General features: G+C 47.3%; 3 protein-coding genes and 1 pseudogene across 9 annotated transcripts in view; 3 read left to right on the top strand and 1 right to left on the bottom strand.

The window, feature by feature from the left end:
- The first annotated feature begins 22,177 nt into the window (after positions 1-22,177).
- Positions 22,178-24,511, top strand: LOC100273767 (uncharacterized). Of its 2 annotated transcripts, XM_008669316.3 has the most exons (5): positions 22,178-22,720; positions 22,849-23,102; positions 23,200-23,411; positions 23,511-23,772; positions 23,852-24,511. In XM_008669316.3, exons 1-5 carry the CDS (start codon positions 22,633-22,635, stop codon positions 24,152-24,154), a joined length of 1,119 nt encoding a protein of 372 aa, XP_008667538.1. In that variant the 5' UTR covers positions 22,178-22,632; the 3' UTR covers positions 24,155-24,511. The 2 variants fall into 2 exon arrangements, with proteins under 2 accessions (XP_008667538.1, NP_001141643.1); NM_001148171.1 differs by having other exon boundaries at positions 22,353-22,720; positions 23,511-24,241.
- A 7,048-nt stretch (positions 24,512-31,559) lies between these two features.
- On the bottom strand, positions 31,560-37,565 carry LOC103648676 (globulin-1 S allele-like; annotated as a pseudogene).
- LOC100280362 (uncharacterized) lies at positions 37,474-40,690 on the top strand. Of its 6 annotated transcripts, none has more exons than XM_008669649.3 (5): positions 37,474-37,745; positions 39,151-39,367; positions 39,508-39,719; positions 39,786-40,047; positions 40,161-40,690. In XM_008669649.3, exons 2-5 carry the CDS (start codon positions 39,185-39,187, stop codon positions 40,515-40,517), a joined length of 1,014 nt encoding a protein of 337 aa, XP_008667871.1. In that variant the 5' UTR covers positions 37,474-37,745; positions 39,151-39,184; the 3' UTR covers positions 40,518-40,690. The 6 variants fall into 6 exon arrangements, with proteins under 6 accessions (XP_008667871.1, NP_001344779.1, XP_008667868.1 ...); NM_001357850.1 differs by having other exon boundaries at positions 37,479-37,745; positions 39,151-39,407; positions 40,161-40,688; XM_008669646.3 differs by lacking the exon at positions 37,474-37,745 and adding an exon at positions 38,709-39,053 and having other exon boundaries at positions 39,151-39,407.
- Positions 40,691-70,863: 30,173 nt separating this feature from the next.
- Positions 70,864-71,242, top strand: part of LOC103648675 (uncharacterized) — a 534-nt gene continuing 155 nt past the window's right edge. Inside the window, exon 1 of the mRNA XM_008673099.2 lies at positions 70,864-71,242. This exon is cut by the window's right edge and continues 155 nt beyond it. Coding sequence (XP_008671321.1) covers positions 70,864-71,242 — 379 coding nt within the window.

Genomic DNA, 71,242 nt, shown 5'->3' with positions numbered 1-71,242 from the left:
AATGCTCTATAGCTGTTGATATACTCGTTACTGCTGACCGTTGCGATTTCAGCCGTTGATGTGCACGGGCGGACTGTCCGGACCAAGGGCGTGGACAGTCCGCGGTCGGCAGAAAGGGAGCAACGGCTAGTAAGTGGTTGGTGGCTATAAATACAATCCCAACCACCTCCATTCAAAACACCCATGCACTCCACTCATATACATTCAATACAAGAGCTAGCAATCCATTCCAAGACACAATCAAAGCTTCCAATCTCTTCAAGTTTCACAATTGAGACAAGTGATCATTAGTGATTAGTGACTTGAGAGAGAGAGAGTGATTCATGTTTCATGTTTCATTTGTTGCTCTTGTTGCTTGGTTTCCTTAATCGTGCTTCCTTCATCTCTCTCTAAACTCTCTAAGTGTTTTGTAAAGCTTGCAAGAGACACCTAATTGTGTGGTGATCCTTGTGAGGTCTTAGTGACCCGTGAGATTAAGAAGAAGCACTCAACCGGTCTAAGTGACTGATTGAGAGAGGGAAAGGGTTGAAATAGACCTAGCCTTTGTGCCCTCCTCAACGGGGACTAGGTTCTTTGGAACCGAACCTTGGTAAAACAAATCACCGTGTTCACTCGTCAATCTTCACTTGATTTGTTTTCCCTCTCTAAAAGTTCCCTTGCTCATATTGATTTGAGTTTGCTCCCAAAGGTCTTTTGTATTGATTGAGCAACTCTAAGCAAGGAGAACTATCTTCCGCACTCCAATTTAATTCTAACGCTAACCTCGGCCTTAGTGCAAGTTTAAGTTTATAAATTTCAGGTTTTGCCTATTCACCCCCCCTCGAGGTGACTTTCAGGTATTCTAATTTCAGTGAATTGTCACTGCATATAAAGATTGGTACTAGAAGGAAGCATGTGCAAAAATTGGTTAAGAAGGCTGTTGAGACTGCACCTATGCATGAAAAGGTGAAGGAGAAGAGAAACCCATCAATGAAGAATTTATCTGTTTTAATTGTAATTGGTCGTAAAATCCTTATTCTATTAAAGTGCATCGTAGGTTTAGTTTGTTTAGTGCTAGTTAGGATTGTCTATATTGTATCAAGGCTTTAATAAATTAATGTTCAATTCAAATAAATATGGTATAATATTAATATATTGTGTAATGAATATTTAACACTTTTAATTAATTAATCATGTTGTGTGATATATGAATATTGACATGTCTAAGTTTTAGATTACTCATGTAGTGCAGATGTAAACGACATTGATATATAATGTTGGCCGATGTTCCTAAGAGTTCATTAGCAGCATACATCATTTCCTTAGTGTGGTCGAGGCACATAGGTGGAATGGTTTCATATGTTGCACGTGTGTTCTCTATATGAACATAAAAGATTATGTTTCCTTAAAGACATTTCATGAACACTTGTTTAGATTGAGTTTCATGATCGGCTATTTGTTATACCAAGCACGAAGAAAGTAGGTTTATAATGAAAGACAATATAGAAAAAGAGGATGATGATAATATTCCTAGGTTCACCGAATATGGTGTCTTTGATGACAGTACAATTAGGGAAGGTGAAGAAGCGATAGCGATAGAATATGAGCCCACTAATGATCTTGGTCAGACCAGTCGTGATGCATAGAGAGACCGCAAAAGTGAAAAAATGTGTAATTTTCAGCACATGTTAGGGGATCCCAATAAATTGTTACCCAAATTGCAAATGGTTCGAAATAACTAGGTTCCACGCTAGAATTGCTATAATGGAAGGTAAAGACTGGTGTCTAAGACAAGATATTTGGGGAGTTACTAAAAATCATAAAGAAGATGCTTCCAAAGGACGTTGAATTGTCTGCCAGACTGCCACTACATATAAGGCAAAATAGGTTGCCTAACCTCTTGGATTAAGGGTACAAAAGGTACATGCATATCCTAATGACTGCACCATTCACTATGGTGAGGAGTATGAGAATTTAGATGCATGCTTAGTATTAGGAGTATTGCAAAATAAGATCAAACAAGATGAATATGATGATGTGTGAATGCCTAAAGAAGAGAGTTCCTACCAAGGTGTTGTGGTACAGTCCTATAATGCCATGCTTGAAACTTTTGTTTAGAAACAAAAAGTATTCCATGTTGATGCGATGTTACAAACCATAGGGTAATGTAGATGCTATGCTAGGCACCTCACTGATGGGTCCTAGTGGAGTAAATTCATCAGAGAATTGCTATAGTTTGTAGAGGACACAAGAAACTTAAGGATTAGTTTAAGTATGGATGACATGAATCCATATGTGAAGTATAACAATAGTCATAACACTTGGCCTATCACTATGTATCCACAACCTTCCTTCTACCCTATGCATGAAGGAAAATTTTATTATGATGATTGTGCTCATCCAAGGCCAAAAGAATCCTTACAGCAACATTGATGTGAACTTAAGGTCATTAGTTAAGAAACTTTTACTTTTGTGAAACTAAAATGGTTTGAGTATGTGGGGTGAGCACAAATAGGAAGACTTTGGCCTACGCACATTGTTGTTCATAGCAATCAATGATTGGCCTACTCTTAGTAATCTTTTAGGACAAACAAATAAGGGATATAGAACATGCATGCACCATTTAGATAAAACCAAACATATATATTTGAATAAATGTTAGTAGATTGTGTACATTGATCATCGTTGATTTCTTCCTATTAGCCATCCCATAAGAAAGAGATGCAAGCAGTTTAAATGTTAAGCAAATAATTGGACAAAGCCTACACACCATAGTGGTGAGGATGTATTTGATATGGCCAAGGCTCTACATTTAGTCTTTGAAAAGGTACCTGGTAGCCAACTATTCCAAATGGTTTTAATAGACATGCAATCATGTAGAAGAAGTTTATATTTTAGTAGCTACCCTATTGGGAAGTCCTAGAGGTTTGCAACACAATCGACATGATGCACATGACAAAGAATCTTTGTGTGAACCTACTTGGCTTCATGAGTGTGTATGGGAACAAAAAGGATACACCAAAAGCATGATAGGACCTATAGTATGTGAAAGAATGAGACATCCTACATCTAGAGAAGAAAGATAACGGACACCATTACTTAAGTCCTACCATCTACACTCCTTGAAAAGAAGACAAGGAAAGCATGTTAGAATGACTAAGAAGTATCAATGTACCATCTAGATTCTCTTAAAATATAAATGGTATAATTAATATGGTAGAGAACAAATTCCTAAACCTAAAGTCTCATGACTGTCACATGCTTATGACATAATTGCTTCTAGTTGTGTTGAGAGGGATTCTAATAGAAAAGATTTGATTAGATGTCGTGGACATGCGTCCATTCCTCAACTCATTTTCTCCAAGGCAATAAATCTAGAAAATATAGTAAAGTTATAGAATGACATGGTCAAATGTCTTATCAACTTTAAGTTGGTGTTCTCACCATCCTTCCTCAATATTATGAGTAAATCTCTCACTTCATCTAGTCAAACATAATGGTATTCTTGGTCTTGTACTCCTACACAATATGTCATCCTTTGAAAGGTTTATAGGATTCATAAAGAAATATGTTCATAACTCTATTCAGCTAGAAGGAAGCAACTCCAAGGGACATGTGATGAGGACATCACTCAATACATACATTGCATGGACCGATAACACGCTCATGTGCACGACAACTAAATCTACAGGTTTGTTCTAACCTAGTCAATTGTATTTTCGAGCTTACACTTGGGGCCATGGATGTTTTGTTGATTAGGAACATTGGAGAGGACCAACAAGGACCTGGGAAAGCCAAGTTGTCGAGGAGGATAAGCAAGGGCATCCACAATAGGAAGGAAACCAAGTCCGACTAAACTGCAATTCCATCTTGGGTTCTAGGACCAGTCTGCACTAAAACAGATGCATATCTACCATCAAACAGTGTCGTTCATCGGTTTGTAAGACCCCTAACTCATAATCAACACAGTTTAGGTTAGATAATATCTATCATCAAACTAAACTACATTAGGGTTTGAGTTTTGCTTAGATCATATATGTAGTCAAACAGTGTCGTTGTTCATCGGTTTGTGAGACCCCAACATGTAATCAACACAGTTTTGGTTGTGTTCTTCCTGTTCTTGCTTATGTTCTTGATTGCCTTGCAGAGATAAGACTTAATGGCGAGGTCACTCGTGTGTCACGGGTAAAAATCAATGGAGCAGTGGTGTAGTGATTGCGAGGATCCGTTCGCTCGGAGCCTTGGATCATCAACGTCGAGATCACCATCCAGTCAAGTTATCCTACCTCACGGAAGATCGAGCCTTGCCCTCTATCAACATGGATAGAGGAGGTCGTTGGGTTTTCTATTATTCTGAATATTGGTGGTTGTTTGATTGCACTAAAGCTAATAGTTAATTGGCTAAAAAATTGCTAGTGAAATTAGCTAGCTAAAAATATCTAGCTAACTATTAGCTAAATTACTAAAAATAGCTAATAGTTGAACTATTAGCTAGACTGTTTGGATGTATTCAACTAATTTTAGTAGCTAACTATTATATCTAGTGCATTCAAACACCCCCTTAATCCAACTAGTGTTTGTAAATTGTGGCATGAGGGTAGACTAAGTGGAAAGGCCACACCATGAACAAAAGCAATAATTAGTAAAGATGAAGATTCTTTCCATAAAGCACACTACACAGTTCTGCAAAACTTCTTTATGGCTCCGTATATCGAAGAACACAAGAATAGTATATGCACTGACTTCCCAAGAAAGCATTAGGCCTAGATTACATGTTGACACATCGCAAAATTTGGAGTTCGTTTGTGAAAACACCCCCATGGATAATGACACTATTGATGAACAACTATAGTTGTCTAAGGGACCATCTTGGCATCTTCAAATATCTATAGATTCATAGTGTATGAAATAAATTGGAATACATTTTACACAATATACTAATATAAAAATCACACCAACCATGACAATAGTGTTGGCATCAAATCCTAACTAGAATGATGCAACCGTCTCTAGCCGATGGACTCAGATCGTAGGAGCTATTCGGCATATGCAGAAGGACAGTCCTCATGGTCTATGCATCTTAGATATGTATTATATTAGATTAAAATCGGTCAGGGAGTGCTTATCACTTCAAGTCCACGAATTATAAAATGTACTAGTTTATTATCTTAATAATTGGAAGGCATTCGTTCATCCAAGTAGCATGCACTTCTCATCTCATCGGCGCATCGCCACTCCTTCCACAAGAGTTTCCCAAGGTAAGCGCCATGCTTTCCTAACATGATCTCTAGTAGATCATGTCACCTTGCCTTACACGTTTAGTCATTGTTTATTCTGTATGAGCTTCTTTAGAGGTCCTAATCTATGTTCATGTGCATTATCATCAACTTATGGACGCAGATGTTCCTAGATCCACCAACACGATACATAATGTAGATTAAATCTAGGACGTTCCTATGAATGGATTATCATTTATGTGGCCCTAGATTTGGTTGACAGTATGGGGAATAACAGTGGCTTTTTCTCTCGTTTCTATGCTTTTGGCCATGCACGTAGCATGCATTGATCTAGGGTAAACAATTCGCTCAAATATGCTTCAGATGTTTACTTCCTTTATCGGTTGCTTTTCAATGCACAATTGCTTTTATTTATTTGTTTATTACCGACCCGGAAAAAAGATGACAAATCGGATCCACGGAGTAGATCAATGCAACTAGCATAGGCTGATTCATGCAACTTGGCCGAAATTTAACATTTAATATGTTATTGTGCATTTGTAGAGCAATTCACGGACATCAACATATCATCCCTAGTTATCGGTCAAGCAAGGTGGCACGCTTAGAACTCCTCAACTAGAGTCGTAATCAGGAGGTATGATTGCAGTAATAGCGCAACTCCCGGCTCCTCATGTGTCGGCTACCCGGATAATCATTCGCAAGTTTCCCACAACGACATTGCATGTCTAGTGGGACCGACATCATTGTCTTCTATGTTAGTTGATCTACATCAGCTTAGCGACATAGTATCATCCACATTGAATCACTCGCATTGGCTCTTCGTCACCACCGTGACTCGGGTAGGAAAGGAGATCCCCATCACTAACAACGGCATGGAGCACTTGCCAACAAGCAAGATTGGGCCACTGTAGCTCGAAGACTTTAGCCAAGAGATACATGAATGTTATGATCGCACCCTCAAAAGTCTTACCGACAACCTCCTCACCTACTTCACGTGGACACGCTCCGGTGGTGTCAAACTTACTGGGAAACCAAAGATGCTGATGGAGGAGGTCGATATTTCGATGCCGTTAGAGAAAATTACTACTTACCTCCATTAGAAAATGAACTACATCATTCACCATGCCATGGTGCGGCAGTCGAAGGTACTACTCAACTCCCTGGAGGGAGTTGTCGTGCGAATGGCCAAATCAATTTTGGACGAGAAATACACTGTCCCAAGGCCCACTTTTGGATCTCATCAGGGTGAAAATCAATTCTACACTCGACTAATGAAGTCGATGCAGATTAGTGCCTCTAAGGGCACCAAGGCAGAGTTTCTCGTCTACAGCAACAAGATGTCACATGAGGCCCCGTCCATCTATGATCAGCCTCCAGAGTACATTCCAGAGGCTTCATGTGCAGATTGTGCTATAGGTTGCTATGGGAGGGGAACTCCCCTAGTGTCTAACACACGCCGCCCTAGACAAGGGCAATGTCGATGAGCAGGAGTTGCTCGAGTGGCAGGCGAAGTATGCTAATGGACCATCTCTCAGCAGTCAGGTGGCATGAGCACCGTCGACATGCAAGAGCAGCTCGCAAAATTTATGAAGGACCGTTTCAGTATCCTCTCAAAGCGAAAGGTGATCGCATATGCCAAACAACGCCCCGATGAGTTCAATAGGATGACACTGTCATCTAAATTTAAGGTACTAGAATTCTCCAAAATTCGCTAGTAATGATAGTACAAGCACTGTTGAGCACGTGAGTTGATACATGACTCAACTTGATCTAGTAGCTTTGGCCGAATATATGAAAGTTCAGCTATTTAGTTATTTTTCTCTTTTAGTGTCTAAGCTCGCATTTGATTGGTACACCTCCCTCCATCCCGGGTCCATAACCTCATAGAAGTAGATGGAAGAGCGCTTCCATGCCCACTTCTACACTGACACTAGTGAGATGACCATCTTAGATCTCATCTCCTTCGGCAAATTAGTTTTTCAGTTTGTAGATATGTTTGGTTCATCTCTTCTCCTAAAGGACTTTGTAATATAATTGCTCATGGATAAAGTTTAGGGGAGAGCTGTTTCTCAAAAAGAAAACATAGTCTTTTATTTTTCACCGTCCCAGGCCATGGAAGTTATTAACTTCTAGTTCTCTGCAACTACTTCATGTCATCTGTTTTATTTTTCACCGTCGCATCATAAGCTTCCAGCACATTTGTCCGTTCAGATAGCTAGTAGTCCACATCGTCGTCCAATACAGATGACACCTGCTCATCTTCACTTCTGCAAGCATAATTGATGTTGAGAACTACGTTACCACGGATCACCAGATCCGCTCCCTTCCCTCCCGTCAGCAGTAGAGGCGCAAGAAGCTGTAGAGAACCCGTCTCCCTTCCCATAAGCACGATAGAGGAAACACACGAGACACAGGATATAGGGTTGGGCCTCTGGCCTCTTTCTGATCTCTATCATATGAAGGGGTATACAAGTTCCTTATATAGAGATGTGAGACCCCTCAGGGGCAAAGTCGGTATTTGCCCACATAACCCTAACTAGGGTTACTTAATACTCTCCCTTGGGCGAATACCGCGACCAACACATGCCTCTTTAAAACTCCCGAAAACCTAGTGGGAAAAATATGGAGAAAGAGTATATGGTGACGCAAATTTCATTTGCACTTTTTGCCTCATTAAAAACCTTATGTGAGAAACTTCAGAAAAACTCACCAAGGAAAAAGAGTACAACAAATGTCATCAGGACAAATTTCGATCTTCTGGATTAGGATTCCATCGAATCTTCTACAAGGGCTAAATTTAGAAATGAGCTCCCCCGATCCTTGCAAAACCGTATCAATATGGCACAACACCTTCTTCTGGAAGTATACGCACATAGAGATTTAGTAAAGGATTGCATATTCTTGTAAGGATTATATCAGGAACTTCACCTCTACTCACTTCTAGGATATACGAGGTAAGTGCACGTATCAACATAAACAAGCCACTTTGACTGATGGTGTTCGATCGACTGGATCTTTATATTTGATAGAAACTTTCATAAAGGTTCACATATTGACCATCAAGCTGATGCCTTCAAGGCATAGAATATGACATTTATTGTCTCACGATTGTGATCAATATAAGCATTCGCTCCCCTGACGATGACATCTATCAAAGTCGTTATCTCTCATAACTCAAGCAAATTCTTCAAGATATACGTCTCATTGTTCACCTGGAATAACGAGAATGGATGAGGTTGGGGTGCTATCATTTTCTATCTTACACCACAATTTATACATAGTTGTGTAAAGCAAGTAACATGTCCTTCTATAGGACTTAGGGGATAACATAGTAGCAATAGTACATATTCTAAATATGACACATCGCTCCAGGCGTTCATCCATTGCAACATCTATGATGGTGTAACAAAAGTCCATCAAAGATCTAATCCATCAGGAATGTTTCATCGGTCAGATACATCATTATAGCCTGTCATTCTGGCACAATGGGGATATTTTGCCAGTAACACCTAAACCTTATAGGTTTCTTCTATCAGGGCTTTGAGGATACCACAATTCCACATATGGTGGAATACCGAGTGTACATACACTCGGTAAAACTCGTGACATGCACATGTGCTTATCAAGCAAACTTCAAGTCCTTTGGTTCCTCATTTCATTCATTCTCAGGTCTGCATGGGTCTTTATCCCTTTATAGGGATTATCAAACTTTGGTATTTAACACAGACTTTATTTCTTCTGGAAAGGTTCCATCAAGGAACTATAATCTCATCTAGAAGATATTCTCTCTATATAAGAGAGTGCTCATTCGTCAGGAATGTATTATTCGGTACGAGATTTATATGTTGCATATTTACAATTCAAAGATATGAGTCCTCCTAGGATCTCATGACGGATCTTCAGAATCCTATTAACTGCATATTTTAATTCATGCCATTTGCCAGATATATTACATAGCGGAATAGTGTTTATTCAACACATATGTGGGGTGGGTCTCTCACAAGACCACTTGAACCATCGCATTCACCACACATTATTTCAATAGTGCCCATAAATGTCCGAACTTCAAGCTCGCAACTTTCATTTTGCGATTATTGGTTCAGCCTCGATTGCATTTATCAATGACCCGATAAGAGAGCTTAAAGCACTCATGTGTAGGACTTTGTTTTGGATCCCTTTGCAATCTAGAGAGGCAAGATAGGTGTCGACATATTTGTCTCCCACATTTAATAATGATCTCCGTCATTTCCCAAAAACGAAGGATTCATTGTTCCGTATTCCCAGCATTGTGATATTGCGTGCTTTGCTAGGAATTTCATCATCAAGATGAACCTCTTCGCGAGGCAAATCACCAGCAGGGCGAGTTCACCGGAGGAGAGTTATTACAGACCACGTGAATCTGCAATCAGAACATATGCTTTGACTAAGGCTGATGGATCATATTCGCAAGCGTCCCCGAGAATAGATCAAATGCCAATAAGTCAAATGTGGATATGATATTAATCCCGGGTATATTCACATCTACATCAGGTAGAAGAATTCAGACCAATATGGTTACTCCTCAATGATTTCTGGCAAACTCCATATACACAGGAGTACACACCGAACGACAGGTTCAGTTTGGCTTTTGTGCGTTTAATAGAATATTGATGCATTACACTATATGGGCATTCCTCCCCTAATGCCGAGATGTTCTAAAAAGCATACAGATAAAATCCCCAACCACAATCATCAAGTTGTGGCCAATGTATGCTATTGTGGTGATTTATTTGAGAAATCTTACGCACATTACAGATAGGGGTTTTATGCAGTGAGCTTTAGACTTAGATTAATGTAGTGGCATGAATACTACATATTTGTCCTTCAACATGAAGGGTTAGTCTCAACATCTAGCGAGACACACAACAACAGGTTGCTTCGTGGTTACAGTTCTACCAACTTATTGTTATTATTACCAAATGCACAGTCAATCATTAAGATTTAGACTAATATGCACAACACTATTTTATCCATAAGGATCCTTCAGGGGCTCATGCATATCATTCGTTGTTTGGAGCCATTAGTTGACTTCAGATCAATAAGTAAAATGACCATCAGGGTCTAGCGCTCACAAGGACATTCACTGGTTGTATTGTGATTTGAGGCACATAGGAAAAATGTGTGTGTTTATATTGGTAGTAAAGTGCACGGTATCAGGCCAATGCTGCCAAGCAGAGATTTTTATGTGCAGAAATGTATAGTCTAGCTCGTTTTGTCATTGCCCATGGTTTACCCAATTTCTCATACCGCTCTGAAATTAGGTATCGATTAATGCAACATTTTTAGGTATAAAAATTTAGAGAGAGAACTTATAACAATAATTAATTATTTGTGGTGTTGCCAGCAGGGCAAACATTTCTCCTCATAATATATACCAAATTGTTCTATATAGCATTATTTTGATCTCTTCATTGTTCAGCAAAAAGAGAAGCTTTGGAATAGAAAAGACAAGGCCAAGAATTCCTTTTATCTGGGAAAATCATCTGATTCCTAAGCTTTCGACAAAGCAAATGGAGATAACTGCTTGGCAAGAGCGAAAGAAATACCAATATCCATCTGGGACTAGTCTTCAACAACAAATAATATCGATCTCATACGAAGGAGTCATCAAGACAAGGGAGAATACATCTAGTCTCCATAAGATCTTCATATTTCTATCAAAAATTACCATCAACAATAGCTTAGTGGTCAAGAATTATGGATCTTCCGGCGCCAAGGACCAATGACATATTAATGTCCAATTTCACTTCAAGCTCTGTGGTAATATGGGATTTCATGACTATTTTCTACTCTTCTTACTCCTGGTAGATCAAAGATATATTACGGTAAGCATTTCAAATGGTGGAATTCAATGTAGTTCTGCTACATAAACTCCGGATATAAGTCCATTCAGGACTAACCTTTACCATTTAGCTTAAAGCTATACCATACCAATCAAAGGACTATGCCAAGTCAATTTAGTGACTATAAGTATTTATAATTCTAAGAGATGTATGCAACACAAACATAGAGGTCCTAGACAGGACTAGTAAAGTGGTTTGACGGGAACACACAATGGTTTTTTTTTCACACCAACATAGTGAAATTTTTCTCAGAATAACCTTTCGATGTACTCGCAACTTTGTGTTGCTAGGGTACTAGCCATTTATCTCAAAGTTCGCTTCGTGTCGTTCAGCGACAAATAGCAATGTGCCAACATCTGGTTGAGCAATGTATGACTGAGATTTCTAGCATTTATTTATCTGGTAAGGTCTCTTTGCCTACTAACAGAATCCCAAGTTGTGATGTCTTCTATGCCAAAAAGACTTTCATGCATTATATTAAATATATCTTCGGGTTACTTCATGTAAATCTTTATGCATGAGATGAGAGCAGAGAATTAACTTATCTGTGTTTTATTGTATTTTAGTTTAATTTCCCAGATTTCCAAGCAACATAGAGCTTGATACAGTTGTTGTGGCCACTTGGCGATATATATAAATGTTGGAACTTGCTACCAGGTGCAAGGTGATCCAACGGGGGTGAGAGTTGACGTAAACAGGGTTCTCGCACGAGATGGCAAAAGCTCTGTTAATCTAGCCTCACACGGGCACTGTGCGGGGGTATTTATAGGTATCTGAGTGCCCAGCGTCCTGTGTCAAGGACGCATGTGCCCTCAGACACCTAGGTTATCCCCGGAATATTCCCATAAAGCGGGGTTACAGACCGTAATTACAGAGATGCCTTTACAAATTAGGCATGTAATGCGCAGCGGCCACGCAGGGCCTGTTACAATGGGCCGGATTGCACGTGGGCCTCCATGCTGGACGAGGTCGCAAGATAGGACGACCTCGTCACAGGTCTTCGTCTGGTGACGTATGGGGCGAAGGGTGAACCTGCCCACTGTCTTGTCTCCGTTGGTCCGACGATTACAGCGAAGGCATCGAGCGAAGGGTGGCGTCTTCGCCTTCACCCCAACAAAAAATATATGATGCCACACAACACAATCAAATAAAATATAGAATCAAACAAAATTGTTTACGAAGGTTGCGCATAATGTGACTTTAGGGGCTTGAACAACCGACCACAATCCACGCGTACAAGCTCAAGCATCTAGTGTCAATGCGTGTGCGGCCATCAGGGTTACGACAACACAACAAGCCTTTATAACAAGCGCAATAGGTGCAATTGTGGCTCGGTAGTCGGGTACACGATAAATCCACGCAACGTGCGCAACAGGTGCAATTGTGGCTCGATGATCACGACAGACGAATAGTGCCTACAGGGCTGCGAAAAATACGCGACTCAACGATGGCGGTTTGACTCAATGGGAGCTGTCCGATTAAACGAGAGTGCTACATAGCAATCACATGACGCAGCCAAGTTCGTATGACATAAATACAACGTCGTGTTGCCAGGGTGCAGCCAATGTTTAGTCAATGCCAAAACTTATCCGATTAATAATTTAGTTTGATCGGCATATCCGGATACCCACTATACAATTTAATCGCTCGACGTGAGTCCGAAAGTTCAACACAACACAAAAATTTAGAGCGGTTTAAGTATACACAATATATACTCCACGTGCATTTTAATAATTTCCTACTGTTTACTTCAGAAAATAAAGCAGAAAAAAATAAATACCAATATTAATGTATAATCATAACACATCGGATGTAGAAATATTTTTTGTCAATATTTAAGCATGCATTTTTTCTATTAGTTATTTATAACAGAAAATAATTAATTAAGGTAGAAGCCATAACATAAAAATGCTTTATTCTATTTGTTATTTTCAACAGAAAATAAATAGAATATATATGATATGTATTCATATAAAATATGGGAAACCACATAAAATGGAACTTATTTTGCTTTTATTTATTTCAACCAATCGTTCCGTCTTAGCAGTGTAGTAAATGGATCCATGGGACCACTTCTTGCGTGCCGTAATAGTAGGTAGTCAAATACGATCATGCAGGAGGGGTGTGCGAGGAGATAAGAGCATCTCCAACAATGCCTCAAACTAGTGCCTTAAATTGAAATATGGGGCTCTACACAGGAAAAACTACTCCAACAGTGCCCTATTTCATAAATTTTTTTCAAAAAACTATAGAGCACCCTATCAAGTGACTCAAATATACTACACCGTAGTGGGCTGCCCTATAATCTAGATTTGGGGCTTTACTGTTGGAGCGAGGTGTTTTGTTGGTGCCCTAAATTATATAAAATATACTTATTTTCAAATTATAGGGCATTTTTATAGGTCACGTTGTTGGAGATGCTCTAAGGCACTGGGCACATTAGGTGCGTGCATGCGAGCCGCATGCGGAAGCACGTTGCATGCAAGACTCTGTCTCCACTGCAGGGCAGCTGCGCCAGGCGCCGCGGAACGGTGGCTGTTGTACGCGCGGGCGAGCTCTGTGCGCAGGGACGGTCAACACCGCCACTAGTTTTCTTGCCGGAGTTTAGGCGCAGTGCACCACGACAGTGATGGCAAGTTCATCGCACACAAATCGTAGCCCGTGCACAGCAGCAGATCAAGAACAGTAAACATACCGTTCGATTGCGTAGAGGGAAAATCGAAGCCTGTCGCGTAGGACAGTTCGGCTAGGCCGGAGACCTACCGGATTGACGAAGAGTTGATGCAGATCTGATCTAGCAGCAACGTCGAGGTAGAGTATGCTGATAACGTGTTAAGAACTACGTTACACGGATCACCAGATCCGCTCCCTTCCCTCCCGTCAGCAGTAGAGGCGCAAGAATCTGTAGAGAACCCGTCTCCCTTCCAATAAGCACGACAGAGGAAACACACGAGACACAGGATATAGGGTTGAGCCTGTAGTTTCTTTCTGATCTCTATCATATGAATGGGTGTACAGGTTCCTTATATAAAGATGTGAGACCCCTTAGGAACAAAGTCGGTATTTACCTACATAACTCTAATTAGGGTTACTTAACAATTGCATCCCTAAATTTTTACTATACGAACTCTTTCAGTGTGCAGTGCGGCTTTTTGTTTTATCTTCTTCTGCTGCCTACAAGGCTACAATTATAAAATCCTACCAAAACCAGGGGCAGATTTGGGCCCCGGACCGAGCGGCTGCAGCCCGGGGCGAGCCCATGTAGATGTGTATCCTCCCGGTCTTGAAGGCTCAGCCCAACCTGGCCAGGTGCACCGCGCACAAAAAACACCTCGCAAGGGCACGGCCCGCCCCAATGCATCCTCAACCTCGCACCTCTCTGTTTCAGCGTTCTCGTCCACCGACCACCGCCACCCACGCTTGCTTTGCTTGCTCGGCCATCGGGCGCTCCATCTCACTAGCGATCTGTCTGGGACTTGCCAATGCCCCATCGCCCATCGGACGCTGCAGTGGCGCTGCATCTTGGTAACTAGTAGCGAGGATCCAAGCTGGCGGGATCCCAGTTGGCAGCAGCAGAAGAGAGGAGACTTTTGGCCGTCTCCAATGGCTAGTTATTTCACTAGCTAGATTCACTCTATTTTCTATGTGGATAGAAAATATATAAAAAACGAGAATAGATATCGATGAGTAAATAGATAGAAAATTTCATGTATTCCAAAAAAACTGAGTGTATTATATGTGGGAACTAAATACTAGTGGTATGATAAATTACTATTTTATTTTTTTTCTCTTAGCTTCACATCAACTAGCTATTTGAAATAGACGCTCTTAGGACGTTTGTAATGGTCCTAGCTAGCTAGTAGCTAGGAAACCTCCATATCATTTATATAGCTTAGGGGGTGTTTGGTTAGAAAGACTAAAGATTAGTCTCTAGTTTTTAGTCTCATTTAGTTCCTTTTTTGCCAAACACTAGAACTAAAATATGGACTAAAATGATTTAGTCTTTAGTCCTTCACATATGTGCTAAAATGGACTAAATCATATTAATTCCACATTTACCCCTCATTTAGTTCAATTGTACTAATAGCAGGAGAATGTTAAATGTCATTTTAGTCTTCTTATAAGTCATTTAGTATATTCTTACTATTTTTAGCCCCTAAAACCAAACATGTTAGGGACTAAACTTTAGTCCCTCTAACTAAACTTTAGTCCCTACACTAAAGAAACCAAACATGACCTTATACTAATAGATAATGATATACTATGCTATCTATTTAGCTAGCTTTTTGTGTTTCTCATATCTGAAAGTACACCGGAAACATGATGGTATAGAGTGCATCATCTTTGTGGTCTTTTTGTGTGGAGGTTGGCTATATATACAGCACAGGAAATAATATTTCAATTTGTGCAAATAAAAATGAGAACGAAAATAGCTTACGATATTCTCAAAGGATAGTGACGATGATTATCAGTGGCTTCCGGCTGCTACTGATTTGGGGCTAAACTCGATTTAGCTAGGAGTAATGTAGGGTACAGACTTGGGTCTAAACTCGATTTAGCTAGGAGACGCCCTAGGCCTGCTCGACCCCAGCCCCTACCATGCAGTCCATGCTGCAGGCGGTAGGCTTGAGGGGAAAATTTTGCTGGCTGGAAGAGAAGCACCACTGCAGGCTGTCACGTGCCTATCCTACCAATTTTAAAGTAACACAACAACAAATCACGATTGACATGTTTTAAGATTGATGATCTGTTGCTGTAAAGTTAGTTGGTTAGACATGTGTCACCAAACGAACAGACCATATTTGTTTCCTGCTGTTCTCGTACGGTTGTATCGGCGGAGTCCCAAATCATCCTATGTTTAGTTGGCGTATCATCTCGCTCTACCTCACGGCATGTAAAAGGCGCACCTCAACGGCTCAGCCAGGCTCCACAGGAACGCAGCCAGGTAGCATCTCCTGGCATATAGGTTGGCTGGATGCAGTCATGCAGAGCGCATGCAACCTGACTGAACTCGTACAACAACCAATCAAACTGAGAGTGTTGCTTCTTTGCAGGCGGCTACAGTGAAGGCTTAGGACATAATGGGATCAGTAGCGAAGCTAGCAAATAATTTATCGGGGTCATCAGTATTATCTACTGGATCTTTACTATAGAACTTTTGTTATTAACACCGTTTTTCTATTAGATATTCAAAAAATTACCGGGGTCAGCTGACCCCAAAATAAGGGTTGGCTCTGCCCCTGAATGGGATGCCCAAATAAGGCCCAGTGAATGAGTTTAGGTGTTTTGCGACGTTTGGTTGCTATCCGCCTGTTTGGTTGGCTTCTCCCGGTAGCCCGGCTGCATGAGTCAGGTCGGCGGGAGCTTAGCTTCAGAGATGCGAACAATTTGCTCGCACATGCAGAGTCTGGTCCAGGGTGCTTTAAGTATCGTGCGAGCCTAACTCCACATTTGTACGCAGGTAACCAAATACATACCTCGCACGCGTAGAGTCTGGTTGACAACAACCAAACACCAGCTCATTACATCCCACGATGCAAGCACTAGCAAATACAGGCAACCACACATGGTATATATATGGACGTGGCTCGGCTCGCACCGGCTTAAGCATGGCTGCCACTGGCCAGGCTTGACGGCTACAAGTCTGCTTGTTTGGTGTGGGTACTCATGCCGAATTTTTTGCATTTTGGTCCTTCATTCGAAAAAAATTCACGTTTGGACCCTAGAAAATTTTAATGTCATTTTTGGACCCTTTACTCGGCGTCGTAGCCTATGGCGCCGAGGTAACACAGCTCGGCGCCATAGGCTATGGCGCCGAGGTACGTGCTGCGTTGGCACAAACGGACGTCGTGGCGCCGACGTGGTACCGAGCTCGGCGCCATGAATCTTGGCGCCGAGCTCCGTTCTGTACAGAAAACTTGTCTAGCTCAGTTGGTAAAATACAAGGCTCTTAAACTTGTGGTCGTGGGTTCGAGCCCCACGGTAGGCGTTTTTTAATACTTTTTGTCTTTGTCACTTATTTATTTTTTTGTTGTCCATATTTTTCGTTTATGTCGCTGATTTGTCCGTCCTGATTTATTTCTCATCCAGTTTTATTTTTGTGACTGATTTGTTTATTCGTCCAGATTTTTTTTATTCGGCGAGCACAACAGCTGTATATGCAGTAAATTCTAAAATATATCATCCATGAGACAAGTATATAATGGAGTATACTTTTATTTAGTGCAGAAGAAAAAAAAGATGAATATGTGTGCTTCTTTTTACTGGGAATATGTTATTATGTATTTAAAATTTATGTTCAAAAGAATTCAATGAAAATATAATATTTTTATTTGATCACGATTGAAGTAAGAGTGTTCTTATTTGATTTTTATTGTGGTTAGCTGAGCAAACAATTGGAGAAGTTGACGGCTTGTGAGCACTGTGGCACACAGCTGTTGTGCTCACCGGATAAAAAAAACTGGACGAATAAACAAATCAGTCACAAAAATAAAACTGGATGAGAAATAAATCAGGACGGACAAATCAGCGACATAAACGAAAAATATGGATAACAATAAAATAAATAAGTGACAAAGACAAAAAGTATTAAAAAACGCCTACCGTGCGGCTCGAACCCATGACCACAAGTTTAAGAGCCTTGTATTTTACCAACTAAGCTAGAGAATTACAGAACAGAGCTCGGCGCCAAGATCTATGGCGCCGAGCTCGGTACCACGTCGGCGCCACGACGTCCGTTTGTGCCAACGCAGCACGTACCTCGGCGGCTAGCGCCATAGCCTATGGCGCCGAGCTGTGTTACCTCGGCGCCACAGGCTACGGCGCCGAGTAAAAGGTCCAAAAATGACATTAAAATTTTCTAGGGTCTAAACGTGAATTTTTTTCCGATGAAGGACCAAAATGCAAAAAATTCGGGTACTCATGCAACCAAGCCACAAACGGTAAGTTGTTTGGTTGTTTGCTGCCCATAGCTCTAGCTCTCACACGGTATGCATTCGCGCGCGTTTTTCTGCATCTAGCGAGCCTGGCCCAAAAAAAACGGATTTTGATTTCGTTTCTTCACAGCCAGGCCAAGCGGAGTCCCTTGCATGTGCGCAACCAGGTTCAAACAAGGGCGCTGTCATCCCATGGACCAGGTTGGATTTCAACTGGGCAACCAAAATCGAAATCCGTATTCTCCGGATCTGACTCGCGCAAGTGCAGCTCGCATCTACGGGCATGCGATTTCTTCAGCTGTCCAGCAAAAAAGTTGCATCATGCGGTTTCTTCTCAAATCTAAATTCGCATGTAACTGCTCAATCATAAATCTAAATACACATGTGGCTGAAGAACACACTGTGTTGTTCTTCAGTTGACCCAATTTTCTCGTTTCTTTATCTGGGTGTTGATTCTTATTGTTTATAAACCCCAAAACTTGGCTTTATAAGTCTATGTAGTTATTTTATTTTATTTATTAAATAAAAGAGAATAATGGGAGTTTATTTTAGTGTATGAATTTTTCATTAGAGATATGTGCCTTTAAATAAATATTAACTAAAAAATATAAATTTATGCATTCATGGTGTAGTTTTGTTTGTGCATTTAATTTATAGTTGAAACTCCAACTCAGATTTAAACTTGAATTAAAATTGGAATTTGAAAATAAAAAACAGAAAAGAGAAAGACAAGGCACTCGGCTGATTCCCCCCTCACTTCGTCTAGACTCACTTTGCCAGCTAGCCCAGCCGCGAGAGGGAGCGCCGACAGGTGGGGCCTAGATATCAGCGGTTTCCCACTCTTTCCCGTGATGGGTTCGAACGTCGTAACAGAAACTATTTCGATGGCGCATCGTAACCATTGACCAACTGGACGCTATCTGGTCAAATCCTCCCAAATCGGAGTATATATATACAAGGTCATGACATCTGAGCTATATGTAAGATCAAAAACCAGCTAGATGTGCGCACCGAGCGAGCAACGCTAAGGAAGGTAAATGAGGGAGAGAGCATGCCGCGAGAAGAAGGGCACACCGACGTAGAGCCTGCGCTGAGGAGTGGAGAAAATATTTTGGTATTTCAAATCTGAGGCACTAATCTAGGAATCGAGGGCCCGAAATAGAGAAGGTCATGGAAAGTTGTCGATCGTGGATCCGAGACCTAAGGGTGCTGCATGCGTACCGATTTGGGTAAAGGAGCTTCTAATCTTATCTGTCTATCTTGGATCTGACGGACAGAGATAGCGCACGATTATAATAGCGTGCACTTTTGTTGAAGAGACCCTAGAGAAGTAAGGAAAGAACCCACCATCCCTTAGCAGTAGAAATTTTTACACCTTGGTCCCTAGTATTTGTGAATTAAACCCAGGAAGCTTTCTTTAGTGTAAAATTAATACTAAAATAACCTAGAAACTTGCAAAATCCATATCTTCTATGTTTTAACTCCAATTTTATGAGCATTTTCTCTAGAGAATATACGTTAGAATTAGTTGATTTAGCAGCACTAGGACATGTGCGGGCTGGATCGATTAGTGATTATATCCAGAGATTCTGGAATACTAGAAACCATTGTTTCCAAATCCATGTCGCAGATAAGCAGCTAGCAGAGTTAGCTTTCAATTGATTGTGTTCATAATTGAAATAAAAAATGGATGGCACCTAGTTCTTTTCACTAGCCTAATTGCATTAGTGGGCTTTGGCTTGTGAAAGCCTAAACAAGGAAACATTAAAACCACCTTGTCATAACATGCACATAGTATATTGTGATCAGAATAGCTCAGATGATGAGTCTAAGGATGTATACGTCGTTGAGCTTGTTTGGCCAACTAAGGACAAACCTCCAACTTGTTCTTCCTTGCAGCGGGTTGAAAAATCGATAAGAAGAAGTAAAATTTACTTTTAATGTTGTCAAGTGTGATAAGATATTTGATGAATTATTAAAGAATGGAGACATTAAGATAACTCATACTATTCCACCTCTAGATAAATTAAAAATATGTGCTTATTGTAAGTGGCACAATTCATTTTCTCATGCCACTAATGATTATAATGTTTTTCGTCGACAAGTACAATCAACTATAAATGAAGGTCGGTTGAGTTTTCAAGCAATGCAGGTTGATAGACAACCTTTTCTTGTCAATATAATAGATCTAAACATAAAAAGTCTTGGTTCGGCCAGATGTGGTCGATAAAGACAAAGGAAAGAATGTCGTCATCGGTGACCCTCGCATGATCTATGAGAAAAGGCAAATTCTTTTCAGGAAAGTGATTTTATAGAAGACTCCTCATAGGAAGGAGACACTAAAGATCACCATTAAGACTAAAACACTAAGGACAATTATGCTCAGATATTCGATCACAATCCCCTGTCTTGCGTACACTGGATGGTCCGGGCCCTAAGGTCGAATGGTCCAGACCCCACGTGGAGGGTTCGGCTACCTACCATGGATGGTCCATGGATGACCAGAGATACCAGCAACCTCGGGCCTTCAAACAGTGATGTCCAGAGATAGATACGTGAAAGCAAAATACATCCAAGACATCTGACCGACTCGTTAGTGCCATCTCTATTTTTTATCAGGTCCTCTTTAAGTATATCAATAAGAAGGCCGCTCCACACGGTCGACCAATAAAACGACCTCATTCTCCAACCATAGAGAGGCATGCAAAAGTGGGTGGCCCGACACATGGGGTAAGGTCGAGTAAATTGTCCCAAGAGGTGGTTTAGTTGGTTCCATTAGTGCAACCAGCGTCAGCCTACCCATCCCTAGATCGCTCTCCTTCTCATGCTCGACTCTTGTGTGCTTCGCAACTGCCATGATGTTACTTTGAAAATCTAGTTTGTCGTCTTCTTGTACAACCACGGCGTAGAGGCGTACATCCGCTCTAGCTCTAGTAAATCCATGGAAATCGTGTGTTGTGGAGAGGAGAGGATGACACAAGTTATTTGTCTCGGGCACGGTGAGGGAAGTTCATGTGTTTTGGCTGGAGGCCAGGATTTATAGCGTGTTATTTGCCTTGGACGAGATAAGTCTTATCGAGAAGCATTGTTACCAGAGAGTTATCAAATACAAGTTGTTTTCTATATCTTTTCTTTTCTATATTTTATCTGTGTTTTGTTTTTCATTTTTGGCTAGTGAGACGATATTCAAAGTATAATTTGACTATATTTAAATAACCAATTAAAGAAGACACAAGATTGTATTTTACTATTTTCTACTAAATTTTTATTCATATCAATAAAAAAGGATAGCAATTAAGGAGTACTGGGTATGTGTCTGTGTGTTGCCATATGAGTTAAAAACAGTATAAAACATAGATACAAAATGATAAACATCATATAATATGCAAAAATCCGTGTGAAAAATATCACCGTAACACTAATATTATATTAACGATATAAATGTGTAATATTATTATAAATATACGGACTCCAATAGAATGAACTGATGTCGAACAAATATTATAATATCTTATAAATTATTTCTAAAGTATCAATATTGATTATTAAATAAAATATTAGTGTATAACAATTACCACACCGACATAAATTATTACTGGCCATCGAATAATTTAAACCAATCCTGAGTAAAATATTAGTACATAACACTGACATATACTAATATATAACCACAACCAATCCTTATTCATTGTAGATCCTAATCATTGTAGACGCAATCCTAATAGAATCGGATTATACTAATCACGAGCTCTCTAAAATTAAGTATACTCTATCTTGGGAGAGCCATTGATAGCAATGTGACTTCAGCCCCAATGCTGCGCTTATCTTTGATGGTGATAGATTGTGACTTCGGTCTCAATGCAGCACTTGACTTTGATAAGGTAAACCTTTGAACTTTGATACGTACTTAAAATCCTTCAGTGAGATAAACTCATTCAATCGCCAGCTAGGTTGTTTCTTTGAGAAATCGCACTTACTTGTATGTTGCAACAAAATTAAGTTAAAGAATATGTGACCAAAATTTAGCATCCACAGCCCTTCAAGCAAATTTCTGCTAAAAATGATAGCAGGGGAATTTCATGATTGAAATTGCATTTTGCTGAAACTATTCATGTCGACATGGAGTGGTAGCAAAGGATGGCAATTAAGGAGGATATGACTGTGACAGCGCTAGGGATTGCTGACTCTTGCAGTACCCATGTCATTTCCCATGTGCTGTGTGCCGCCTTTGGATGGGATGGGAGCATGGGACGCTCGTGCGGTCGCGGGCTGGCGGCATCGTGGCCTCATCTCGCGCTCAAGCTGCTCCCCGTAGTCCCATTGAGACCAACGGCAGCGCTCGCGTTCGTGTACGTTTATATTATTTTTTTATAAGGGAGCAAGAGGGCTCGGCGGCAGCGGCAGCGGCGACGGCGACCGCGACGGCAGTGGCAGTGGCAGTGGCAGGCTGTCAGCCGTCCCTATCTTGTGTGTCAAGCGCGAACTCCCTATCTCGTGTGTCAAGCGCGTTCGCGTGCGTTCTAGGCACAGGCAGCCGAGGCGAGCCCCTTCCGCTCAGTGGCCGCCGCCGGACCGTGGACGCAGCTAGCCCATCAGCCCATGGCAGGGACGGACGTCGCAGGCTCCGCACGCGGCTCCGATGCCGCGCTCGGCAAGACGGGCGAACCACCCGCCGCGGCGCGCTCTGGTACTCCACCTCTCCTACTGTGTTTTTGCCCTCTCTATCGTATCGGTCAACACTCATGTGTATTCGCTTGCCCGGCCGGCGTTCCACTGACATGATTTCAATCCGTGGCCTGTTTTCTCGTTCCTCAGGCGCAGCCAAGAAGGTGACTCTCGCTCTGCTAGCCTCCTTCTCGGCGCTGCTGTACAGCCAGATTCAGCCGCCGCCGTCTAAGATCCCCGGCACGCCGGGCGGGCCTCCGGTCACGGCGCCCAGAACAAGGCTCAAGGACGGCCGGCACTTGGCGTACCTGGAATCCGGCGTCCCAAAGGAGAAGGCCAAGTACAAGATCATATTCGTTCACGGCTTCGACTGCTGTAGATACGACGTGCTGAATGTCTCCCAGGTGACTACTATGAGTTTCTTCGACACAGTAACCGCAGTCACTCTTCTTTTCACTTTCAGAAGATTCAAGTGTTTGGCTTTGTGATGAACTCATGCAGGGGCTGTTGGAAGAGCTGGGAATTTACCTGCTGTCCTTTGACCGGCCCGGGTACGCCGAGAGCGACGCCCACCCGGCCCGGACAGAGAAGAGCGTCGCCCTTGACATCGCGGAGCTGGCGGACAATCTCCAGCTCGGCCCCAAGTTCCATCTCATCGGCTTCTCCATGGGCGGCGAGATCATGTGGAGCTGCCTCAAGTACATCCCGCACAGGTGGGTGCTACTATAGCTAGCCTAGTAGGCCAACTGAATGTCAGTACAGAGTACTTGAGCTTTTCCCTGTCATGTGTTTTCGTCTTGGAATCGGTCCAGGCTCGCCGGCGTGGCGATTCTTGCCCCGGTGGGCAACTACTGGTGGTCCGGCTTCCCGCCGGACGTGTTCAAGGAGGCGTGGCGCGTGCAGTTTCCGCAAGACCAGCGCGCGGTCTGGGTCGCTCACCACCTGCCGTGGCTGACGCACTGGTGGAACACCCAGAAGCTGTTCCGCGGATCCAGCGTCAAGGACGGCGACCCTGCCATGCTATCCAAGGAGGACAGGCTTGTAGCTGACAAGTTCGAGAAGCGAACCTATGAGGCAAGCGGCCATTGGCGTCGTAGGCTATTGAAATCATGATCTCTGAATCCAACTCTGCTCTATTTTTCTTCCCCTTCAGAAGCAGGTCAGACAGCAGGGAGAGCACGACTCGCTCCACCGCGACATGATGGTCGGTTTCGGGAAGTGGGACTGGAGCCCGCTGGAGATGGAGAACCCGTTCGCCGGCGGCCAAGACGAGGTGAAGGTGTACCTGTGGCACGGCGTCGAGGACCTCTACGTGCCGGTTCAACTGTCGCGGTACATCAGCGAGAGGCTCCCATGGGTCATCTACCATGAGCTCCCGACGGCCGGCCACCTCTTCCCGGTCGCCGACGGCATGCCCGACGCTATCGTCAGGTCGCTTCTGCTCGGAGATGAGTGATCAGTATTTAGGATGCGCGGATCCAGGACTTGGGCACTTTTTGCAGCTTCATCAGTAATAAAAATACACTCGGAGGTCGAGATCTGTATGATCCGTGTCCTTAAAAGCTTCGGAATGGCGTTTTGTTGTCGATCCCCATTGGCGATTTGGACACGATGGATCAGCTTACCCAATTGGCACAACGCAACATCGGAGCGGCATGGCCGACAAAACTTGCATATCCGAGAAAGTGACGTCAAGTTTAGAACTTTATGCACCTTTTTACTCAGAACTATGAAGTTTCCACTGAATTTAACTTCTGATGTTAGAGAACCACAACCACTTACCGGCTGTTTGGTTCTCTATTTGAGCGTGCAAGGCCCATGAGGTGCAACATCTCGACGACCCGTTTTGTTTGGATACCTGGATACAGTTTCGGACCAGGCTCTGTGCATGCAAATCACCCGTCTCAGCCTGGCTAAGTGGATACGGACGAAATCTGCGTTCGTCGGGAGCCTGGCTGTGCTCATTCACTACATTGGCTCACAGCCGTCACTCGCCGCATTCGCTCGAGCGGGCGAACCCCCTGCTAGGGTTTGCTGTCAACGTCCTCGCTCATCGCCGTCACTCGCCGCTCTCCCTCTCCGATCTCCACTCGCCCTCGAGCTCTCCCTCTCTCCCTCGAGCTCTCCCGCCGCTGTTGAGGCTTCTTCTTCCAGGTTTCGTCAAAAGGTAAAGAGGTTTGAGTACCATCTCTTGCCCTCTTCCTCCATTGTTGAGCTCTTCTTCTAGATCTGATAATCTTGAGTACCATCTCTTGCCCTCTTCCCCTGTCACAATTTCTTCGTCTAGATCTAAGAATCTTGAATACTAATTTTAGGGTTGAATACCATCTCTTGTGGTTGTGTACATCCTGGTTTTCCCCTGCCACGATGTTCTCTAGATCTCTTGTTGCTTGTCCGTTTGCTGCGTTGTTACAGTAGGTTGAGTACCATCTCTTATGGTTGTGTACCATCTCTTGATGTGATTGGCGTTTGAAACGGATTGTGCCTGCCTGCCCTGCTAAGATCTTGTTCAACATTTTAAAACTGCCATGTGCAAGCTCCAAGCTGCTAGCTGCTACCTAGCTATAACAAGCACGGTAGTAAGTATTTATAGAATATTTTAGAAGACTTATTAGAGAAAAATATAGATCATTGAATTTGTTTTTAGATCACCACGTGCACATACTTTTGGAAATGCAACTTTAAATTTTATTCTGAATTTAGCAGTTGGATAAATTTTCTAGGAGTTAATTTTTGGGGTGTTACAACAATGCACCTATTGCTTGTGAGATATGGGCTGCTTACCGAAAGGGCATGTTATTTAAATCAATTTATTTATTTATTTTTGTCATACCTATTGTTCCATGACTCTGATTGATGTATTTTGCCATTGGTGAACCAGTGGTTTGTGAGATTTGAACTAACTAATGAACTAAAGGAAATACACACCTCTATTTGACTATTGCTACACCACTTGTTTTATGGTTGTGGTTAATTGTTGTGGTGCCAAGCACGCAACTTGAATAAATGTCATGTGCTATTGCTACACCACTGGCTTAGATGTTAGTTTGTGCTATGCGCCCGCATCCGCATCAGCTCAAAATAAAATTTAACTCAAAATAAGGTTTTTATACTGTATTTGCTTTATAAAATTAATGTTAGACACTTCATGGTCTATTTTGTTAATTGGAGCTTAATGTTACCTTGTCACTGTCTATTCTGTTAATTGGAGCTTAATCTTACCTTGTCACTGTCTATTCTGTTATTTTAAGCTAAATATGAGCATAATGTTACATATTTAAGTTGTCTATTCTGTTACATACTGTTACATATTGTCTATTCTGTTACATAATGTTACATATTGTCTATTCTGTCTATTCTGTTATTTGGAGCTTAATGTTACCTTTGTCACTGTCTATTCTATTATTTTAAGTTGAATGTTACCTTGTCATTGAGCTGAATGCTACCTTGAATGTCTAAGATGGGTGAACTATTGTTGCAACTTGCTGTTCTCATACTTGTTTAAGTCTCTGAGCTATCAATTAATGGTATGTGATGATTCAATGCCTCTGGGTGGCGCATCTCTTGTATGCCGCAGCTGTGGCTCGTGTAAAAATTTGTTATCATATATTTGCAGCTGGCACATCACTAATGATAAAAATGTTATTTTCTGAGCTATAGATCAATGTTCTATGATGCTAGTGTGCCTATGAGCTATAGATCAATGTTCTATGAAATTCCTTTTTAGCAACTAGCACAGTACATCTAAGCCAAACTTAGACCTCTAATCTCCTTTTCTATTTTATTACTCTAGCAATGGATCCTGCTATTGCACATCAGCGGCTAATTGCAAACGTCGTGGTCCTTGTAGCAGTTATGTCAGCCTGGTTGGATGCATGGTTGAGGCACCGACTGCATGCTAGGAGGTCTATCACTTATGGCCCAATGCACCAAAGAGACCAAGAGAGACAAAACAACCTGAGATTCATTTATGAATCCACTGATGTTGAGTGTGTTGACTTACTTAGGATGAGAAGAGCCCCTTTTATGCAGTTGTGTGACCTTTTTCGCACTAGGCAGCTATTGAGAGATAGCATTCATAGCTCAGTAGAGGAGCAGGTTGCCATGTTTTACATGTGGTAGGTCATAATCAAAGGTTTAGAGTTGTACACATGACCTTTCGAAGGTCTATTGAGACCATCAGCAGATACTTCAGGGAAGTATATTGTATGCTGTTGGTGAACTGAGAAATGAAATGATCTTGCCACCTTCAACTGCTACACCAACCAAAATTAGAGATAGCCACAGATGGTACCCCTATTTCAAGGTCAGCCATCCACAAATGTAATCCCTTCCTTTTCATGTGTAGGGTTTGTAGTAACAAATGTTTGCCCTAATGTGTAGGACTGTATTGGTGCCATTGATGGCACTCATGTGCTAGCAAGAGTTCCTAGAAATCAGAGGGCTGCCTTCCTTGGCAGGAAACACACCACAACACAGAACATCTTAGTTGTTGTAGACTTTGATCTAATGTTTACATATGTTCTTGCTGGCTGGGAGGGATCAGCACATGATGCCCTTATCCTTGCTGATGCCCTTGAGAGAGAAGATGGTCTAAAAGTGCCCCAAGGTAAAAAATTAGTATTGGTCTACACAATACACACTTCCCTTGGTATTCCCTAATATATGATCTATGATGTTAGGTAAATTTTACCTTGTGGATGCTGGTTATGCTGTCAGGCCTGGGTTTTACCCCCTTACCGTGGCACACGGTACCACTTGAGTCAATATGGGGGGAGGAATCCACAGAACCCAAAAGAGCTCTTCAACCTTAGACATTCATCACTAAGGGTGACAATAGAGAGGGCCTTCGGTGCTTTGAAGAACAGATTCAAAATATTATACAACAAACCTTTCCATCCATACAAGACACAAGTAAAGCTAGTCCTAGCCTGTTGTATCCTCCACAACTGGATTCTTTGTCATGGGAATGATGAACATGTTCCACTAGAAGACACATGGGCTGCAAATCAACTTCATGAGGGAGCTCCCCTTGACCTTGTCATGGACAATGCTGCCTGGTCTGCTACCAGGGACAATTGGGCTCAATAGATGTGGCAAAATAGGGGATAGTGGTCATTATGTACTGTGCTAAGTTGCTCATAGATCTGTAAGATCTAGTTCCATGCTGAGAACATTGTCTATTAGTAATGATGAACTATCTACAGTTTTGAACTCACTTTCTTTGTGTGATGTGCCTAGTTGCTAATGATGACATTACTTACATCCTGATACCATTGTCGACTAGCAATGATGATTACTACTACTTCTACTTCTACTTTCCTATGCTAAGAATATCTATATGTCTTCCCCCTAATCTTTTACTTGTTCCAGCTATGGCTGACATGGTCTCTGGGGTTGCTAGCCAGGGGGCTAGGCCTGCTCTTAGGTGGAGTGCCGCAATGTCTGGGTTTGTTCTACGCCGTTTTGTTGACTTGATAGGTACTGGGGTTAAGACTGACAAGGGTTTTAAGGAAATCCACCTTAACTCTGTTGCTAAAAATGTCTCCAAGTTCTGTGGCCAAGAAGTAACAGGCCAGCAAGTGTACAATCACCTTCGTAAGTGGAGGTCTAGGTGGGTCAAAGTTTGCAAACTAAAGGACATTAGTGGCGCTCTTTGGGATGAGGATACCTTTGTCATAAGCTTAGAAGAGGGTCATGATGCTGCTTACATCAAGGTTAGGACCAACACCTTCCATTTCTCTAATTTGGTCTAACTTGAAATTGCTAACTTGAGTTGCTAACTCAATAGGATCACCCAAAAGATGTTGATTACCTCAATAGGCCCATAGAGAACTGTATGCCTATGCAAATCATATTTGGAAGTGGGGTTGCCACTGGTAGGTTTGCAATGGGTTCAAATGAGCCTTTGGGCAAGCCAAGTGACATTGTTGACATCCTGGATGATGGCATTGAAGTGACCTCAGAGTTTGTTGATGCTTCTAATCTAACTGGCAAGGGAAAGACTGTTGATAAGGGTACCCCTGGTGACTCCATTGATACCAAGCCTATGTCCAACTTAGGGAAGAGGAAGAGGTTCATGACTGATGAGGATGTTGCTGTGTTCAATGGGATGAAAGAAGCTGTTTCAGATGTTGCTGCTGCTGTCCGTGAAAGCATCCATGCTGAAGCAGCACCTGGGATCTATAATGCTGTAATCAACTGTCCTGGGTTCTCTAGGGAGGCTCTCATGTATGCCCTTAACCACATGATGGAGCACAAGGCCACATCCCTAGTGTTCCTGGACATGACTCCTGATGATCGTGACATATGGCTCAAGACTTTCCTAGCCAAGCACTACCACATCTGATCTGATCTGTCTATCCTATTCCTATATAACGCTTAAGAACAGATATGCTACACTTGCTCGGATCTATTTATCCTTTTATGCTGTTTAAGAACAAATATGCTACACTTGTTGTATTCTCTATATCCTATATGGTGCTTAAGAATAGATATGCTACATTTTCATAGAATAATGATGTTTCCCTGAGTTCTATGGATTGACTTGAGTTCTATGGATTTCCTTATTTGAGAACAGATATGCTACACTTGAATAGAACAATGATGTTTTTCTGAGTTAGATTAACCTGAGTTCTATGCATTTCCTTATTTGAGAAGAGATATGCTACACTTGTATAGAACAATGATGTTTCTTGAGTTCTATGCATTTCCCTGTTGGCTTGTTTATTGGTCTATTTGTCGACCTATTTGCTGGCATGTTTGCTGGTTAAGAAATGATATATGTTGATGATTAAGAACTGATATTATACTCTTATTCTTACAATAATTGACGAGTTTGGTATGTGCCTATGATGCTAACCTTGTATGCAAAAAAAGTGGTCAATGAAAGCTGAGGCTAATCTTGTTTGTTGGATCAAAGAAACAAGTGTAAATTGGTTTCATAATTTGTACACTGCAGTGAGTAGCTTCATAGTAGCTGATAATTTGATATTAGCTGTTAGTAGCTTGATAATTTGATAGTAGCTGTTAGTAGCTTCATAGTAGCTTGATAATTTGATAGTAGCTGATAATCTGATAGTAGCTGATAATTTGGTTAAAGATCTGTTCTAGCTAGGTATTACTTGTAATTCATAGTAGCTTGATAATCTGATAGTAGCTTGATAATCTGATAGTAGCTTGATAATTTAATAGTAGCTGATAATCTGATAGTAGCTGATAATTGTGTACAGACTGTTTTATGCTGTGTAAATTGTGTACAGACTGTTTTAGTTGGTAATTGTGTACAGAGCTGTGTAAATTGTGTCCCAATTTGAAGACTGTTTTATGCTGCTCGTTGTGAGACGTGTAAATTGTGGCTTATGTATTTTTTATACCCAGTAAATACTATCATTAAATCCTGGCTGAGTCGGTACAGGAAAACCAAACACGAGCTCATTAAATCCTGGTTGAGTCGGTACAGGAAACCAAACACGAGCTCATTAAATCCTGGCTGAGTCGGTACAGGAAACCAAACACGTAACAAATTAACTAGTTGCATCCATGTGTACATGCTAGGCTCAGCCTGCATCTGGATCTAAACCAGGCTCTACCCAACCGGACAACCAATCAGACGCTTATGCTCTTCAATGGATCCAACAAACTCAGTGTATGTGTATGAACCTTCTTTACTCTTCGGAACAGAATTGCACCCCAACCACTGGATTCAACATTGCATGCACGCTCGTGAAGATATCGTGTGATTGGATACATGTATCTGTATAGGCGGGCTCCCTTGAGCCTGACCCAGCGGATACACAACTTTCTCCCGTATCCACGCATGCAGCCGTAAATACGCCAGTTGCACATGTGCATGTAGGCTGAACCAACAGCATGCAGGTAACCGAACGCATGCACAAAGCAAGTCAACGCATGCGAGAAGCCATGCTACGGAGGTACACGCAACCAATCACATAGATAATGAATCCGAGGCACTGAAGTTTGGAACAGAATTGAGCAACTCCAACAGCCTCACCATCCTCTACCAGAAAGTCCGATTTAGAATTTGAGGCCACAGATCAGGTCCAACAGGCTCTCCATTTCATTTTCTATTTTTCCTTTCACGCTATTCCGATATTCTTGCTCTGTAGAATTCGCGAGTCAGGACGCTAGCCATCTGTGCGACCTTTTCATGCACTAGTAACTTAAGCGCGCGTCCCACGCGCGTAGAAAACATTTAGTAATCATGTATAGTAATCTTGTGTAGCAAACATTTAGAAAGCTTGTGTATAGAACATTTAGAAAAAAATAGCAATTATGTCTATTTTAAAGAAATAAGCGGTTGAAGTAAGCCTGGTTGAAAAACAAAAGAAACTTAGCAGCATGTAGACCTGTAAGGACAAAATAAAAGTAAGTTAGGTTTAGTGTTACCTTAAAAAAACTTATGCAGCTAGGATTTCATCTCCAAATCAGCTTTTCCATAATCCACTGAGCTATAAAAAAATAGCACTGACAACTGATTTAAGCACCAAGTTGAGCCCCCTTAATTGCGTAAAGATCTTGGAAAAAATTTCATTTTGGAAAGACATATACACATCTAAATTAGAAGGCAACCCCTTCATTAACCAAATGAAAAATGGAAAGAGAAACCTATTAATGTAGGTTTATGCAGTAAGCACTATGTTTCAAAAAGAGATTCTAGGCCGTGTCTAGGCAATAGGTTGTACCATCTTTTTTAGGACCTACACATTTTCTCGGAGCTCATCTCTATGAATTTCGGACACATCGGAGATGATGGAATCGTAGAACTCATGAAGGGTCTCGCTTCATCCTAGATTTATTAGCCAAAGTACAGAAAATACCAACCTCGTACATACTACAGAGCCACACTTATTGCACTGCCTGCCGCTTACGTACATAGTTAACACGCAGAGAGGTATATACATACACGTTTGAACGTCTCCACTCAGGCTCATGCTACGTACGCACGTCGGTCGCGCGCCATCCTCTCGTTGCTTCCTGCTCGTTTTGGCGAGCGCGGCGGCCTCACATCCTGGCGGTCACCATCCTCATGAGCGTCTCCACCACCTCCTCGCGGCGCCCGCGGCCGTGGCGTCCTTCGCGTTCCTCCTCCTCTTTCTCCCGCTCCTCACGTCTGTGGCGTTCCCTCACCCCACGGCCGCCGTGGCGTTCTTCGCGTTCCTCCTCCTCCTGCTCCCGCTCCTCGTGGCCGCCGCTCTCCTCGGGGCCAGGAAGGAACCCCTTCTCGTGCCGCGAGCCGAGCACCTCGTCCACCTCCTCCGCCTTGGCGGCGAACGACAGCGCCTTGGCGACCCGGTCGAGCTTCTGTAGCACGTTGTCGGCGCCGGCCAGGAACACCTTTTCGTTCCTGTCGGCGTGGACCTCGAAGCACACGATCTGGAGGTTGTTGTCCCAGGATGCCACCGCGACGAATGGGTGGCCCGCGGGCACCACGAACGCCGTGCCCGGTGACAACCGCGCCCGGATGGTGTGGTACCCCTACCCGGCTTCCTCCTGCTCCTCAGACGATTCTTCTTCGCTCCTCCTGCCCTTGTCGCGCTCGCGCTCGCTCTCGCCGCCCTGCGACTGGCGGTGCGGGCACACGATCTCGGCGTAGCCCTTGCCGTTCGGCACGTAGGCGATCTTGAATGAACGGGTGTTGAACAATGGCGCGCTCATGGACCCCTGCCACGTGTGTATATACATCAAATCAAAATATGTCGCCATTATCTATCGTGCTAGCTAGGTAGCTAGCGAGCGTTAGTTGAGAGGGGGCGCGCGCACCGTGGTGATGTTGGCGAAGGAGACGCTGACGTCGTACTCGGCGAGGTCGTGGAAGCTGCGCGCGTCGGCCTCGTAGAGCTGCCCGTGCTGGTTGGCGATGCTGGGCCGCTGGTCTAGGAGGCTGTAGGGGCCGCGCGACTCGCCGAACGACGGCAAGGGCCAGTGCGGGCCGTGGCCGCCCTCCGAAGCGTGGCGCCGCAGCTCGTGGGTCTGCTCCTCCGTGGCGCGCACGATGATCCCCTTATCCTGCCCATGCCTCCCGAACAGCCTCTCTAGTCGGTCGCTCGAGGTTTGCACGCGCAACGCGATCGATGTGAGCACACACACATGACGACAATATGTTGCAGCAGCAGCAGCAGCACACGTGTTGTACCTTGTACGCAGCTCTCTGGATGCTCTTGCTGAAGCTCGACAGGAACGATTCTGGGTTCCTCCCGCCGGGGCCGAAGAAGAACTGCCAAAGGAACGAAGGACATGTTCAGTCAGTCGATGGGGGCGGCGGGCGGCGGCTATAGTACGGTACGGTGAGCAACAGATGCCTCGTTTCGAGCTTAATAATAATAATAATGACCTGGAACTCGCCAGGCACAGAGATGGTATGGAGGATCTTGGCGATGACCAGTTTCTTCTGGCCGTCGGTGTTGGCCAGGTAGGTGACCGCCCCGGCCGACGCCACGAAGATGTGGCCTTGCTTGATGGTGTACGACCGCCTCTCGCCGTTCTCGATCGTCGTCACCACTCCCTCGCCTAGACACGACACAACAACATATCAGCTAATGTGCACGGGCCGGCGTTGCCCTCGATCTATGTGGTCTCACGGACTGGACGGACGTACCTTCTGCCACGTAGCAGATGCAGTGCACGTTGGTGTGGCTGGGCACCACGAACGAGCGCGGGTTCGCCTCCAGGACCGCCACGCGGTAGTCCCGGATGCCGCGGAGGAGCCTGGACACCTCGTCGAACGGCCGGAGCACCCTCAGGGACCCCTGCTCGCTCCGGACCACGCGACGGAAGCTGCGCCGGTCGAACACGTACGGTCGCCGGTCCTTCTGCTTCTCCTCCTTCTCCTGCTCGTGCTCGCGCTCATCCTCCGACGAGCCCTCGCCGCTGCGGTCGTCGGCCTCGTGCCTGCTCCGCTCTTGCCGCTTCTCCCGCTCCTCCCTGCACTGCTCCAGGCACCGGGGGCGCTGGTGCCAGGGCCGATCCTCGGACCGCCACACGTCGTGTGAGGGGGAGCAGGGGAAGGGGATGAGGTGCAGGGAGGAGCGGAGCGCGCGGCGGCGGCTCCCCACGGCGTCGCTGCCCAGAAGGGGGAGAGGAGGCGTCGTATCAGGGGGGAAAGGGGATGAGGCGCTGGTTCTGGAAGCGTCGCGGAGGCCAGTTCTGTCCGTGGAGCTTTGAGCGGAGAGCTTTGCGAGCGAGAGGAGACATCAACCGGTGATTGACGATCGGACGATTCAAAAAAAATTTGACGACGTAGATGGTCTCATCATTGCCGTTTCTGTTCGGCTTTAATATATAGGAAATGTGCCCTCACTCACGCCACCACAAGGCCACGTTGACAAGAGTTTGTAGATTTTTGTCTTTACAGGGTGCTGAAAGCCTATTGACGTGGCACTTTTGAACATGGAGACTCAATTTTGAAGAGTTTGTTGGAGTAGTTAACTTTTTTGTGTGAAATCTATTTTACAAAGTAGCTAAATCAATAAATTTGACTGATTCTTTTGGCTAATCTCTTGGTGATGTTCTTAGGTAGGTGGAGCCAAACAATTCCAAGAGTCTTCCTAAATTCTACTCTCTAAATTATCATTTGGAGAGTTATTGGCATAAAAAACTAATTTCTATATCTTTTTAATCTATAACAGTTTTCAATATCTTGTTTGTAAGTCATTCACGTTTTCTATATTTAGCGTTCGAGAAACCCGAAATAAAAGATGTCTATATTTAAATAGTCATTTAGAGAAGCTGTTGGAAGGTATTTTTTCACAAAAATCTCTTTTATATTAATTACAAAGAATATAGAGAGTCTCTTGTAGTTACTCTTAGTCTACCTACTAAAGACTTCGTATCCCACTTTCTATCTCAATCCCAGTCTCTTATAGTTACTCTTAGACTATCTACTAAAGACTTCATATCCCACTTTCTATCTCAATCTCTATTTCTCTACTCTATAAACAATATAATCTACAATGTAAAATATTATTTTAAATGACGTTTATATGGTTTATTGGAGATGGTCTTAGATAGCCTAATATGCACGATCTGCAATTCATTAAAGTTCATACACTTTTTTGAGAAAGGAAGGTGAGATAAAAAGTTTGCTAGATAGCCTAAGGAAGGAGCCAAAGTGAGTAATGGCTATGGTTTAGGTATGCTGAAAGAAGAAACAATGAAGAATATCAATAAGTTGTGTAACGAGTGATAATGGTGGTTGATTTTCACTAATTCCACTGAAAATAAATTTGTGGAGCATTTTTTTAGAAACTTCACTAAAATGATGAATCTAAATTTCACAGATCTAGACCGTTTAACCATTTTTTCTGAAATGGATCTGTTTTTGATAAATCTAGAGTTAAAAGAGTTATCCAGGAAAATCCCCGAACATACTGCAGAGGCGAAGCTAGGAGACAACACCGCCGAGGTCTTCAATATTGTAATCTGGAGTCTTCCATGTTACAGAACAGTGTGTAACAGTGATTTCCATTGATTTTACTACAAATCATAGGGGTCAGCTGACCCAATAGAAAAAGGTCTAGCTCTGCCCCTACATACTGCAAGATACATGCACATTCATTACTGTCACTGGAGTCTCATGTAGCCCCTGTTTGATTCAGCTTTTTGGAGCTTCTGGCCACCAAAAGCTGTTGCGGACTGTGAAACGCTCAACTTTTCGGTCAGCTTTTATAAAATTCGTTTCGGTAAAAACTATTCAAAATCAACATAAACACATAATCGGTTGAGTCGTTGCAATAGTAGGAATCCGTCACTTTCTAGATCCCGAGTCCTATGGACACCTTTATCTTTCTCCGCATGTAATCCTAATGATACTCAGATTCTCTACACAGTCAGATTCTCCCCACAGCCAGATACTCAGATTCTCTACACAGTCAGATTCGCGAGTCTATGACTAGTTGATTAGTACTGAGGTGCATTAAAATTTTAACTAAGTTTAAAGCACTTTAAACTTTCTTAAACTTTAACCGGTTTTACTGAAAATATCGTCAAACTTTGTACCTTCAAAGATATTCATTATAAAAATACATTTCATAATTAATCTAATATTATTTGTATGTATCTTAATTATTAATATTTTTAATATGTATTTAGATTTTTAAGACGAAAGAGTATCATCGTCAGGGGCGGACGGAAAGGAGAGGACAAAGTAAGTTATGGTCTCCCTCAATTTTTTATAACCTCTTGTACCTAATAGTTATCTACTGTTATCTCCCACAATTTTTTATAACCTCTTATACCTAGTTATCTACTGTTAAATTTAGAAAAATATAGTTTTGAGTGAGCTAAAAAAAGTCTTGTCTATAACTAGCTAGTTGATTAACAAGTACTGAGGTGCATTAAAATTTTAACTAAGTTTAGAGTACTTTAAACTTTCTTAAACTCCAACTAGTTTTACTGAAAATATAGTCAAACTTTGTACCTTCAAAGATATTTATTATAAAAATACATTTCATAACTATTCTAATAATATTTATATGTATCTTAAATATTAATATTTTTAATATATATTTAGTATTTTAAGACGGAAGAGTACCATCATCAGGGGCGGACGAAAAGGAGGGGACAAAGTGTGTTATGACCTCTCTCAATTTCTTATAACCTCTTATACCTAATGGTTATCTATTGTTAAGTATAGAAAAAGAATAAAGTTTTGAGAAACCTAAAATAGTCTTGTCTTGGATCTCCTTGTCGGATTAATGTAGTTCTTCCAACTCCTGTCCTCCTCCTCGACTGTGTCTTCATGTGTATCCGACCGGTCCCGTTATTTTCGATGCCGCTCGAACCATTCTGATGCCCCGTTTCGCAGCTCCTTCGTAACATGTGGCATCGCTTGACCTCGACCTCGCCCCTCCCTACTCGTTGTCGTCGTGACGTCAGTCTGCACGGTAGGCCCGATCTCGCTCGTTGCGATGATGAGACCTGACCCTGATGACCGGCGAGCTTGACGAACCAACGAGTCCTAACTCCCAGTCGGAGACGTCGTCTGACCTCGTCCATCATGTCTCAACGCCCTCGCCCTTTTAGGAGATGACCATTCGACAAGGTATATTGGCTTCGATTCTCCATCTTTTTTTAGATACAACTTTGCTAGGAGATGTTGGCTACTCTTAGGCATCCGTCGGCCACGAACAACTGATCTAATCCATACCCTCCTGAGGATTAGAATGAGATGGCACGTTCCATAGAGACTCGAAAGCATCATCATTATGACTTGGTGTATTTGGAAAAGCAGAAACAACTGGATTTTCAACGAGACTCCACCCACAACCAATGAGTATAAGGAAATGTTTAAAAAAGAAATGCGCCTGGTGTTCCATCGAGTTAAGCCTGCTATGAAGGAAAAAATTAGTAATTGGATGCAGAACTTTGTACTTCTTTTTCTGTAATCTGCACTCTTTGACTTACAAATAATAAAATATTGTAGGCCCTATCTACAGTAACTTCACTTAAAAAAAATATTGGCTTCGATTCGGTTAGTAAGAACTCAACGGTATATTTGCTTATTTTGTTTATATAGTTTTATTTTCAAACTTATGCCATAATATTGATATAAAACTTGAATTATGTGCACATTAGTTTTTTTTGTCAAACGGGTTTCTTGGTTCCATGGATTCGCGTCATGCATCCGTCGTCACTGGTTATCTTCACCTTATATCTTAGTATTTTTCTTTGGATCTGCGGACCCAGGTGACCCGTGCTGGAGTAGTTGACTGGCATATCAACAAAACAGTGAAAACACTGATCCCAACAGTCACCAGTGGCCGGCAGAAAGCAGAAGTTTTAAAGACACCGGGGCCTGCGTCTGCGTCTGCTTGGCCCCCCCCGGTAACAGCAGTTATCATCCCCATCTCCCGCCGTCCCGCGTGCTGATACTTGCTTGCATTGCCTGCCGTTTCCCCCGAGCCAACGACGACGTTCGACGGCCGTAGCCAAGAAGGTATCTCGCCCAAACAAAGGCCGTCAAGCCACCATGGCCGTGTCCGGCGAGAAGCCGCCACCGCCACCGCCACCGGCCACGGCGTCCGGCGGTATATACTCTCTCTCTCTCATCCGCCTCTTGATTCATGCGGCCCTTGTGATGTGTGTGATCTTGTTACTTGGCCGGCTGTGGTTCTTTTTGTGTCTCTTGATTCATGCGGGTAGGATTAATCTTTGTTTAATCCGCAAAAAAGGCCTTGATTATTCGATACTATCTATCTGTAATCCGCAAAAAGGCGATGAACTTTCCATGTTCTCGGTAGTGACTGTTCTGTATCGATTCTGCTGTCTCATCAACTAGTCGTCGGTCGCAAGGACTCGATCGCACGTCCATTTCGACGGTAGCTACAACAAGCATTTCCTGCAGAATAATATCTCGGTTTTATTTCTAGAAGGACGGTCGTTGTAGTTTATTTAAAGGGAAAAAAAGATCAGTTGTAGTAGATATGCGCTCTAGAGTCCAGAATGGCTTAAAGGACGATGGTTACGGATGGAAACCTTTTCCTCTCATCGCGTGCCGATAGCGAAACGGAAGCTTTTGTCAGTCCAGGGAGGGGAAAAAATTTCAAGGTGTTGAGCAGCCCCTTCGTTGGATATAGCAGAGCAGGCGACGTGCAAGACAATTAAAGCAATGCCTACGAGAGCGGACCCTGATATTTTTGTATGTGTGATTGTGATACGTGTCTGGCTTTAGGCTTTGGACCGAGAAATAGCTCGCTTTTCCACAGGGGGGAAATAAGGTGCCCCTTGGAAATGACAGTCGGTATTGGGTTCAGAACCAGGCTTTGAGATTACAATAGAGAAACTGGCAGCTTGAGCTGACGTAGCGTTTTATCAGAAGTCGTCAATATCGCCTGCTACGTATATCTTATAGTTTAATTGTTACTTGGGACATCGGTCTCTAGCTTGTCTGGACAACTGGTTCTCCTCCTCCTGATCGGATTTGATTTTTTTTACGAGCCGTCAAATGCATGGTTTGCTATAGGATATTCATATTTCAGAGACGTCTATCGCTTCTTAGCCTACCACCGCAACTCTGCTGTGGACCACCATTATTATTGGTTCTCCTCATCGGGCTTCGGGGTTCACAAGTCTGCATATTCTTCTCTAGTTTTTTCTTTGCTAGCTTTCAGGCTGTTTTCAATGCTACTTCAGACAGAGACGTCAATTTTTGTCTGACGCCTATTGAGGACCGCGGGTATAGTAGGGTTTTCAGATCCAGAGCACTAAACCAACTACTACCCGGCCGCCGCCGCCGCCGGTACATGTAAAAAAAGGCTTCGACCTGCGAGATGAACGCAACGGAGAGCATTCAACAAACCAAAACCGCATAACCAAAATGTTCAGACTAGCGCGTGGTAGTAGTAGTACTTGCAGTCATGTCATGCAGTTTGCCACGCCGCCGCGTGCACGCAGTTTGCCACGCTAGCTAATCTGTTCTCATTCCGCTCGCAGGAACGGCAAGGAAGCTCATCCTAGCGCTGCTTACATGTCTGTCGTCGGCGCTGCTGTACAGGCAGATTCAGCCGCTACCGCCCAAGATCCCCGGCACGCCGGGCGGCCCGCCGGTGACGGCGACCAGGACGAGGCTCAGCGACGGCAGGTACCTGGCCTATCTGGAAACCGGCGTCCCGAGGGAGAAGGCCAAGCACAGGCTCGTCTTTGTCCATGGGTTCGACTCCTGCAGACACGACGCGCTTCCGATCTCCACGGCACGCGCTTTGTTTTTACCTTTAGCTACTGTTTTTTGTGTTTCTGTGTGATAGATATTGGATGTGTTTCGCTGAATTGGTGAAACTGGTGTGGGTGCAGGAGCTTGCGCAAGAGCTGGGCGTTTACATGTTGTCCTTCGATCGCCCCGGGTACGCCGAGAGCGACCCGCACCCGGCCAGGACCGAGGAGAGCATCGCCCTCGACATCGCCGAGCTCGCCGACAACCTGCAGCTGGGTCGCAAGTTCTACCTTGCTGGCTTCTCCATGGGCGGCGAGATCATGTGGAGCTGCCTCAAGTACATCCCACACAGGTAGCACCAACCTGGACAACCAAATCAGCAACAGCAGCAAGCCTGAACATTGGTCTTGCCGCGCAGGCTCTCCGGCGTGGCCATTCTCGGCCCCGTAGGCAACTACTGGTGGCCCGGCTTGCCGTCGAACGTGTCGCGGGACGCCTGGTACCAGCAGCTCCCTCGGGACCAGTGGGCGGTCTGGGTCGCGCATCACCTGCCGTGGCTCACCTACTGGTGGAACACCCAGAAGCTCTTCCCGGCCTCCAGCGTCATCGCCTACAACCCTGCCCTCCTGTCCCAAGAGGACGAGATGCTCATGGCCAAGTTTGGCTATAGAGCCTACATGGTACAACGTCGTCGATCTCGCGCATTGCCGGCATGAAATTCTTGTGCGCCGCAAGCTTGTTCACGGGGGTTTTTTTTTTCTTTTCGCCGCGCGATGTGTGGTTTTGCTTGCAGCCGCAGATCAGGCAACAGGGGGAGCACGAGTGCCTGCACCGGGACATGATGGTCGGGTTCGGCAAGTGGAGCTGGAGCCCGCTGCAGCTGGAGAACCCGTTCGCCGACGCCGACGCCGACGATGGCCAGGGGGCGGGGAAGGTGCACCTGTGGCACGGCGCCGAGGACCTCATCGTGCCGGTCAGCCTGTCCAGGTACATCAGCCAGAAGCTGCCGTGGGTCGTCTACCACGAGCTCCCCAAGTCGGGACATCTCTTCCCGATCGCCGAGGGGATGGCTGACATCATTGTCAAGTCCCTGCTGCTCGGAGACGATCATCTGTCGTCGTCGGCCTCACAGCCTCCTCATTCTCCATGAATCCAGGTCGTCACGTGTAGTCCGTTCGCATTTCGTTGCCCGTCTCTCACTGTTTCTGTAAAGGGACCGATGCTGCAGGATTCTCTAGCGTTGTAGCTAGGATGCTCTGTTTTTTTAAATAATGGAACTAAGTTTTAGCCTATATATATATATCATCTGAGAATGTTACATAATGTTGGTCATTTGTTTTGATTCCTAGAGATCACTAAAACAGAAAAACACAATTAAGGAAAAAGACCTTCATTCCCACATTCTATTAGATGAATAGACAGGGAGAAGAAAAGGTAGACATAATGAAAATTTTCCATGTAATAAAACGAAGTAAGAGCGTAAGAAGATAATTTTGGCCTTGTCTCTTTATTATCTCTTCTAAGTGATAAACAATACAAGGATACATTCGAGGGTTAAGGTAAGAGCACGAAGGTACAACTTCGGAGGTAGCGATTCCGGTTTCTCACGTCTTTTCCTCTAGAAATACAAAAAGTATCCCTCTCCATGGGATGGTAGCTCAATTTATAATGGAGAGTCGTAGTACAATTCTATATAAAATTACAAATATGTCCTCAGGCCTTATACACTGAAACCACATAATCCTCCAGGGGTGTCGTCTTTTCATTCGCGGACATGTTTAATAAGGTGTCGAGCTTCTCTCCTTCGTCTTCATTGGCTTATTAACACACATCCGGACCAGAGTCGAAGCTTCCTAGCTTTGCTTCTATGGGTACACTGTTTAATTGGACACTTTCGTACGAAGGTTAGTTTCATCACTGCTTCGAAGGTCCCGAAACAAACTTAAAAACCATCCAGATATGTATATATTATTGTTTTGAGGAGCTTCGGTAGGAGATGACCCCGACAGTAGCCTCTTGCGGTATTAGTTCGTTCTTCATAACGAGTTTAGACCGCATAATAAACAGAGACCTCGTGCCGAAGATCTGAAAAACACCTTCCCGGAGCTCGTTACCGAAAACGAATTCTTAAAAATACGCTTTCACAAATGTCTGGCTTAGGGGGTCACTTTGCAGTGGATGACTGCATGTGAATCCTCAGATTTTGTGCCCTCTCCATATAGAATGAGTCGATACCCTGATAACTAAGTACGACATTCATTGCTCCTTGTCATTCTGTTGTTGCCATGTTATTTGCCTCTAAAGCTTTCTTTAGCTCATTTTTTCTCGTAAAACTTCATAGTATGCTTCCTTCGTAGCTTTGCGAATGGCCGGAGAAGGAAAGGGTGATGAGCTCGTCATTATGGCGTATTCGGATGTTGCTAAAAAGCTAGAGCTAAAAAATTTGCTGAAGATTGCGAACACAAGAATGACTTGTCCCTTGTGGTTTGGGTTGATGATAAGTGATTATTAACGGGTAGCGTCTTGGGTTGAGTTGTGGACTGACCAAGGCGTGAGATTATGTGTTGTGCAACCATGTCCATGCTTGTGGTGTGTAGGTGTGGAGCACAAGTACGGTGGTCGATGGCGAAGGTGAGGTCATGTGGGTTCGTGTCGATGGACCAAGAGCGGTGAATGTCGAGCGCTGGGACTTGACCGAGGGACCAGAGTCGTCGGGTGACTAGCCGTGGTGGCTGACACCTAAGACACACACTCACGTCAGGACGTGGTGGAGCGGGTCATGTTGCCGGCGCAGTCGAAGACTAGTGGGACAAGTGTCCAGGACGTGGGGGCGCGCATGCGGTGCGCTACTCGCGGTGGTTTGGTGGTTGATCCTCGAAAAAATACCTAGCGTTATGGACAGCGGTTTTTTGACCGAGTTTGACCTCAAAACTCGGCGGTGGCGGTTCCGGCGGGAATCGGAGGCAGCACGTGGCGTCATCGCAAAGGGTGTGTCAAGGCGAAGCAACTTCGTGTGGAGCGCGTGGCCGTCAAATCAAAATCCCAGGAGTTGGTCTATTTCGCCCCCGGCTAAGTGGATAGGCTCTATGTATCTAGGGGTAGTTTAGGAAGTAGTAATAACCCTCTATAAATAGAAGGGTGGACTGGTTGTTTCAACCATCTCTTTGGCTTACACATTAGTCTCTTGTTTTAGAAAATCCTAGCTTTCATTTCCTAGTATAGCTCGAGATCCACAGATGCTTTGAACCTTCACGTCTGTGTTTTGTTATCTTCATCGATTAATCTGAGGAAGGGTGGTCGGTTCCGCCCATGGCTTTGGTTGGCTCTCAACCTCAGTTTTTTTTTTTGCTGAAATCTTGAGTCTCGTTGCTCTTGTGTTCTTTCCTCTACTCTCTTGTGGATTTGTGAACAGCCTTCGAGTGCTTGTTGTTTGGGTGCTACTGGGGATTGATTTGTGGGAAGATAAAATCTTTGGATCATTGCGTACATCTAGTCGTTGCAGTTCTTGGTTGTGATCCGAGTTGATCCTATTTTGTGTTCGGTTGAGAAAACCACAACAAAACCCGATTCTGACTGTATTTTCAAATTTGAGATTGATTTACAAATCCGATTGAGCTCAATATTTATGGAGACCTTGGAAACACATTTTCCAAGGTGTGTGTAAAATTTAATCTCAATTGGAGTTCGTTTGGTTCAGTTTTGCATTTAAAAACTGAATTTTTGAGCTGCTGAAATCAGCACTAGATAGCGAAACGATTTTGGACCGATTCAGACGATTCAGTGTCTGATTTGCGATCCGTTTATTTTTTCTGGTCTCGTGTGAGCCTTAGAAACATTTGATATCATGAGATCACTGGTTTTGCTAGTGTGCTTTTGGTTTGAGCATTTTCTTCATCTCAATTGAAGTGAAGTGCTCAATATCAGTGTTTAACAACAAAAAATTGATTGGATCCCATTCACCCCTTTGGCCATCTCACCGGTCCTTCAATTGGTATCAAAGCCGGTTAAAGATTTTTTACCATAAGCGGTCTGAAATCCACGAAGGCGACATGGAACGAGGTGTTGGCAAACCTCCGTTCTTTGATGGGACAAACTACCCATACTTGAAGATCCGCATGTCAGCATATCTTCAAAGTATTGGGTGCCGTGTTTGGGAAATCTGTCTCGATGCTGCTTTCGACGCTGAGAGTGCTTGGATCACTCGAATTGAGATGGAATTCCATGATTCGAATGACAAACTCGCAACACTTTGTTCTGATGCCTCTTGCTTGCTGAGTTTGAGCGAGTTGGATATTTGGCTATGGCTCACTAGATCTGGTACACCCTTGAGAGATTCCATGAGGGAAACAATCATGTAAAGACCAGACTGTTTGAGATGTACCAACGAGAGTACAAGAACTTTGTGCAGTTGGCTGGAGAGACCATTGATATAATGTTTTCTCGGTTCCAGTCCATTATGAACAAGATGTATGCCAACAATGCACAACTTCCCTATGATCATCATGAGAGAGCGTTGAAGTCGTTACATGCTCTAGATTGGAGGGAATATATTATGTAGAAACACATGTCCAAGAATATCAATCTCTTTGACAATGTGAACCATGAGATGTGTCATAATGTCAAAGAACAACTGAGGAAATATTAGCTCACAATTGACCAGGTATTACATAATGTCGTTTTGTAAATTATCTAGGCTGGATGGATCGATTACCTTCTATAACACTGCATTCAATAAAGCGCATAGCTTTATGATTATTCTTGTAACATTATTTGGAAGGACACCCCTCAACACAACTGGAAGCAATTGTGTCAACACATGAGAGTTATAAAACTTTATGCACATAAATTTCTTCTCCTTAATATTTATGAACATGTTTACATTAGTGGAGTAGCCAACTAGACCTTTGATATTATTCAAGCATTCAAACATGGGCATCTTCTTTCTTGCTAGGAGTATAATTAGCGGGACCTAGATAATGTTTTCCTCCATCCCTCTCTTTTGGATGCAGGCCCTTTTTGTTTTATAGCTTTCAAGTCCTCTCATGATTTTAGTGTATCATTGTCCTTCCCATACCTGCCTAAGAAACCAAGTATGTTAACACAAATGTCCTTTGTGAGGTGCATTATGTAGATTGCGTGGTAGACATCTAAAATTTTCTACTAAGGTATATGTCTAAATATTGACTTATTGTACCACATTGATGTCTTTCATCATTATTCAGAGTAGGTTGTCAACCAGAAATCTTCCCAAACACTACACTTAAGTTATATACCATCTGAAATACAAGATTGTTATGTCGGTGAAATTGGCCTTAACACGATGGTCATGTTGCCTATTCTAATGCTCACTTTTTCCTTAATGGGTCTTTGGCCACAAGAAATCGACAACGACCCATGTAAACAACTTTATATAGTTAGGGATGGTTATAGTAGTGGAGTGGGTAAGACTCAAGCCCCCTATTGTTCTTGAGCCCATAGAACCCTATTAAAACCCCTCCTAAAATTTAAAATATGCATATTATAATTTTATTATGTATTTTTATGGTTTTCATTGTTAATCGATGTTTTAATATAAGACTACTTTAAACTAGTTCTGGGTGGCTGTGTGGGACGAGTTCTGGGTGAGTTTACTTTCGTATATAAGAAATTCACTGAATTATTGCTTCTCCTAATCTTACTTTAACTTAACATCTCCGTTGATATGTAGGAGAGGTTCCAATTGCCGAATGAGATCGAGGAGGATCAGGCTCAGTGGGCACATGTGAAGAGGCACTTTCGAAAGTGCGCTGATAAGGTCATCAAGGATGCCATGTACAATGCTCGCATCGCGGCCGTCAACTACTACTACAAGAAGATAAAGGGGCAGAACATGAGCAAATCAAAAGGGGCCAATGAGATCTACCTCACAGAGGAGCAGTACTTGGAGAGCGTTGTGGATTGGCTTGCGAAGGACATGGAAGCCTGGAGGTGGTTGGCTAAGAGATGGGCGTCGCCTGAGTGGATTGTAGAGTCCCAGAAGCACCGTGCCAACCGTGGCACTGAAGAACCGGGGCACAGATACGGCGCCGATGGACACCTTGGTACCGCACGCCGCATGGTAAGTATATAAATCAAACTTGTATGTTACATCTATGAAATTTCTATGGTTTAACTCTTCTTTTTCATGCAGGAAGCTGAAAGTGGAGTTGCTCCAGGTTTTATGGAGGTTTACGTCCGTGGTCACCGTGGCCCTGATCTGGCGAACCCTGATGTGCTATGTTGCGAGGCGGCAAGGAAGAAAATGGTAAACAAGTTTGTATTTACTTATTAAATTGCATGTTTTGTGTCTAACTCCAACTCTAACTTTCTTTGCAGAATGCATATGAGGAGGAAATGACTCAAACGCCATGGGCCTGACTTCGACTAGATGCATTCGGACTTAGATGCCTCGGCGTTGTACCATAGTGGTGGGGGTAGAAAGCATGGCAAGTGAGGTGTTTGTGTTTGATTCGACAATTTCATTAACAAGAATGTGTCCACTTAATGGCTCAACTATGTGTATCATGCAGGTTTGCCTTTGGCACCGGCGTTATGGAGTATAACAGGACAATAGGTCAAGGGAAGGCATCGTCTTTGGCAGGGAGTTCTCGCTCCTCCAGGTCTGCTCGAGAGGCTCATCTGGAGGAGGAGACTCGGGCAGCACAGGAGCAGGCTCGAGCAGCACAACAGCAGGCTCGAGCAGCGCAGGAGCAGGTCGGACAGCTGACACAGTGTATGACTTCTTATTTTCAGGTAATTCGTCTATCTCATCACATGTCATTGAATTCAAAGTATAATGTTGCGATTCTAAAGTTTCATCCATTTGCAGGAAATGACTACTCGACTCGGCCCTGATATGAACTTGCCCGCTTTTCGCCCTCCTCAGGTAACACTATCTGAACACTTCAATTCCATAGCAACTATTTTTTTATTATTGTCGGCGTTTCGAGACCGGGGGGTCCCTGGGCCGACGAGTGAATGTCGCCGCGTGCCCCAGCCCAGATGGGTCAGCGCGAGGCCGAGCGCGAAGGGGGGAGAAAGGTGGCCGGAGTCCGGCGTGAGAGAGGTGGAAATCCCGCGGCCTTCGTGTTCGTCCCGCGCCCAGGTCGGGTGCGCTTGCAGTAGGGGGTTACAAGCGTCCACGCGGGAGAGGGAGCGAGCGGCCTCACGCGAGCGCCTGTCTCGTCCTCGTCCCCGCGCGGCCAACCCTCTCTAAGAGGGCCCTGGTGCTTCCTTTTATAGGAGTAAGGAGAGGATCCAGGTGTACAATGGGGGGTGTAGCAGAGTGCTACGTGTCTAGCGGAGGAGAGCTAGCGCCCTAAGTACACGCCATCGTGGCGGCCGGAGAGGTTTTGGCGCCCGGTTCGTGTGATGTCATGGCCGTCGGAGGAGCGCTGGAGCCTGGCGGAGGGACAGCTGTCAGAGCTATCGAGTCCTTGCTGACGTCCTCTTGCTTCCGTAAGGGGGCTGAGAGCCGCCGTCGTCAGGAAGCGTGCGGGGCGCCATCATTGCCTATCTGGCGTAGCGAGCCAGATGGGACGCCGGTCTTGTTCCCCGTAGCCTGAGTCGGCTTGGGGTAGGGTAATGATGGCGCTTCCTATCGACGTGGTCGGTCAGCGCCCTAGGTTGGGCGATGTGGAGGCTCCTCCGAGGTCGAGGTCGAGTCTGTCTTCCGTGGCCGTGGTCGAGTCCGAGCCCCTGGGTTGGGCGAGGCGGAGACCGTCGGCTGAGGCCAGGGCTGAGTCCGAGCCCTGGGGTCAGGCGAAGCGGTGTTCGTCGTCTTCTGGGGCTGAGCCCAAGTCCGAGCCCTGGGTCGGGCGGAGCGGAGTTCGTCGTCTTCTGGGGCTGAGCCCAAGTCCGAGCCCTGGGTCGGGCAAAGCAGAGTTCGCCGTCTTCTGGGGCTTAGCCCAAGTCCGAGCCCTGGGTCGGGCGGAGCAGAGTTCGTCGTCTTCCGGGGCTTAGCCAAAGTCCGAGCCCTGGGTCGGGCGGAGCGGAGTTCGTCGTCTTCTGGGGCTTAGCCCAAGTCCGAGCCCTGGGTCGGGCGGAGCGGAGTTCGTCGTCTTCAGGTGTCACACCCGGCTTTAAGGAACAAAGCCAGGTGCATCTCATACATGCGCCAGGAAGACAACATATATAATAACAGAGTATATAGAGATAAATGTCATAAAACATCAGAGTATTTATTACATAGCGGAAGACTTAATACAAAATAAAAGAATAAACATAAAACGAACTAAGGATCGTTGGCGCCAATGTCAACTGAGAAACGCCACCTAGATCAGATCGAACTCCTCAGTGTTAGGCGGCTCCTCTTCGACCACCTGTTCTTCTCCTGTGGGGGGGTGTGAGACAGCAAGAGTGAGCTCACATACGTTCATAGCTCAACAAGTCGTGGGGAATAATGTGGCATGAACTCACCAAAGGTGGGAGTTCATGTAGTGTAAGGCTGATCAATGAAATAAAGGCTGAGGCTGAGCATTGCTTTTATAAGTTGGTCAAAATTTTATTAGCAATTACTAAGTGTAAGTAAATACCAAACCTTAATAATAATAAAGAACAGTAATAGTAAAATAATCCCAAATGCGATGCAAATATCAAATTGAATTTAAGTTCCATAATTAATCATGTGAGGGTCCGAGCCGCTCATGACCGTGAGCACGGCTAGTATACCAGTTTTACACTCTGCAGAGGTTGCGCATCTTTACCCACAAGTCATGTTACCCATCTGCCAAGAGATGGCCAATCCCATACACCTCTACCGAGGAGGCGAGGCAGGGTAACACTACGAGGCCTTTACAAAGTTCCACTAGCTTCAGAAATCCCGCTACAGTTTATAGGAAGCTCCAATGCAGGGTTCTTGCCTGACCGCCATCGCAGCAAAATCAACCCAAGGACCTCCCTACACTGACCACTCCCCTACTGCCCTTGCCCCTTTCGGGTAAGGAAGACCTCCACTAGCTTTCCTAGTTAATCAGCCAAGGGCGTCCCATTATACCCTTGTGGTAGCACTGTTTTCCCTGGTGGTCGCTCCATGTTCCCATTAACATAATGATCTTAACATGAACAGTAATAATAAAAGAGAATAAAAGAGTAATTATGAATAAAGTATCTTCATACCCAAACCCACATAAAGCAATAGCAGGTACTACCCAAAGAAATATTTCAGTGGTAAACAAGGTATAAAGATAGCCAAAACTAGGGTAACCTATTGGGTCCCATCAAAATTATCCTATGCAGATCATTATAATTAATAAGAACATGGCTGGGAAAAGTAAGTGATCAAGGGCACAACTTGCCTTCAATGAGCTCCTGCTCAGCTACTTCTACTTGTTGAACCTCAGATTCCACAGTGGCCTGCTCGTCTACTCGCATCAACACAATACATACATAACATAGCATAAATTAACATCACATCAAACATGCAAATAGGATATACAGTAATAAACTAGAATTAAAATGAGATCATAGGAACTGGAATCACTAAAATTGGAGTTATAGATTTCAAGTTATGAATTTCTGTAGCTTTTATGTATTTAATACAAGATTAAGTATTAGATAAATTTAAATGAGCCTTTCATGCCAAAACAGAGGCACTAATGGTTAGAAAATAATATTATAAAAATTTTGGAACTGGAATGGATCAATTTGGAGTTTATATGAATTTTCTACAATTTAAACAAGTTTCTGCATTTAAATATGTATTAAAAACTACTTTCTAACTGATTTTCCTGGTTTCATTAATTATCTGGACTAGGCATCATTTTCTGGGAAGTGCAGGGACTAAACTATAAAGATTACCGAGACTCAGACTACTGGCGCAAGGACGGCGGGTTGATTTCTGTTTCTCTCGGGGGTCCTTATGCAATTGTGTCTGAGCGAAAGGGTATCTGCCAATCTGAGACGTCGGATCGACAGCGGACGATGGGGATTAGATCGTATCTTATAACGAAACGGTATGCAACGCCGACCATCGGATGTTATTTGAACGCTCTCGATTTTATGATACCCAAACCAATCTGAGCCATGCGATCACGATCCAAGGGTTAGGATCCAACCGGCAGGTACCTTCAATCTAAGCCGTTAATCCTGAAATCCACGCCCCAAAGATCGTCTTCAACCTCACTGGTCCCCTCTCTCTTCTCTCTTTTCTTTCCCAGCTAGTCCCCCACGGCCGAACACCATAGCCGCACCAGCGAGCAGTTCCGTGCTCGCCATCCGAGCCCTAACTTCCGCCCGGACGATCCCGCTCGAACCATACGTGACCATGACCAACAGGTAGGGAAGGAAAACTCACCATGGTGAAACTTCAAGCCGTGCAGACCCGAGCTCGCGCCTTCTCCCCACGGTCGCCCGTACCACCGCACGGATGTCCCGGATGAATCCCCATTGACGGCACGGAGAGTCACCGAGGCACGCCCCCTTCTGATTCCGCCCGCGCGCTCCCTCGAGCTCCGATGTCCGCACCGGAGTACTGCCCTCACCTCTCTTCTCTCTCACCGACAGCGTCGAGCGCAATGGCGACGAGGCTTTCTCTTCTCCTTCTGGACGTACTGGACAAACAGGGGAAGGGTAATGCGGCGGCACGGCACGACTTAAACCACTGGCGAGGTGACCGTCCGTGCATGGCGCCCGGGTGGTTGCAACGATTTCTGTTCATCGCGGTTCGCGCGGTTGACGGCGCCCAGGTTTGCGTCATGGCGTCGAGCGTAGATGAAGTCAATGCGCAGCGGGTCCCACGAACCAGCAAATGCGGAGAGGAAAGGAGACGCAGACAGGTGGTCCCATCGGGTCAGGCAGTGGAACGCGGAGCGTTTGAGCAACGGGCGAGCGGGGCCCACCTGTCGGCGCACTTTCCCCACGTTCCGCGCGCAAGTGGCTGACAGACCAGCCCTACCTACTAGCGCCGGTCTGATGAGTTTGGGCCGCGCGCGGGGGGGGGGGGGGATTCCTTGGTGGGCTAGAAGTGAGTCGGGAGGCCCATTTAGGGTGGTTTTTGTTTTATTCTTTTTTTTTCTATTCCTTTTTCCTCTTATTTGAGTCTCAATTTAAATCTCCATTTAAATTCAAACTTTGACTCATCATTCTCCAACCATATTTGTGCAATTAAAAGTATTAAGTTTGAGAATATTTATTTAAATATATTATTTATGTTTTCATATTCCTTCTCTTTTCCTCATTTTGTTCAAAACCCCAAATTTCAATTTAGGGTTAAACTCCATCCTTTAGAATTATTTTTTTTATTATCATCATCCTTATTATTTTATTTAATGCACAAACATATAAAACTTCAACATGATGCATTTTTGTTTATCATTTGTTTGAATTAATCTCTAAGTTTTGTATTTGTTTTTTTTATGATGCAAATGAGGTACATAAAATTGAGGAGACCTCTCTATATTCTTTGTATATGATTTTGAGTATTACATCAGGGGCTTAGCCCAAGTCCGAGCCCTGGGTCGGGAAATGCGGATTTCGTCGTCTTCTGGGGCTGAGCCCAAGTCCGAGCCCTGAGTCGGGCAGAGCGGAGTTTCCTATGGTGCCTGAGGTTGGGCCTGACTGCCTGTCAGCCTTACTCTGTCAAGTGGCACTGCAGTCGGTGCGGCGCAGGCGGCGCTGTCCTTCTGTCAGGTCGGTCAGTGGAGCGGCAAAGTGACGGCGGTCACTTCGGCTCTGTCGACTGAAGGGCGCGCGTCAGGATAAAGGTGTCAGGCCACCTTTGCATTAAATGCTCCTGCGATTTGGTCGGTCGGCGCGGCGATTTGGTCAGGGTTGCTTCTTGGCGAAGACAGGGCCTCGGGCGAGCCGGAAGTATGTTCGCCGCTGGAGGGGGGCCTCGGGCGAGACGGAGATCCTCCGGGGTCGGCTGCCCTTGTCCGAGGCTAGGCTCGGGCGAGGCGTGATTGAGTCCCTCGAATGGACCAATCCCTGACTTAATCGCACCCATCAGGCCTTTGCAACTTTATGCTGACGGGGGTTACCAGCTGAGAATTAGGAGTCTTGAGGGTACCCCTAATTATGGTCCCCGACAGTAGCCCCCGAGCCTCGAAGGGAGTGTTAGCACTCGCTTGGAGGCTTTTGTCGCACTTTTTTGCAAGGGGACCAGCCTTTCTCGGTTGCATTTTGTTCCAGTGGGTGCGTGCGAGCGCACCCGCCGGGTGTAGCCCCCGAGGCCTCGAAGGAGTGGTTTGACTCCTTCGAGGTCTTAATGCCTCGCGTAATGCTTCGGCTGGTCTGGTCGTTCCCTCATGCGAGCTGGCCGTAGCCCGGGTGCACGGTCGGGTCCCAAGTTCTCGGGCTGGTATGTTGACGCTGTCAACGGTTTGGCCGGAGCCGGGTTTGCGAGAGCAGCCCCCGAGCCTCTGCACAGGGCGAGAGGACGGTCAGGGACAGACTCGACTTTTTTACATACGCCCCTGTGTCGCCTTTCCGCAAGGAGGAGGGGGGGAGGGGAAAGCGCCATGTTGCCCTCGGTGGGCGCAGAACATGGTGTCTCCGGTGAGCTGCTGGCGGGTAATCCGAGCGGACGTCCGTGCCCCATTCGCTAGGGGTCGGCTAGAGGCCCAGAGGCGCACCCAAAAGTACCTGCGGGTGATCTGCCGGACCTGGTCCCCTGTCGACGGGGTCCGAGGGCTCGATGCCTCCCTCTGATGGGATTCCATTACAAGATCGTTCCCACTGGTCTCGGAAATGTCCTAGGGTACCTCGGGAGCGCAGCCCGAGCCTTGGTTATGTATCGAACGTACCCATGTGTCACACCCGGTTTTAAGGAACAAAGCCGGGTGCATCTCATACATGCGCCAAGAAGACAACATATATAATAACAGAGTGTATAGAGATAAATGTCATAAAACATCAGAGTATTTATTACATAGCGGAAGACTTACAAGAATAAAAGATAAATATCGCAGGATCTAAAATCTATCATTGGCGCCAGAAAGCTGACTGGGAGACGCCACCTAGATCAAGTCGAAAGCCTCAGAGTTAGGCGGCTCCTCTTCGATCACCTGTTCTTCTCCTGTGGGGGGGTGTGAGACAGCAAGAGTGAGCTCACATACGTTCATAGCTCAACAAGTCATGGGGAATAATGTGCATGAACTCGCCAAAGGTGGGAGTTCATGAAGTGTAAGGCTGGTCAACAAAATAGAGGCTGAGGCTGAGCATTGCTTTTATAAGTTGGTCAAAATTTTATTAGCAATTACTAAGTGTAAGTAAATACCAAACCTTAATAATAATAAAATTAATAAAATAATTCCCAGATGCGATGCAAATGTCCAATTAAATTTAAGTTCCATAAATTAATCATGTGAGGGTTCGAGCCGCTCATGACCGTGAGCACGGCTAGTATACCAGTTTTACACTCTGCAGAGGTTGCACATCTTTACCCACAAGTCATGTTACCCATCTGCCAAGAGATGGCCAATCCCATACACCTCTACCGAGGAGGCGAGGCAGGGTAACACTATGAGGCCTTTACAAAGTTCCACTAGCTTCAGAAATCCCGCTACAGTTTATAGGAAGCTCCAATGCAGGGTTCTTGCCTGACCGCCATCGCAGCAAAATCAACCCAAGGACCTCCCTACACTGACCACTCCCCTACTGCCCTTGCCCCTTTCGGGTAAGGAAGACCTCCACTAGCTTTCCTAGTTAATCAGCCAAGGGCGTCCCATTATACCCTTGTGGTAGCACTGTTTTCCCGGGTGGTCGCTCCATGTTCCCATTAACATAATGATCTTAACATGAGCAGTAATAATAAAAAGATAATAAAAGAGTAATCATGAATAGTGTATCTTCATACCCAAATCCACATAAAGCAATAGCAGGTACTACCCAAAAATGTTTCAGTGGTGAACAAGGTATAAAGATAACCAAAACTGGGGTAACCTATTGGGTCCCATCAAAATTAACCTATGCAGATCATTATAATTAATAAGAACATGACTGGAAAAAGTAAATGATCAAGGGCACAACTTGCCTTCAATGAGCTCCTGCTCAGCTACCTCTACTTGTTGAACCTTAGTTTCCACAGTGGCTTGCTCGTCTATTCGCATCAACACAATACATACATAGTATAGCCAAAATCAACATCACACCAAACATGTAAACAAAATATACAGTAAAAATCTACACATTAAAATGAGATCATAGGAACTGGAATCACTAAATTTGGAGTTATAGATTTCAAGTTATGAATTTTCTAAGATTTAATGTGATTAAAATAGGATTAAGTGAGAGATTAAATTTCTTATTGTTTTCATGTCAAAACAGAGACACTAAATGATAGAGAATATTATTACAAAATTTTAGAAATTGGAATGGTTCAATTTGGAGCTAAAATGAATTTTCTATGCAATAAACAAGTTTTAGGGATTCTTTTTATATTAAAAATCAATTTCTGTATTTATTTACCTATTTTATATGTTCTCTGGACTGGGCCACATTTCCTGGAAAGCTCAGGGGCCCTGGCGTAAGTTTACCGAGACTCAGGGAATAGGGTCCATGGACCGCGGGTTCTATTCTCTAAAACTGTAAGGGTTCTTTAATAAAAATGTGTCGCGAAGGGGTATCCTTAGATGTGGGCCGTTGGATCCGAATTCAGCGCGCAAGATTAAATCTGTACTAAAGCGAACCGGTACAAACCCGCGACCATCGGATCCAGAATCAATGGTGCAGATTTAAAATAGCAAAGGTTCCTTCGATTCGACCGATCCCGATCCAAGGGCTAAGGTCCAACCGGTGTGCATGATCTAATCTAATCCGTCCAGTGGCCATCCGACGACAGACCAGTCGTCGTCCCAAAGCAGCGCCAGGCCACGCGGTCAAGCCCCCCCAATGGACGGCGGCGGTCACGCCGGCGACCACGAATTGACGACGCAGAGGACCCAACCTCATACGAAACGTGCTGAACGTAGCTAGGGGCTTAAGGAACTCGGTAAGGACTTCATACCTAGGGATTCGCGGCGCGGAAGACCCTGGCCACGGCAAAGGAGCGGCTTGGCGGCGGTGAAGCGCTCCGGCGAGCAATTCATGACCACCAGGGGACTTGCTTCGCCCAGGAGGTCCCAAGCCAGCTTCAGCAGTCACCCGAGATCACCCCTATGCCCGGAGACGGTCGATTCGTTGCCCTTGTAAGCTCCAAGCTGGCGGCGGCGCGGGCAGACCTCCCCTCTCCCTTTTCTCTCAACGGCGGTGGTTCTCGGGTCGCGGGGTAGTGCGGCAAAGCGATTAGGGATGTGCCACAATGGAGGCTTTATATGCGAGGGGAAAATCGGGGTCAGTCTTCAACGGCCCACCGATTTTGGCGCGGTCTCCCGCCGAGCTCGGGAGCGCCCGTTGAGGGAGGTTGACGACGAGCACTGACCGAGCCGTGAGGGTCGGGGCCCACTGGTCAGAGGGCGCGGGTGTTCGTGAGCGCGGAGACGGGTGATGACAACGCGGGCCCGCGCGACAGCTTAACAGGCGGAGCGCAGGGGATGGCACGTGGGCCCCGGGTGTCGGCGCCGATCTCCTGGGGTTTGGGCGGCGCGGAGAGAGGTGAGGTTTTGGTAGATGGGCCGAAATGGTGCAGTCCGGCCCAGGTAAGCTTTTTATTCTTTTTCTTTTTCTTTTTTTCTATTTTCTTTCTTCTTCTCTTCTAGGTTTAAATTTGAATTTGAATTTAGTTTCAAACCTTGTGCAAAATTTGTTATAAAATCATATTATGGAATGTAAAATACAAATTTTAGGAATATATTTATATTATTTATATTTTCATATCATTTCTCTTCTTACTTTCAAAACCCAAATTCCCATTTAGGGTGTGATTTAACTTCTAGTATTTATTGTCTTATTATCCTTATTATTATTTTATTTAATGCACAAACATATAAAACTCCAACATGATGCAAATTTGTTTTTTTTCATTTGTTTGAATAAATCTCTAAATTTTTGTGTATGCTCTTTTTAAGATGCAAATGAGGCACAATGAATGGAGGATAACTCTCTATTATTCTTGGTATACAATTTTGAGTATTACACCATGGTCATCCCTCGCCCTGTGTCTGAGGCGGCTGTGAACCTTTCGAGGGCCAGCCTTCGAACCCCTGATCAGTAGTGGGCGCGGAGCCCGAGTAGCCTGAGGCGGTCGTTGAACCCTTCCGAGGGGCCGGCCTTCGAACCTCTGACCAGTAGTGGGTGTGGAGCCCACGCGCTCTGAGGCGACTGTTGAACCCCTCCGAGGGGCCAGCCTTCGAACCTCTGATCAGTAGGGAGGCTCGGAGCCTGGTTCCTTCATGGGGAAGGATCCTTTTCGGGGTATCCCCCTTTCCCGGTCCCTGTCGTAAGAGAGAGAAAGAGGAAAAGAAAAAGGATACGAAATTGAACGACGCGGCGTACCTTTTTTGACGCGGTCATTATGGCGATGGCGAAGCGTCGCTCGCTTCCCCTGCCAAAGGCGCCGCCTTTCCCGCCGTGGAGTTAATGCGACGGGGCGTGCGGTTCGCGGGGCGGCCGTTGCGCGTGCGCGAGCCGTTCGAGGAACGGAACACGGGCGCGTCGTCTTCACGCCGTGAGAGAGGGTTCTCTCGCTGCCCCCAGATGGGACGTAAGCTTGGCTGACGACGTGACCGCTGCCCCTGCCCGCCTGCCACTGCCATTACTGTCGGCCCATTTTTGGCCGCATTGACCGTCATGCCAGGCTGGCGCCGCTGGGTCGTGCGTAGGGTTGCCTCGAGTCACGGTACTGGTTCCGCAGTCGAAGAGGCGTGGCAGTGGCGCGAGTGGCGGTGCAGTTGCTCGCACGTAGCATCCGGCGCGCTGGTCGCATGACGCGTGGGCCTGGGCCTCCATGCTGGGCGCGCTGGAAGTCGGAGAGGTGCGCCCACTTGGCGCGGTTGCATGCCGCCTGCATGGCTGCCCGCCCTTTCACCCGCTGGTCTGGGCGAAAGTGGAGGGACGCTTGTAACCGCTGGACGATTACATGCACCGCGCGCGGCGGTTTGGCTTCTTCCGCCCTGGGCCGGCTTGCATGACGTGTGGGACCCAGCCCCCACGCCGTAGGGGGAGGACCTTGGGGCGTGCTGGAGAAGACTCAACCCGTGACGGCTGGGGACGCGAGTAGGGAGAGTCGCCTTTAAAAGGAGGGTGACCTCCTCGAAAGGCGACCATGTCTTCGCGCTCCCTCATGCATCGTGTCTTGCCACCTTCTAAGCCCCCGGATGGGGGATGCCCGCAGTCCTTCCGCCTTGTCGTTGGAGGAACGCAACTCCATGGGAGTTGGTACCTTTCAGCCATCGTTCGGCTTCAAGGATTTTCATCACGCAGCCCGGTTGCACCCCTCCGCCGGCGGTCACCCAAGATGGTGACCTCCAGTTCGATGGCGGGGGAAAGCAAACCGGGCCACGGCCTCTGCCCCTCCCTCAGCCTCAAGGATTTTCATCACCAGGGCTAGGGAGGGGAGTGCGCCGAGTTGGGGTCGGCCCCCGCGTGGGCGGTGGCCCGCTCCTTCCCTCAGTGATCGGGGGGAAGGGCGGTTGTTGTCCGTGGCGCTGGCAGCTGCCGCGTGCCTGGCTCTCGGACCCGAGTGGCTTCGGAGCCGCTCTCGGCACCGGCTTCCGCCACAGCAGCTGGAAGAGGTTCTTCCGCCGACGAGATAGCCGGGGCCGACTACGGACCGACCTCCAACTCTACGACCTTCTGCCCGTCCTTGCCTCACGAGTTTGGGCATGGGCGGGGGCCTCCTGGCAGCAGCATCCGCCCTGAGGTCATTTCTGCCGCTGTTCGGCCCCCGGAGCAGAAGTCGTCGTCGTCGCCGCTGCTGGAGCGGGTGACGGCGTGCCGTTCGTCGGTCTTTTGTTGCTCCGCAGCCCCCCCATCGAGTGGGGTTGTTCGTACCTGCGGAGGTGGAACCGGAGTTCCGTTTGTAATGGCACTTTGAATGCCAGTGTTTTTGTTCATTGTGGCTGTCGAGGCCTGAACATGTATGTATTTTTTCCTCATTTCCGAGCACTAAGACTCGCCTGTTGGTTGTCTGAACCGCTTCACCAAGCGTGAGTCGCCCCGTGTAAAGGTGACGAGTGAGGTATCCGTATCCCGGAGGCGTAGGAGTCCCTCGGCTCGGTCAGCCTTGTTGTCCGAGGCTTCTCTTGCTTAGTTAAAGGAACCCCTCGGCCGCTCTTCGATGAGCCGAGGCCAGGGGTAGCGGTGTCAGCATGGACAGAGGCAGAGTTGGCTCGAAAAAGAAGACTTGGTCGGCCGGAGCCTGGCCGGGTCGTCCGTTAGCGGGACCGACGCCGGAATTGATCTGCCGAGGCCTCGGGCCGGGCTGATGTCCTCGGAGGACAGCTGGCCGAGGCCTCGGGGTGACCAGCCGAGCCGCCTGCTCGGGCTGGATTCTCGGAGAAGACCCTGGCGGCGATGGCCCGGGCTTGGTGATGACGTCGTCCTTCGGAGTGGAGACCCTCAGACCGCGTCGCCGTCCGAGGCTAGGTCGGACCTCGCCGAAGGTGTAGCCGACGCCGAGGGTGCTGCTGCTCCCTTCAACCGTCATGATCCGAGCCTGCTGGATCGGATTATCTTATAGTGTGTGTTTTCTGCGGCCGCCGAGGCCCAAACACACCCTCGCCGTGTTGTAAAGCTGCGTCTCTTTTCCTCTTGTTTCGAGTATCTGGACTTTTTTGTCGGTAACAGAATTGTTTGTGCGAGCGAGAGTTGCTTCTCACAGAAGGTGATGAGTGAGGTATCCGTATCCCGGAGGCGTAGGAGTCCCTCGGCTCGGTCGGCCTTGCCGCTTACGCGCACTCTTACCCGTCCATAGGGTTCTGTCACCAACGTAGTCGAGAAGGCTCGAAGAATCGCTTCGGCAGAGGAGCTTTCGAACGTGAAGACTTGTTTGGTCCGCGGAATCACTTATCCGAACGTGAGTTACTTATCGCAGAAGGTGATGAGTGAGGTATCCGTATCCCGGAGGCGTAGGAGTCCCTCGGCTCGGTCAGCCTTGGCTACTTACGTGTACTCCGTCGTTTTCAGGATCCACTTCCGAAGTGGTCGAAAAGCACGAAAGACATTCTGGCAGAAAGGATCTTTTTTCGAGGAAAAAATTCAGCGCAGAGGGGGTTCCCCCCTTTTAGCCTCCGAGGGAGGGTCGGACCTTGCCGAGGCAAGGCTGACCCTTCCTTGATGACTAAACTTTGCATGGGAGCGAGGTATATGAACAACTTGAAAACATCTTAAGGGTAGAAGCGACGTAGCTGTTGGATGTTCCAAGCGTTGCTGTAGACCTCGCCTTGACTATTGGCCAGCTTGTATGTTCTGGGCTTCAGAACCTCGGCGATGACGAACGGCCCCTCCCAGGGGGGCGTGAGCTTGTGCCGCCCACGGGCGTCTTGTCGTAGCCGAAGCACCAGGTCGCCCACCTGGAGGTCTCGGGACCGGACCCCTCGGGCATGGTAGCGTCGCAGGGACTGCTGGTACCGTGTCGAGTGTAGTAAGGCCTTGTCCCGAGCCTCTTCCAGCTGGGCCAGCGAGTCTTCTCGATTAGCTTGGTTGCTTTGGTCAGCATAGGCCCTCGTCCTCGGGGAACCGTATTCCAGGTCTATGGGCAAGATAGCCTCGGCCCCATATACTAGAAAGAACGGCGTGAAGCCCGTGGCTCGGCTCGGTGTTGTCCTCAGGCTCCAGACCACCGAGGGGAGTTCCTTCATCCATCGCTTGCCGAACTTGTTGGGGTCGTTGTAGATCCGAGGCTTGAGTCCTTGTAGAATCATGCCGTTGGCACGCTCTACTTGCCCATTTGACATGGGGTGAGCCACGTCGGCCCAGTCCACCCGGATGTGGTGATCCTCGCAGAAGTCCAGGAACTTCCTGCCGGTGAACTGGGTGCCGTTGTCGGTGATGATGGAGTTCGGGACCCCGAAGCGATGGATGATGTTGGTGAAGAACGCCACCGCCTGCTCGGACCTGATGCTGTTTAGGGGTCGGACCTCGATCCACTTGGAGAATTTGTCGATGGCGACCAACAGGTGCGTGTAGCCCCCGGGTGCCTTCTGCAAGGGGCCGACAAGGTCCAGACCCCACACAGCAAAAGGCCAGGTGATGGGTATCGTCTGCAGAGCCTGAGCGGGCAGGTGGGTCTGCTTTGCGTAGAACTGACACCCTTCGCAGGTGCGAACAATTCTAGTGGCGTCGGCCACCGCCGTTGGCCAGTAGAAACCTTGTCGAAAAGCATTCCCGACAAGGGCTCGAGGCGCTGCGTGATGGCCGCAAGCCCCCGAGTGTATCTCTCGCAGGAGTTCCTGACCTTCGGTGATGGAGATGCATCGCTGGAGGATGCCTGAGGGGCTGCGGTGGTAAAGCTCCTTCCCATCTCCCAGTAAGACGAACGACTTGGCGCGCCGCGCCAACCGCCGAGCTTTGGCTCGGTCGAGGGGTAGCTCTCCTCGGTGGAGATATTGCAGGTACGGGGTCTGCCAGTTTTGATCAGGCGTGACCCCGCTTCGCTCCCCCTCGACGTGCAGCGTCTCGCCCTTGGGGGCCGAGGGTACCTCGGGCCGAACCGAGGGTGCCTCGGGCCGAGCTGAGGGTGCCTCGGACTGAGCCGAGGGTACCTCGGGCTAAGCCGAGGATGCCTCGGGCTCGGGCGTGTCGTCGATCTTGACGGAGGGCTGATGCAGTTCTCGGGAGAAGACGTCCGGGGGAACCGTTGTTCGCCCCGAGGCTATTTTAGCCAGCTCGTCCGCAGTCTCGTTGTAGCGCCGGGCGATGTGGTTGAGCTCGAGCCCGTAGAACTTGTCTTCCAGGCGCCGAACCTCTTCGCAGTAAGCCTCCATCTTCGGGTCACGGCAGTGGGAGTTCTTCATGACTTGGTCGATGACGAGCTACGAGTCTCCGCGAGCGTCGAGGCGTCGGACCCCTAGCTCGATGGCGATCCGCAACCCGTTGACCAGAGCCTCGTACTCAGCCACATTGTTGGACGCCGGGAAATGGAGGCGTAGCACGTAGCGTAGGTGCTTCCCGAGGGGTGAGATGAAGAGTAGGCCTGCGCCGGCTCCTGTCTTCATCAGTGACCCGTCGAAGAACATGGTCCAGAGCTCCGGTTGAATCGGAGCTGTTGGGAGCTGGGTGTCGACCCATTCAGCCACGAAGTCCGCCAAGACCTGGGACTTGATGGCCTTCCGAGGGGCGAACGAGATTGTTTCGCCCATAATTTCCACCGCTTACTTTGCAATTCTGCCCGAGGCCTCTCGGCACTGGATGATCTCCCCCAGGGGGAAGGATGACCCCACAGTTACCGGATGAGCCTCGAAGTAGTGTCGCAGCTTCCGCCGCGTCAGGATCACCGCGTAGAGCAGCTTCTGAACTTGTGGGTAGCGGATCTTTGTTTCGGACAGTACCTCGCTGATGAAGTAGACTGGCCTCTGAACGGGCAATGCATGCCCCTCTTCTTGCCTCTCGACCACAATCGCGGCGCTAACCACCTGAGTGGTCGCGGCGACGTAGATCAAGAGGGCTTCTCCGGCAGCTGGGGGCACCAAGATAGGCGCATTCGTGAGGAGCGCCTTCAGGTTCCCGAGGGCTTCCTCGGCCTCAGGGGTCCAAGTGAAGCATTCGGCCTTCCTTAAGAGGCGGTACAGAGGCAGACCTCTTTCGCCGAGGTGTGAGATGAAGCGGCTCAGAGCCGCGAGACATCCCATGACCCTCTGTACGCCCTTCAAGTCCTTGATGGGTTCCATGCTGGTGATGGCTGCGATCTTCTCCGGGTTGGCTTCGATGCCCCGCTCGGAGACGATGAACCCCAAGATCATGCCTCGGGGTACCCCGAAGACACACTTTTCGGGATTGAGCTTCACGCCTTTCGCCTTGAGACATCGGAATGTCACTTCAAGGTCGGAAAGGAGGTCGGAGGCTTTCCTCGTCTTGACTACAATGTCATCGACGTAGGCCTCGATCGACCGGCCAATGTGTTCGCCGAACACATGGTTCATGCACCGCTGGTACGTCGCACCCGCATTCTTCAAGCCGAACGGCATGGTGACATAGCAGTACATGCCGAAGGGTGTGATGAAAGAAGTCGCGAGCTGGTCGGACTCTTTCATCCTGATTTGGTGATACCCGGAGTAGGCATCGAGGAAAGACAGGGTTTCGCACCCAGCAGTGGAATCCACGATTTGATCGATGCGAGGCAGAGGGTAGGGAACCTTCGGACATGCTTTGTTTAGACCAGTGTAGTCTACACACATCCGCCATTTCCCTCCTTTCTTTCTCACAAGCACAGGATTGGCAAGCCATTCGGGATGGAATACCTCTTTGATGAACCCTGCCGCCATTAGCTTGTGGATCTCCTCGCCTATGGCCCTGCACTTTTCTTCGTCGAATCGACGCAGAGGCTGCTTGATGGGTCGGGCTCCGGCTCGGATATCCAGCGAGTGCTCGGCGACATCCCTCGGTATGCCGGGCATGTCCGAGGGACTCCACGAGAAAACGTCGGCGTTTGCGCGGAGAAAGTCGACGAGCACTGCTTCCTATTTGGGATCGAGCTCGGAGCCGATCCAGATCTGCTTGGAGGCGTCGCCGCTGGGGTCGAGGGGGACGGACTTAACCATCTCCGCTGGCTCGAAGTTGCCGGCATGACGCTTCATGTCTGGCACCTCCTTAGAGAGGCTCTCCAGGTCGGCGATGAGGGCCTCGGACTCGGCGAGGGCCTCGGCGTACTCCACACACTCCACGTCGCATTCGAACGCGTGTTTGTACATGGGGCCGACGGTGATGACCCCGTTGGGGCCCGACATCTTGAGCTTGAGGTAGGTGTAGTTGGGGACGGCCATGAACTTCGCGTAGCATGGCCTTCCCAGTACCGCGTGGTAGGTTCCTCGGAACCCGACCACCTCGAACGTGAGGGTCTCCCTTCGGAAGTTGGAGGGTGTTCCGAAGCAGACGGGAAGGTCGAGTTGTCCGAGGGGCTGGACGCGCTTCCCGGGGATGATCCCATGGAAAGGCGCAGTGCCTGTCCGGACCGAGGACAGATCGACACGCAGGAGCCCGAGGGTCTCGGCATAGATGATGTTGAGGCTGCTGCCTCCGTCCATGAGGACCTTGGTGAGCCTGACGTCGCCGATGACGGGGTCGACGACGAGCGGGTATTTCCCCGGGCTCGGCACGTGGTCGGGGTGGTCGGCTTGGTCGAAGGTGATGGGCTTGTCGGACCAGTCTAGGTAGACTGGCGCCGCCACCTTCACCGAACAGACCTCCCGACGCTCTTGCTTGCGGTGCCGAGCCGAGGCGTTCGCCGCTTGCCCACCGTAGATCATGAAGCAGTCGCGGACCTCGGGGAACTCTCCTGCCTGGTGATCTTCCTTCTTGTCATCGTCGCGAGCCTTGCCACCCTCCGCGGGTGGCCCGACCCTGTGGAAGTGGCGCCGAAGCATGACGCACTCCTCAAGGGTGTGCTTGACGGGCCCCTGGTGATAGGCGCACGACTCCTTGAGCATCTTGTCGAAGAGGTTGGCACCTCCGGGGGGTTTCCGAGGGTTCTTGTACCCGGCGACGGCGACAAGGTCCGCGTTGGCGGCATCGCGTTTCGCTTGCGACTTCTTCTTGCCCTTCTTCTTGGCGCCGCGCTGAGTTGACACCTCGGGGGCATCTTCCGGTGGGCGGCCCTGGGGCTGCTTGTCCTTCCGGAAGATAGCCTCGACCGCCTCCTGGCCAGAGGCGAACTTGGTGGCGATGTCCATCAGCTCGCTCGCCCTGGTGGGGGTCTTGCGACCCAGCTTGCTCACCAGGTCGCGGCAAGTGGTGCCGGCGTGGAACGCGCCGATGACATCCGAGTCGGTGATGTTGGGCAGCTCGGTGTGCTGCTTCGAGAATCGCCGGATGTAGTCCCGAAGAGACTCTCCCGACTGTTGCCGGCAGCTCCGGAGGTCCCAGGAATTCCCAGGGCGCACGTACGTGCCCTGGAAATTGCCGGCGAAGGCTTGGACCAGGTCATCCCAGTTGGAGATCTGCCCCGGAGGCAGGTGCTCCACCCAGGCGCAAGCGGTGTCGGAGAGGAACAGGGGGAGGTTGCGGATGATGAGGTTGTCATCGTCCGTTCCACCCAGTTGGCAGGCCAGCTGGTAGTCCGCGAGCCACAGTTCCGGTCTCGTCTCCCCCGAGTACTTTGTGATAGTAGTCGGGGGTCGGAACCGGGTCGGGAACGGCGCCCGTCGTATGGCCCGGCTGAAGGCCTGCGGACCGGGTGGTTCGGGCGAGGGACTCCGATCCTCCCCGCTGTCGTAGCGTCCTCCACGCCTGGGGTGGTAGCCTCGGCGCACCCTCTCGTCGAGGTGGGCCCGACGGTCGTGGTGATGGTGCTCGTTGCCAAGGCGACCCGGGGCCGCAGGCGCTATGTTGCGTGTGCGCCCGGTGTGGACCGAGGCTTCCCGCATAAATCGGGAAGTCGCGACATGATGTTCCGAGGGGTACCCCTGCCTTCGGGAGGCGGAGCTCTCGGCTCGTCGGACCGCGGCGCCTTCCAGGAGATTCTTGAGCTCTCCCTGGATTCGCCGTCCCTCGGTGGTTGAGGGCTCTGGCTTCGCACGGAGAAGCATTGCTGCTGCAGCCAGGTTCTGGCCGACCCCACTGGATGCGGGTGGTGGTCTGACCCTGACATCGTCGGCGATGCGGTGCTGGAAGCCCTGGGGTAGATGACACATTTCCCCGGCCGGAGGTTGGCCCGCCCATGCCTGCCCGACGTCCCGGCGGATTGGCTCAAGCGCTCCTGCTCCCTCGTCGAGCCTGGCTTGCACCCCACGGATTTGCTCGAGCTGTGGGTCATGGCCCCCCGCCTGAACGGGGACCACAGCTAGCTCCCGTGAGATATCAACGCGAGGCACCGACCTAGGGAGATCACCGTCCTCCGGCATGCCGAGATGGTTGCCTTCGGAGGGACCCCCTAGATCGACGTGGAAACATTCGCGGCTTGGGCCGTAGTCCTCGTCGCCGAGGCTGCGGCTACCGTCGGAATAGTCAGAAAGGCAGTAGTCGCATGCGGTCATGAAGTGCCGCATGGCACTGGGGTCGCCAAGTCTAGAGAAATCCCAACAGAAGTCGGGCTCGTCATCTTCCTCGGACCTCGAGGGCTCGTAGGTCGAGACGTCCGTCAGCCGGTCGCAGGGTGACCGCACACGAAACCCTAGAGGGTTTGGACTCGCCTCTACGAGAGCGTCCGCCAAAGCGAAGCCGCTTGGCGGGTCGAGGCTGGATCCGAAAGGCGTGAGATGGGAATCGGTCGGTACCTCTTGGTCGACGGGCGGTGATGAAGTCACGTCGGGGACTGACTGCACCGTCGTCTCAGGTACGAGGGTGACGTCCAGCAAGCCTTTCGCGAGCGTGCTGGCGTCGTCCGTTTGCTCGGAATCGGCGTGTTGCAGGGAGACGGCGCTCATCTTCGTCTCAAACGCGAGGTCGATGCCCGACGCGCCCCCCGTTGGGGCGCTGGCGCCGTCGACTCGCTCGACAGCCGATGAGGCGCTGCCTCCTGCTTGGCCTTGGTTGCCCCGCCTCCTCCTCCGTCGGTGGGGGAGAGGACGGCGTGAGCTCGAATGTTGTTCTTCCACCACGCGGGGAAGACGTCGTCGATTCCGCCGCCGGCGGGCGGGCTGTCGGCCGCCATTGTCGCTGTCGCACGGCGGGGGAAGGAGTATCATGTCGTAGCTACCGTCGAGGGACATGAACTCAAGACTCCCGAAACGGAGCACTGTCCCGGGCTGGAAAGGTTGCTGGAGACTGCCCATCTGGAGCTTGACGGGAAGCTGTTTGTCAACACGCAGCAGGCCCCTACCTGGCGCGCCAACTGTCGGCATTTCGAGACCGGGGGGTCCCTGGGCCGACGAGTGAATGTCGCCGCGTGCCCCAACCCAGATGGGTCGGCGCGAGGCCGAGCGCGAAGGGGGGAGAAAGGTGGCCGGAGTCCAGCGTGAGAGAGGTGGAGATCCCGCGGCCTTCGTGTTCGTCCTGCGCCCAGGTCGGGTGCGCTTGCAGTAGGGGGTTACAAGCGTCCTCGCGGGAGAGGGAGCGAGCGGCCTCACGCGAGCGCCTGTCTCGTCCTCGTCCCCGCGCGGCCAACCCTCTCTAAGAGGGCCCTGGTCCTTCCTTTTATAGGCGTAAGGAGAGGATCCAGGTGTACAATGGGGGGTGTAGCAGAGTGCTACGTGTCTAGCGGAGGAGAGCTAGCGCCCTAAGTACACGCCATCGTGGCGGCCGGAGAGGTTTTGGCGCCCGGTTCGTGTGATGTCGTGGCCGTCGGAGGAGCGCTGGAGCCTGGCGGAGGGACAGCTGTCGGAGCTATCGAGTCCTTGTTGACGTCCTCTTGCTTCCGTAAGGGGGCTGAGAGCCGCCGTCGTCAGGGAGCGTGCGGGGCGCCATCATTGCCTATCTGGCGGAGCGAGCCAGATGGGACGCCGGTCTTGTTCCCTGTAGCCTGAGTCGGCTTGGGGTAGGGTAATGATGGCGCTTCCTGTCGACGTGGTCGGTCCGCGCCCTAGGTTGGGCGATGTGGAGGCTCCTCCGAGGTCGAGGTCGAGTCTGTCTTCCGTGGCCGTGGTCGAGTCCGAGCCCCTGGGTTGGGCGAGGCGGAGACCGTCGGCTGAGGCCAGGGCTGAGTCCGAGCCCTGGGGTCGGGCGAAGCGGTGTTCATCGTCTTCTGGGGCTGAGCCCAAGTCCGAGCCCTGGGTCGGGCGGAGCGGAATTCATCGTCTTCTGGGGCTGAGCCCAAGTCCGAGCCCTGGGTCGGGCGGAGCAGAGTTCGCCGTCTTCCGGGGCTTAGCCCAAGTCCGAGCCCTGGGTCGGGCGGAGCAGAGTTCGCCGTCTTCCGGGGCTTAGCCAAAGTCCGAGCCCTGGGTCGGGCGGAGCGGAGTTCGTTGTCTTCTGGGGCTTAGCCCAAGTCCGAGCCCTGGGTCGGGCGGAGCGGAGTTCGTCATCTTCTAGGGCTGAACCCAAGTCCGAGCCCTGGGTCGGGCGGAGCGGAGTTTCCTATGGTGCCTGAGGTCAGGCCTGACTGCCTGTCAGCCTTACTCTGTCAAGTGGCACTGCAGTCGGTGCAGCGTAGGCGGCGCTGTCCTTCTATCAGGTCGGTCAGTGGAGCGGCAAAGTGACGGCGGTCATTTCGGCTCTGTCGACTGAAGGGCGCGCGTCAGGATAAAGGTGTCAGGCCACCTTTGCATTAAATGCTCCTGCGATTTGGTCGGTCGGCGCGGCGATTTGGTCAGGGTTGCTTCTTGGCGAAGACAGGGCCTCGGGCGAGTCGGAAGTATGTTCGCCGCTGGAGGGGGGCCTCGGGCGAGACGGAGATCCTCCGGGGTCGGCTGCCCTTGTCCGAGGCTAGGCTCGGGCGAGGCGTGATCGAGTCCCTCGAATGGACCGATCCCTGACTTAATCGCACCCATCAGGCCTTTGCAGCTTTATGCTGACGGGGGTTACCAGCTGAGAATTAGGAGTCTTGAGGGTACCCCTAATTATGGTCCCCGACAGTTATCAAAAATGGCTCACAGACACAAGGATGGGGACAGTGGCCAGGACAAGCTCCAGCGTCGCAGCAATTGTGGACCGGTGTTGGGTGGACGCAGGCACCTCTAGGCACTTGGACGGCTCCACCACCCAAGGATCGCAGCCCGCCCTAGGATGGGTGCCACCGGTCTCCCAGCCACCGCCGGGCTCTCAGCCATTTCAAGCGTGGATGGCACCGCCAGCGACGGGGTGGGTGCCACCACCTCAGGGGTGGCCAGCACAACACTACCCGTGGATGCATGCACAGCCTCCTCGGCACAATGGATCACATGTGACGTTCCATGTTTAGTTTTATGCAAATAGTGACCAAACATAGCAATGTATAAGTATAGGGATAGCAAAACACAGCCTTATTTGAATGATTGATGAATTGCAGGGTTCAGTGTCACATGCTCAGGGATCGGAGGGTGCTGTCAACGTCCAAGACTACCTCGTCCATGGTTCCGGAGGGAGTGGCCACCTTCCTGGTGGCGGAGGAGGGAGTGGCCAAAACTCCCACAGCCCGCAGGAGTGAGACTTGCCGTGAGTGAGTTTGTTTATGGACTATGTATGAACTTTATTATGGATGTGGTTGTGGTATTGAAACTATGTTTGAAACATTTATGGACTATGTATGGACTATGTTTGAAACAATTATGGTATTGATTGTGGATATGGTTTGTGAATTCTGTATTGAAACTATTTATTGTATATGTGATTGTGGATTATGTGTATTTTGCTGTGAATTAAAAGGTGTAGAAAAATCTGTTTGGGGGGGGGTACCATGAATTTTCGTCGGCCTGCACGGAGGCCGACGAAAATACATGCAGGCCGAGTCAGCTATTTTCGTGGGCACGTGGAAGCCGACGAAAATACCCCGCCGAGCATCTATTTTCGTCGGCCTTGGGGAAGCCGACGAAAATAAGTCATTTATGTCGGTACCGACGAAAATAGTTGCACATTTTCGTCGAATATATTTTCGGCGGCTATTTTCGTCGGTATGCCGACGAAAATAGACTTTTTTCGTCGGTTTACACTTATTTTCGTGGGTTTTTTGGCCCACGAAAATTTATGTGTTTCCTGTAGTGACTATTATATATCTAATATAAGACTAATTTAAACTATTATATATCTATTGTAATTGATTTAGTGAGATTATATCACTATAACAGTTTAGTTCAACCCCTTTTAAAGTTTTTCATGGATCCATCCCTGTCTACAATGATGTAAATATATGTTGTCAGTCTCATCTAAACAATGGATCATGTCCTGAATCCCTTGTTGCATTGTCCTGGTAGGTTTGAAAGTGTAGGTCACTCATTAATGGTTACGAATATCAAAGCACGTAGGTCAAAAGCATCCTTTTGTGCTTGTCCCACCTATGTACACCTTCAAACCATAATTGCAAAAGGTCATCCACCAATGGTTAGGTACACATTGATATTGCTGCTAGGTTGCTTCAGACCTTGAATAAGTGTCGGCACCATAATGAACTTTTGCTTTAAATATAGCTAGAGAGGTATGTTGTACATAGTACATACATAGTCACATGCCAAGTGCTATAACCACTGCTTTGCTCATCGAAAGGGATCATTCCATGAGTGCTTAAACCAAACCTTACATTCCTCGTATCCTCTATAAACTCTAGAAAGTTCTACCAACTTTCTGTCATTGTGAACTATCAGTGGGCGTCTCAACATAGCATCAACCTTACGCTCCACCGCATCGTTTTGGTGCGCTATTTGTTGCGAAACAAACACTTCAAACATGATATTATAGGGAAGCACCATATGATCATAGAAGGTTTCATTTTGCTAGAGGTTTGCCCTCAACACCACCAGTCAACACACCTTATCTTATATCGTGATACGTTGCACACCGGATAAGCTTACAATTTCTCGTTCTTTTCACCATGATATAGGATAGAGTCATTAGAACATACCTAATGAAAATTACATAGATACATACCTAGTGTACGACATACAAGATTTCCACTCTCTATTGAAAAGCATGTGTGTCGTAGTTGTAAGGTTGTCTCCAACACCATTTTTATTCCACCCCTATCACACTCCCTATTCAAACTACAATATATAAACATTGCAGTATATAGTACAAAACAATGTTTTGCACGCTTGTATGCGCGCTCTAATGGAGACAACATAAACATTAGAGGCTCATGACTGGTATGCTGAAAAATTAGCACGTTGGCGGCAAACAAGAATATTTGAACATATAACATCACATTCTTTGCCATATCTCATATAGTCTTGTGCAAAGACTTCACAAACCCAATTAACCCACAAACCGGCAAATTCTCCCATCGATCTCTATGTACACCCATCAATGGCGTTTAAAGCTATCTTCAGCATAGGGTCTAGAGGACCCTGGACCGTGGGTGCCTAACAGCTAGGGTTAGGGAAACCATTCGAAAACCGGTGGTTTTCCGGTACCGATCCGATCTAGGATATATATAAGAAAAATATGATAAAAGACTAATGATTTTCTGAGTATTATTGTATATTTTATATTTAGTTTTATCTTTAAAAAACCAATAATTAATTTTCGGTAAAAACAATAAATTTGGTCAAAAAACACGGTTTATTGGTGGTTTCTTGTCGAATTTCGTTTTTTCAAATTTGAAAACATGAGCACTGAAATTTACTGAGAAACATCGAAATCCGTCTGAGAAACGTCGAAAACTATCTGAGAAACGTCGAAAACTGGTCGGTAACCTAAAACATTGTTTAAATTTGAAAATGGAAATAAGTTGGTTTTAGGTTTTCATCGGTTTTTCGCGGCTTCCTGTTACCGGTGATTGCCAGATTTTTTAACTATAAAGGGTTTAATTAGTAAACCCTGTCAACAGCTCGTCGAGCCCACAATTAGGGTTAAAATGGACGGGTAAAATCCTATCGTGACCTATACCATTTTCTATATTTGACCCATATGTTTCCTAATTTGCGGAAAACCCTGGAAATAGGACATGAATGGGAGAGGATGTATCCCATCCTTTTTATGGGGTCCCATTTTTTCCTCGTTGAACCCATATTTATTTCGTATTTGAGAAATTAGAGATCGACCCAATATGCATTAGTGATTTAGGTGAAGCTTTTTATTTATCCTTAGGTGATAAATTATAGTACAAGAGTTCACTCTAGCCACCGGCACTCCTCAATGACAAGTGGCCTAAAGGTTCAAACAACATCAACCACTACTATATATACACCATTGACAAGCAAATAACAATGAAGTGTTGTCCCTCTATATCTATTTGTTTCATATTGTTGTCCTGCCAGTTAGTCATCAATAGTATGTGTGTTTATATTAAATTATAATTTTCCTCTTAATATTTACATTTTCGTTCGTTTTTTACACCCGTTTATCTTATTTTGGCTTCTGTTTCCGACTATTTTGGACACAATTCCGTTTTTTAATAAAATACAAAAAACGGAAATAGGAGAAGTATTTGCACAAAAATCAAATCGGGCGTTCGTACTATCAACCCATTGGCCCTGGTGCGTCCAGGCCGCCCCGCTCTGTCGCCACGACCAAACCCCGCGAACGTACACTCCGGAAATGCTAGGCGCGCCACCGCGACTTTACCTGTTACGAGTAACCAGGCCTCCGTCCACGTCGCGCGGCACGGGCAACCACATGTACTCCACGCGCGGAGGCAGCAGGCCACGCTCCCCTCGCGGCCACCATAGGCGCCCTAGCTCCCCCCCGCCTGGCGATCGCCCTTCCCCACCACCCCACCTCTTCTGCCTCCTAATTCCTAACGTGTCCACCTCGTCCCCCACCTCCTCGTCCTCTGATCTTTTTTTCCACATCCCTCTCGCGCGCGCATTATATCGCGCGCCGCGCTTTAAGCCAGGCAAGAACAACAGGTGTTGCTACACTACGTACGGATCGATCGATCGATCGACGAGCCAGCGCGGCGGTTCTTGTTCTTAGGTCGCCTGCATAGTTTGATGGAGATCGGCTGCATGGCGTCGTCATTCAGCGACGACGTCGAAGCGCTGCCGGAGGCTGGGGAGGAGGTCGATCAGCAGGCAAAAGGAGCATGCGCCGTGACGGAAGAGAACGAGGCGGCGCTGCAGGAGCAGCATGATGATGACAAGGCGCCCGTGCCCGATGAGCACAAGGAGACGATGTCGTCGGCGCCAGAGCAAGCTACAGAGGCACCGGCGCCGGAGGATCAACACGGGGACGAGAAGGGCCAGGTGGTGGTGGAGCCCAAGGCGGCGGCGGATGATCAGGAGAGCACGCGCGAGAGGCTGAAGCGGCACAGGCGGGAGATGGCGGGGAGGGTGTGGGTCCCGGAGATGTGGGGGCAGGAGAAGCTGCTCAAGGACTGGGTGGACT

The sequence above is a fragment of the Zea mays genome, chromosome 2 (assembly GCF_902167145.1).
Source record: "Zea mays cultivar B73 chromosome 2, Zm-B73-REFERENCE-NAM-5.0, whole genome shotgun sequence".
NCBI lineage: Eukaryota > Viridiplantae > Streptophyta > Magnoliopsida > Poales > Poaceae > Zea > Zea mays.
This window is presented reverse-complemented; position numbering and strand designations above follow the sequence as displayed.

Coding starts and splice junctions, on each gene's coding strand:
- LOC100273767 (XM_008669316.3), top strand. CDS start 22,633: ATGGCAGGGACGGACGTCGCAGGCTCCGCACGCGGCTCCGATGCCGCG. Junction 23,103..23,199: donor ACGTGCTGAATGTCTCCCAG/GTGACTACTATG, acceptor GAACTCATGCAG/GGGCTGTTGGAAGAGCTGGG. Junction 23,773..23,851: donor TCGAGAAGCGAACCTATGAG/GCAAGCGGCCAT, acceptor CTTCCCCTTCAG/AAGCAGGTCAGACAGCAGGG.
- LOC100280362 (NM_001357850.1), top strand. CDS start 37,688: ATGGCCGTGTCCGGCGAGAAGCCGCCACCGCCACCGCCACCGGCCACG. Junction 39,408..39,507: donor ACGCGCTTCCGATCTCCACG/GCACGCGCTTTG, acceptor GTGTGGGTGCAG/GAGCTTGCGCAAGAGCTGGG. Junction 40,048..40,160: donor TTGGCTATAGAGCCTACATG/GTACAACGTCGT, acceptor TTTTGCTTGCAG/CCGCAGATCAGGCAACAGGG.